The sequence below is a fragment of the Lepisma saccharinum genome, chromosome 25 (assembly GCF_977018435.1).
Source record: "Lepisma saccharinum chromosome 25, izLepSacc3.1, whole genome shotgun sequence".
NCBI lineage: Eukaryota > Metazoa > Arthropoda > Insecta > Zygentoma > Lepismatidae > Lepisma > Lepisma saccharinum.
Genome location: NC_139253.1, coordinates 11,423,484 through 11,483,050, shown reverse-complemented (window position 1 = coordinate 11,483,050; position 59,567 = coordinate 11,423,484). Strand labels below are relative to the sequence as shown.

Sequence of the window (59,567 nt, the reverse complement as noted above, 5' to 3'; positions counted from 1 at the left end):
AAAAAAGCCATGAGTCGCCACTGGATGGAACACTAAGAGAGGACACCCATGAGATTCGAACCAGGGACCCCTGGCTTCACAGTGTGATATGCCACAGAGACCAGTGCCTTTGTTTTCACAAGATAAAATAAAATCCAGAAGACTTTACTTTTTTAAAATATATTCCGTTCCTATAAACTTTTTTAGTGACCAGCTAAATGAACATAATACTATGGTACTTAAAACTATATTACTAGAACTATTCATTATTTGAATGACATTGATTTACGTTGCCACTGAAATGATAATTGGAGTAATAAATAACAGGAAACTTTAAGAAGCAAATGGGTTTTACTTGGAAGTAAATATTCACACAAGAGGAACCATCAAATATTGTTTACATACAAATATCTTACATGCTATTTGTACATATAGAAGGTACAAGGTGTTTCACACTTATATAATAAAGAAAAAAATATTGTTCTAAAATCAATAGAACACTTTGCATCCATACTGGCATTGGACTACCATGATGCTTCTCTGAATGCAAGCAAAGTGTGAGCAAATATGTTTTTATTTGTTTGTGTGTGTGTATGTGTTTGTACTGTAATGTCATGACATTTTCCAAACAGATCGTAAGCCATCTCACAATCTAACTTTAAATATTCACTTAGTTTTATTTACACATGTCAACACTTTACTAGATTTGTACTTAATTACAATTGAAGACCTGTTTGTATATTGAACAAAATATTCAACACATTATATTGTGTAACAGACACAAGAAACAAAAAAAGTACATCATATAACAGAAATGACTTTTTCCACCATGTCAAAAATTATCATTCAACATTCGTTGTAAAAATTACGTAATTTTTTTACTTACGATTTGCTAAGAATAGTGTGTACAGTCTCCTTCAAATTTATTTTCTCAGTTGTAGTTCTCACACTAAAATGTACTCGCAATAACTTTGAAAGAATGTAAAATATACATTTACTAAGAAGTTTGGAAATAATGACTAGCTTTAAATAATAAAAAAGGAAAACCTGTATTGCATATAATGCTATGCACAATTGAGAAATTTGTACTGAATCAGTGTTTACATGAGAGAGCGTGAGAAACACGAAAATAATATTTTTTTTGAAAAAATGGTTCCGATACATTTAAAAAACACAATGACCAAAAAGTAACGACAAAAAGCTATATATTGAATGTGGTCACTTCTTTCGCCTAATATACTATATGTATATTAAAAATCATCCTGATGAAGGCACACATTTGCAGGTCAAAATGTTGAGATGCTCTTGCAAAATATGTACTTTTAGTAGTTTCATCACTCATCACTCTTATAAGCTTACTATCTGCCTATCATTTTAATCAAAACATATTTTATTTTGCTTGCTTACTGGGCTCAGCACTATTGTTCAGGCCTTCAATATATTCATATTCAATATTTCAAAAGAAAAGTTGTAACTTAATATATTTTTTAAAATTCTCAAAACTAAAATAAAACTTAAAAATAATACACACTACTAAAACATGAAGTGACCTTGTACATCATAATGTCCATGGTATTGTTTTCAATACAAATAGATGAAATAAAATATGAATTATTTGAGCACTAGATTCTGCACGTGTGTTTTACTTGTGATTGAATCCGAGAATAATGTCAATATTCAAAATAAAGTTCAAATTATAATTTGTACATCTTCAAGTATTATACCTCTTTATAAATTTGAAACACCATGTACACTGCATCACAGATTTCATCACTTAATGATCCTTACGAGTTTTCCAGAGAGCAAATATTCTTCACGAGTGTAAGGCAGAATGTAGAGAGGCGAGCGTCGTTGGATCATACCCATGATAACTGTGATAGGCTGAGTGTGAAGGAAGAGGAATCATTGGAGGCACAACTCCCGGTTCGTTTTTAACCATTCCAAGCCCTCTAGGATCTTGAAAAATTTTGGAAGCATAGAAACTCTTAAGCTGGTCTTGCAAAAGTTCTGCTGGATTTCCAACTCCGGGAGAAGAAGTCACTTGTCCTGACTGAATATCGCCGTCTTGACATGCCATGTGTTCCTCACTGCAAAATATACAGTATTTCCATCAGTACAGTAACATTATTAAGTTTTATTATTTAACATGTTTATTTCATTACATATATTTCATTATTTTGAGGTTCTGATATTGGACTCTCATTCAAATAATAATGCCTCCCAAATAAAATAAGTCAACTTTTGGGATACAGGTTTTGGAAGTTCATAAGAACTATACTCCATTTTTCCTTTAAGCTTTGGATGTTTCTGCAGTGCATTTATATCTGGGAGTAACCTGGGTGCTTGACCTTAAAAATTTCCACAGGGCAAAGTTTTTTTTACAACAACAAAAAATAAGCAATTACTTTTGAATCCAAATATACTTTACTTAGGATAATATCGAAAACACATAAAGTAGTGTGGTTGTCAGCATGGACGTCTGCTGGATTTTTTTCAGGAAGGGGCAAGCACGGTATTTTTCCAGGGGGGGGCAAGCAAGGTACATTTTCCCCCATACTTGTGTTGTAGTTATCCCCTCAAAAACAATTCGAAGTTGTGATGTTCATACAATAATTAACACATATTTTTGTGCCTGAAATGAAATTATATGTGAAATATGTAATTTTTGGTTGATTTTCATTTTCCAGGGGGTCCCCCCTTGACCCCCCTTCCGGACGTCCATGCTTGTCAGTGTTTTCTTTCTCTCTCTCTCTCTCTCGTCATAATCAGATCTCCACCAATAACAATATATGCGCAATAAAAGTAAAAAAAACAAGAATGCAAGACAAAACTATGAAATCTAATTTGATTTATACTAACATGGAGCAAAATCTAAATAAAAACTTACACATAAAAAAACCCATCTATTTTGTAATTTATTGACATCTTGAACAAATTAGTAAAGGAATTAGTTTGCTGCTTTATAAATATCTGATATATATAATAGTAACAAATTAATTCCTTTATATATTTAGTGATTTATTTTTACATTTATTAACATTATAAATATGTATGTATCATAATAATTTACATATACATATATGTGTGTGTGTGAGAGAGAGTTTGTAGATTAAGATCTCCCCCCCCCACCCAACACACACACGTCTTCAATAATTTCGCATCCTGGCAGCAACTGTAAATATACTTCCTAGTAACATTTCCATTTTATTACTTACATTTGCAATATGGTTGTCAAAGTGAGATTTCCGGTTACTCGTACAGAAAAATCTGTCAGAATCATGTGAACGTTTTGGGGGAGCCAGGGTCATCAGGGTCCCCATTAACGACGTCCTTGGTTCTTTCCCTCGAAGACTTCCTCTGTACCCTTCCATCCTATTTTATGAAAATTCACTGGGTGCTTGCGCTCCTACCTTTCTCCAGAATCGTTCATCAGTGACGTCATCGTTTTTCGAGCTTTTACTACTTCTAATTGACTCACCTCTATTTATCCGTCTGGGTCAAAAATACCTGTTCTAACTTGCCCTGGGAACTGCGCAGAGGCAATTTTCGAGCAGAAGGCTTGTTAAAGGTGGATGGGATAACTGGAATTTAACTTAATTTAATGTGCAGGAAAACTAGCATATAAGAAATGTACAAAGAAAATTGCATACGCATGACATACATGAATGGTTTTACGGCTTGAGACACTGTCAAAATGAAATAGTATCCAAATGAAAATACGTCAACTCTGTACGCATTACATCGACCACCCCCAACGCCTATCAGGTAACTTATATTCTTTAATCATGTTGCGATTACCATCTTAGAAAAAACATTTCTTCAACGTTGCTAACCACGGAGATCGGCAAATGTATTAAGATACTCAAGATGCTCAAGGTCCCGGGTTCGATCCCCGGCCGGTTCAAATCCGGGAACCTTTCTAACGTTGGAAGCGGCCCCGACGCCCACCCAGCGTCGAATGACATGGGTACCTGGGGGAAACCCTGGGGGGTAAAGGCGGTCAGGAGCGTGATGCTGATCACATCACCCCCACTCATGACCGGATCAAGAAAGTGTGGGGCGTTACCCCCACACCCCCTATACGCCTTCATGGCGTAGTGCTAAGCACAGGGGAGAACTTTACTTTACTTATTAAGATACCATATATATATATATATATATATATATATATATATATATATATATATATATAATATCAAACATATAATTTTAGGCTTACGTCTTTTTTTCCTGGAGGAGGGGAAAATGATTCACCTGTCCCCTACGGATGGCAATGTATTTTATACATCACAACACATTGAATAGATTTTTTAACGGACTGTTAAAAAAAATAGCTACAGCAAGATCAATAGCGGCTTGTCGAATGACGTTTGTCCCTCCCCGAGATAACCTTAGAAGACGGTGTTGATGAATTGTTTTAGGAAGTTATCGCAATATCATTTCTGAATAATTCAATATAATTTATATTGTATAAAATACATAATAAATGTGACTAAGAACTGTATTTTAAAAAACAGTATCCCAGAAAAATATGGTAGGCTAAATCCGCCACTGAGTTTGCAAAAGTCAGATCTCAGTCAACATGTTTGACTTTTTTAGTAAATTCCCATTATAGAGCGGCTATGATAGAGAGACTCAGCACAGCTGCTGTATGTACTCCTTCCCCATCCTTTGTCATAATTTTATAAGGGCTGGCGTAATGAAAATGACAGAACAAAAATATTTCTTTCGGTCATTGCTGTTCGCGGTTTGCTCAGCCCCTTCTTAGCAACAGGTTCCTTGCTTGCTGATTGAGTTTGTTTTTTTAAGTCCACTTTATGCACAGAAAGGCTAATCGGGACTGGACCTAAAGTTTAAAGTTGGATCCCTGATTGTTGATGTCCGTTTGCCCCTGATCCAAGACACGCGCTGCCATTTTTATAATTGGGCTCTGCACTGGGCCTATCTTTGCTTGGATGGCAATAAATACAGTGATAAAAAAACAGTCTGACAAAAATCTTTCGACTAGGGTTGACATTACTGTACGCAGGTAAAAGTCAAGAGATATACAGTGGATGGCATTTTTCAAAAACAATCATGCATACGTATGTAGGAAATATCATATTTCAAGGATTCGTAGGATCAAAAATGAGCAAAGTGTCAACAGGAAAAGTTGTTGGTCTTCATATGTTCTCTACAGCCAGTGAACGATTGTATCGGTGATGCAGGGCAGTGTTCCTCAACCGCCGGGCCGCAGGCCCGTACAGGGCCCTGGCGTCAATTATACTGGGCCGTGACAGGTTCTCGTGAAGTTTGAGAATGGAGCCCGAGCTGGAAACCACTTGGAAAGTTGTCTTTCGTTCGGGATTCACCGGCGATAAAGAGGACATTCTTTCTCACAAGCGTTGGTGAGAAATCAAAGCCGCTGAGAGGGGGACTGCCATCCGCGCAGCCTCCAAATTTGAATTACAACCGTGAAACATTCTCGAGTTAGGACCGAAAGGATGAAGCGACTTGTAGCCCAAGCTAGGAACCACAAAAACTGGCAGAAAAACGAAGTAAAATTAATTTATGACTCGTTTACATACTAGTTTTTGAGAATGGAAGTTTATTGTTGATTTGTTGTTTTAAGTCCACTTTATGCACAGTAAGGCTAATCGGGACTGGACCTACAGTTTAAAGTGGGATCCGAACCACTTGTGCCTCCACCGGGTATCGAACCCGGGACACCTTGATTACAAGGCAACAACGCTACCACTGCTCCATCCGGGAGGCCCTGAATGGAAGTTTATATAAGTGGTTTACCAAACTTATGTGTGAGTATTGTAATTAAAGATGGTACCCAAATTTAAATTTATGTTTACAACTATACATAGTGGTAGGATTATCAACATATTTGTATCAGGAGTAATTATTAATAATTTTTTAACAGACGAATATAAAGGCAGTATTTTGAACGAAAAATATCAATGGCAATAGCTCTAGAATGAAAATAATAATTGACATGATCGTGATGGATATAAAGATTTTCTGACCTACAGCTTCTATTTTGCACGAAAATCCTTCGACGGTTTCATCACTGGCTTTCTTTCAGATGTGCTTCATTTTAAGACTGTTATAGCTTTTCTTTCAGCTGCCTACGGAAAAAATCTTTCTGACACGTGTGTATGACAATTACTCTTCATCTCAAAGAATTCCCAGTGGGAATGACATCCATCATATGGAATTCAATTTGGTCTTAAAATTTTTCATATTTGAATTTTTCGCTGGCAACGCCATCTAGACATATTCAGACGTGACCATTCAGTTGTTGGATTGTTCTGGCATTTATTTTAAATTATCAAGTTCTTCATTGCATTTTCAAGGTAGGTAAGTATCTGTATTTCTTTCCATAATTTTGTTTTAAATGTGATCGTCTTTGTTAGGTTAAAAGTACTCCTTGTAGTGCGTGGCTAGTGTTTGTAGCATAGTATGTGATTCGTGGGCCATTTCAGAAATTTCCTGTGTGCGACTATGTTGCGAAAAATGTAGACTTTCAAGGTATGTAATTACCATGTCTGAACACCCACAATGTGGGAGGGGGAGGAGAGGGAAATCTTCACAAAAAGTAAAGGCGTCCCAATATTACATACAATGACTAACATTAATATTCGGACACGGCACATTTTCTGCTTTTTCTTCATGATATTTCGAATTTATCAACATGAATGTAAATGTAAAAGGCGACGAGATATCTATTATTTGCACTCTCGGGTTTTAATGGTCAAATACTAATTTTCGTTACTATCTTTCTGCTTATGTAGAACAGGGAGGCCGTACGGGTTTGTTAGGATACAGAGTAAACCTTCTGGAGTAAGCACAACCTGACACTCGGCTGTTACGAGTTGCTGCACTCTTTCCCCAGACCGAGGTAACAGAAAAATGGGGCACACACACACAAACTTCGAAAACGGACAGCTATTTATTTTTGTTCGTGCAAAAGAGCGGTGGCACAGGGAAATAGTAGCCTACAAGTATTAAGTACGTGTAAGATTGATTTATTTATTTTATTTCACATCGCTTTTGTGCCATCTTTGGCTAACTACGAAGAGGAGGATGAGTGATGATATGATGAAATTGATGAATGGACACTTACAAACACCCAGGCCGGGATTCGAACCCGGGACCCCTGGCGTCGTGGCGCGATGTGCTAACCACTCTGACACGGGGGCCAGCTTAAATACGTAAGTGTAAGAGTAGAGCGGGGGTCATATCAAAACGTTATGAAAAGTACAATACGATAGATACCACACATCAGAAAGGCCCGCCAAGGCGACGTAAATGAACGGGTTGTGATAGGAAAAATCAAGAAAAAAAAACTCGAACCAAGTGCTCCGAATCCAGCAGTGAAACTAGGAGCAGAGATTAAGACATCCGAAAACAGTGACCTACCTACCAATCACCGGGTTATCATGGGGGAATGAAAAGAAAGAAAAAGCTTAAATTGTTATGAAGTTGTTTATCTTAATACTATTATTATCTTTATGTCTCACTGAATTGCTTCAAACACGGGCTTCCCCTGCATGAGTTATGTTGTAAGTTCGTACATGACAGTAAAAGTTGTATTTTTGTTGAAATCGATTTCAATATATTACATTCTTTATCACACATCACACAACTTTTCATATTTCATAGCCGATTTTTCTCATCTATTACGGATTCATTCAGCCCGGGTTAAAATGCCATTTTCAACGGCTAGTAGGATGGAATTTTTTGGCCTTGATGTCCTCTGCACACTGTGAAAGTTGTCTGTTGTACAGTCACACCACTGTGTATTTATGATCAAGACAATTACAAGTAGAAAAGAAGAAAAGTTGCAGTAAAACAAATTCCGATTGACAGAATTTCGTAAATAATAATGTAGTTAATTTCTTGAGTGTTTTGGACAAATAAATACATATTAAAAGTACTTCAGGCAATTTTTTGACCCCAAAATATAGCAACGATTCTGCTGTGAAGTGGATTTTCCTATTTACATAATATTAATTAACCCTAAACCATTGAGTGGAAAAATGGACATGAGTTGCAGAAAACCCCTGATGTTGCAGAAAGAAAACAGTTTTTTTATCACAGACCTTGCGGTGCGGGTGGAGAGCTAAATGCCCCTTAAATGGTTGGTTTTGTATTGCAGTCATTGAGGAACCTTTCTATTGCAGTCATTGAGAAACCTTTTTTCCATAATGTAAAGAGTATAGAAAATTCTCTATTCTAATTATGTGAAACATTAATGACACTGTAATAGAAGAAACCATTCAACAATCAAGGGGTTCCTATTTTTTGAGTGTCAAACAACTGTTTTTGACCCATAAAAAGTTCAGACAATTTTAATAATGTACACAGTATTCTACAGAAAGTCCTACATAACCAGTACAATGTCTGTAGTGGCGTAAAGTCTTTCTTCCTTTATAGCAAGTAGTGTCCGAGCCGAGACATGGATTAAAAGGAATGGACTGTGCCGACTAATTCGGAACGCCTGATAACCTTGCATCAATGGTTATACAACTAAAATAGCCCAATATTGCAGACTGCAGACTTCTAGAGCCTGCCTCTGTCCAGAAACAACCTATTCATTTGCGAAAGGACAAAATCGAAATTCATGCAAAATTTGAAAAACCATCAACGTAATTTTAGTAGGTTTTTATACGTTCAAATAAAAATTTTCATGGGTCGAGGAAGCATACTGTTCTAATCTAATGAAAATTTGCAGCATCCATCTTGATTTTCTTTAAATATCAATCCACGTATTATTTGACAGACGAATGTATTGTTGGATTTTTCTTCTCTCTTCGAGGCTCGAGGAAGTGATAAAATAGCTGATTAAAACCCCAAAAGAGCCATAAAGACGTCTAAAAACAAAGTGATATTACTCAGCTTCACGACATCATTTCCTGAAAGCTCAGGTAGATAACGTAAGAGAATGTTTGCTTATCGCAGTGTGAAAGAATCTTCGCAATAAAAAGTTCAGAGTGTATATATTTACAAAACAATAGTAGAGAACTGATTAATTTACAAGTTGAACAACTAGGATGCACACTGTTACATTCAATAAAAAGTAAAAAAAAAAAGGTAAAGTGTTCCCCTGTGCATAGCACCACGCCATGAAGGCGTATAGGGGGTGTAAAAAGTAGAGAGGGCAAATGGGCACGTAATGCGAACTTGACAATAACATCTATGTTAACAGCCATAATGGAAAGTGCAATTTTAGTAACTGCTATATTTTATTATCATTTCATGTATCTGGCGTGTTTTGAGGAGACTCAACCACACATCGATATGCTACTACGTATTCTAGAAGAGACTCAAGGTAACTTAATATATAAGGTAGCGCCATCCGACGATTGCCGATCATGCACGAGCGCTTGACGTCATAGTGGAGGCTCGGGGCATTACCTTCTCTATCTGAAAGCCTAACGGCTTGCTCCGGTCACATGACTAAGCGTCATCAACTGGAGGCGAGATAGCCGCCATGTTTGATTTGCTTCTTCGGAATCAATGTTGAATCTTTTTAGTGAATATGGGATTGTAATGCAAATGTAAGAACTGTAATTGAGTTTACATGACGTGTAAATATGCTTAAATGTGCAAGAGGTCTGGTGTATAAGTGTTGTGTACTCAATTGCAGAAGCAATTATGATGAAAAAGGTAAGAGTAACGGTCACATTTCTTCAAGATGTTGTTGAAAATGAGAAATGTTTAGGGCAATTCCATGCCATTCGGTCCCTACGAAAAGATACAAGTTAAGTAACAGAGGTTTTATACTCATAAATAAATAAGAGTAATAGTTCATGATGTAAACATTTCATGTGTCCGGAATAGGCATGCAATATACTCTTAAATGTGTTCATGTTTTATCTCTTGTCAACAATTTTTTTAATTTGCCCTGAATTACAAACGTTGGTTGACGTTAAGATGCGTTGTTGCTTATGATTGCAAATTAATTTCAAGATTTAGTCAACGTTTAAAATATACGTTCGTGTCTACAAGCAAGCAGTTTGTTACTGTACCTTTTATGCAAGCATTCGATAACATATTAATATTATTTGCACAAATTTTCAGTTTCGAAATATGCTTAATGCAAGAAAGCTATACGACAGGGCAAAGTTGATACATGTGTACATTTACATTCTTATTTTAGCTCGCTTTATGCTTCTTTAGGCTAATCGGAGGCTAATGGAAGATATGTTGTGCATTCAAATACGAGGGTGCGATGTGTAACAAGAACTTCGATGAAATATTCATGTGTAAAATTATCTAAGAATATATTACTTATGTTTCAAACACAAATGTTTTCACACAGAAAGCATTTTGTTACCTAGCTATGTTAAATGAACTACAAATGTATTACATTTAATAAAACTGTTTCATATGAACTGCTTTTTATTTTTTGTATTTGTGAAGCTTCGATGTTCGTAACTTTGATTATTAAATCAGTGATAATGTTTATTGTTTCATAATTTTTTAACATTCTTCACGATTTTATTCACAGAGTAAAGACAATGTGAAGAAATATTCCAAATGTTTATTTCCCAAGTGAACGCTAAGATCGAAATATTAATCTGCTTTTTCTTTTCAATGAAAATGTTGGAAACTCTAGTTATTGTCTCAGATCTTACTAACTACAATGAAAAGATTCAATTTGTTTATTACCTTTTATTACCTTACAATGTGACAAATGATTTACGTTTAGTCTTTATACACAGAAATGTAACTGCCCTTGTACCAATAACTTTCGCTTTTACTGCAATGATATAGAAATTAAGTTTTTGTATTGAGATTGTATAGCTACACAGAATATCTGCATTATCTAGTTGATTAATTTGGTAATTTAATTCATTAGGTAACTTGGAAAGTTTGCGGTCAACCTAACATGCGGGGTTTTGATTTAATCAATTGATTTTTACATACAACAGTTCATACAAAAGGGGTTACGAGTTTTACTGTAGCTGACAAATATTCCCAATAATATTTTTCAAATATATACAATGTTTAAATTTTTCCGCCAGGAAGTTTCTAACGGTTTTCAACCCGTTCTTTGTGCTATGCTAGGAATTTTTGTGGTGGCCATAGTGACTTCCTGAATGAAAATTTTGGTATAAATATTCAATATTCTACTTTTCTCTTCTAACTATATTCGTCGGGAAGGTAAATGTCAAAATTTAACTTCATAAAAGAAATAAATATAGCTTAATTCTCTATGATAAAAATACGACAAGGGGTTTACGGCGTTAAGACGATCGCCTCCAGATGATGACGTCTTGACTGAGCGCTGTGGCCTGAACCTCAAGATGGTCTTGCTCGGGGCCCCTTCGTCTATAGTCAGGGCCCCTTCAGTTATGCTTGGAGCTTGGCCGAAGCAAACGGCTGCTATAATTTCTATGCGAGGTTCAGAGGGAAAGTGTTTCATTACTTTGAGGGGGAAATATTAATCATCATGCTTCGGGATGGTACTGGTAGAAACTATAAGCTGAATTATTAGATACTGTTGTTCTCCTTTTGTTTGTTATCTCTCTGTGATAACAAACAAAGATAGTCTCGGTCCCATTTCGAGACTCGAGACGAGACTAAGGCTTCCTGTCTAAAAACTAAGAGACCTTAGTAAATTAGTTAGCAAAATTTGGCCTAAATCTAAATTGCTATACTTAGATATACGAGTGTATTGAAAAGTTTTCCAGTGGGGGCAAGTTCAGTTCTAGCAACTTCTGCAGCACGGGGATATTAAATTAACAACTACACGGGATGCAATAACCAGACAGTGGTGCCCTTCAAATACCACTCACTAAGTAAAATTGTTGTTAGCCCAAAACTTACATTTTAAGTGCATTTCAATATGTATATTTTACATTTCTGAATTAATTATTTCTAGACGAGAATGAGAGAGGTTTCTTATTTCACGAGATATAACGAAGAACTATAATCGTATATAATTCTGTTGAACATTAGATATTCTGCTACAGCAAAAGTTTTCTGTTTCTTTCAGATAGACGAAAATCGTGTTATCGTTCAGATAAAGCTATGAAAGCTGAAGAAACGCTAGGGGCTTCATAATGACTGCCGTCTGCAAAGTAGGACAAGTAGATTTGTCATCTGTAGAAAAAAATACTTCCAATTTTACATGCGGAACAAGATAAGTTCCTTTAAATTTCTTACTGCTTGTTAGGGTTGCCCATCTTTATCTCCCAGAACAACTTTTTAGAAGCCATTACTTGATAAAATGTCGGGTCTTCTTTCATCTTAGCACACTCGAGATAGCTTGTAATAAACTTTTTTTGCCCGACCCTGTGGCCGAGTGTTTAGCACATCGCGCTGCGACGCCAAGGGTCCCGGGTTCGAATCCCGGTCGGGTTTGGTTGTTTGTGAATGTCCATTCATCAATTTCATCATTTCATCACTCATCCACATCTTCGCAAATTAGCCAAGAGGCACAAAACGCGAAGTAAAATAAACTAAATCAAATCAAATCAAATCAAATAAACTTTTTAGTAATCCACAACACTCAAGAACACTATAACTGACCAAGCATCACACGAACAACTTCCAGGGATCCACATCTTTCTTGAAGATATACGGTTTCAATCAGTTCTCCTTTCCTTGGGAAAAGCCGGCACGGGGCTAACAATTTTCTTCATGAAGGCGAACAAAGACTTCTTATATCATCGTTACTGATAGCAATACAGAAATTATACTTTCACGTCAGGTCAAATAACTTGTTTTTTGGCTTTACTGAATAACTGAACGTCGTTATTCACAGACTTATTTCCACGGGACAACCGCTTTTCTTCGCAAGAACTACCGTACATATGCTTCGAGGGTAAAGTCGTGCTTAACTGGCTTTCCGTTCTGTATTTCGTAGCTCATTTCTAAAAAAAAAAAACACGAAAAGACAACCAAACCAGAGAAACCAAACTGCAACTGCAACTCTTTTACGTCCAGACATTGCCAAGCAGGTGGTTCCATTTTGAAGAAGGGGTGTTGGTATCTTCTCAGGTGGTAGTCATTGCTGAAATCGAATATAATTTCAGTTACACTTTTAACACATTTCAAATATCAATTTATCTCATCTTGTGGTCCTTTTTACAGCGATTCTTCACCAGTGGATGCCCCTTTTGCGGTCGTAGGTCCCAACTCCCCTTAATCCAGGCCAGCTTACTTTCTTACAATTATACACTCAACTGCTATATAGGCCGAGAAATTTCCCCCTTTGTGTTTGTATTTCAAAGCACTTCATCCTGCGATACACCTAAGAACAGAGTGCGAAATCCTGTGGGGGGACAGGGGGAGGATTTCCCCCACCAAAAATGTTGGTCTCAAAAAATTCCAGGGGGAAGAGTTTTTTTGTTATAATAACAAAAGGTTAGCAATTACTTATGACTTCAAATATACTTTACTAAGGATAATATCGAAAACACACATGAAGTAGTGTGGTTGTGAGTGTTGAATGCTCTCTTTTTCTTTCTCTTTCACAAGAGATCATGAATACACACCAACAAAGATATATGCAAAGCTTTACAATAGTAACTTTGAAAGCCTCGTTATATTCCCAAATCAAATTCCTATTAACAGGGCTAATTATTAAAGAATTATGATGTACTTTCTGGTGTCTTTCGCTAACAATTTCTTAAAAAACTTGAGTATGGTAACATAGCCTGAAAAGTATTAACGAAAATATGTTACGTATGTGATGCTTTAACGATGTGGCAAAGCTTGACTTAATTTGTCTGTGAAACATGTAGGCAACAGCTGCTAAAATATTTTATTGGTGAAATATGCAAATTATATGCATTCTCAAACATTTAAACCTTAATGCAATTGAAACCATAAAAAAATCCTGATTAATTAATTTTGTTCCAGGGTTTCCAAGGGCAGCCAGCTTTTATAATCTGTGTATTTTGTGTATACTCTGCACGATAGTTTTAATGAGCACAGACATTTTTTCTAGCGCTACACAAGGGGGGGGGGGCAGAACTTTCAATGACGAGGGGGGCGTGTAAAAATTGGATCTCAGTGAAAATTTTAAGGGTTGTACACAAACACATTCTAAGCATAACATATTTACAAGAGATGATCGAACCAATTTTCGCAGCAGAGCACGACACGGCATTTCCGTTTTGGCAGCTACTGAGCTGGATTGCTGGGAAAATGCAGGGGCTTGTCTTTCCACGCAATATCAGTCTAAACAGTACTTCGTGTTGGTATTTGCAAGGCGCCAACCTGAACAGACATCCGTCTTTGCATTCCCATACAAAATCGAAGCGTGGGAAACTACTGCATCTCTAACAGCAAACTCAGCCTTTAAATCGGCATTACTGAATAATTTGTTTAAAAAAAACGAAAAGAGAACCCATCCATTATTGCAGGATCGGGCGGGGGGGGGACAAAGGGCCCATGACCATGACCCCCTCGAACTGTGAAATGTTTTAAAGTGCTACGAAATTAACGGTTGTCCCGATTTAGTCGGGACAGCCCATTCTTTTTAATTCCTGTCGCGACTTTTTTTTAGACTTGCAGTACAGCATTGCCAAAATGTCCCGTTTTCTTTTTAATTTTTCATTAGCTCACAACTCACAGAATTATCATTGCTGTTCAGTGGGACTGGTGAAAGAAAATTTAAGGAAATCTGAATACATTGTTAATTTGTGGAATACAATACAGTACTATTAGTACAGCGCCTTGAATAACGTAGTGTGGAAAACGACCCAAGAAACTGGTTCCCCGAGACGATGACAAGTAGATGGCAGTGCGATCGACACAGGTGCTAATTTTGTTATGAAAGTAATGCGGCTTAGTTAGTTTTTGGAATATATTGTGTAGATTTGTTTCTCTAGAAAGGCAGTAAGTGAATTGATGGAAACAGTTATATTTGTGGAGTGATTTGCAGTCACGAAATGGCATTAATTTGGAAAGAAAAGTAAAATAAAATTAATAAATAAATAGCATGCGTAACACAAGAAGAAACATCGCAATGTGATTCCGGACGTCAGGTTTTGGACTGTGTATTGGAGTTTATTTTTCTATGTTATTAGAATTATTAGAATATAAAAATTATCCTGAGAGATATTTCATACCGAGGCGACAAACCACAAATGTCGCTTGAAAGCGAGCAGTCGGAAATCAATTCAGCTTTCGACCCGATGGGACAAAAGCTCTGACTGCACCGTTTCCTCAAGGAGATTTTACACCAAAGCGACACGCGACAAACGATACGAGGATTTTACACCAAAGCGACACGGGTCATTCGGTCCAAGGCAACTTTCATACCGAAGTGACACATGTTGCTTGGAAAGGAGCCAATCAAGAGCAACATTTCACATCGTAGCAGCATGACGGGAAGCACAGGCCAGCGTTCGGTTGGTGAAATCCTCAAGCGATAAGTGTCGCGTGCCGCTTGTCGCTTTGGTGCGCAATCTCACTAAAGCAAGACACTCATTGCATCGCGTATGCGCGAACAACAAACCACGGCAACATGTTGCAAGCTATTGAGGAAATTGCCCAGTTTGAGCGACGGAGAAGCGACACAGCGACACGTGTGGCTTATCGTGTCGCCTAGATCTGTTGTTGTAATGTGCGGTTTATCGTGTCGCCTATTTGTTGTTCCCAAGCAACGCTTGCTAATAGACTGAAGGCACCATGTCGCTTGTCACTTAGTTGGGAACTCCCCCTGTAGCGCGTCGCTTCGGTCTTACCACCCTTCCTTTAAGGAGCTTTCCGACCGAAGTAACAAGTAGCACGCGAATACGCCATACGAACGTGTCGTTTGCTGTTTGGACCCTCATGTGCAATGAATGCTATTTTACAGTCTGGAAGTGTGTGTCACTAGTATGACAGTGTGAACATCCCGTGTTGCTTGTCTCATTAGTTTGAAAGTTTCCTTACACTCATGTCGATGGCACTAAGAAAGTTTTGTGGGGTTCCCTTTGTCGTTTCATGGAATCATCATTATCATCATCGCCGCGATTAGTTTAAAGCGGATGAAAAGAGACAGTAAATATCCAAAATACAAATGCTTCAGTGTGTATATCTTTAAAAGAAATGATGATGATGATGATGATGATAATAATGAACCCTAATTCATACACAAAAATTTAGTTGCCAAGAGCATTCCACGCGTATTTTTTCTCCCGTATTATTACCGAAAGTATGACGATAACAGGACGTGGTCGACTGTCTAGAATGTTCGTTAATATCTTCGCGACCACTGTACCAAATATCATAGCAATTATCACATTCATAGAAATGCTTCATGTAAAAGAATCAGACGTTGCAGCGAAAACTCCATTTACTTCCATTATAAGCAGTCGAACACCAAGCACCGGGATCAACACCAGCGCCTCTAGCGGATCATTTTCGAGTGGAACCAGCCTGAGAGCGCAGAAGCATGCCGTTTTCCACACTACGTTGATAGATTTGATAGATTTAGTTTATTTTACTTCGCGTTTTGTGCCTCTTGGCTAATTTGCGAAGATGGGGATGAGTGATGAAAGGATGAAATTGATGAATGGACATTCACAAACAACCAAGCCCGACCGGGATTCGAACCCGGGACCCTTGGCGTCGCAGCGCGATGTGCTAACCACTCGGCCACAGGGTCGGGCTCCACACTACGTTATTCTAGGCGCTGTACTATTAGATTATGTACTTTTGAGAATTGAATGTAAACCAAGCTGTACGCGTGTGACGGCCTTTGTACGACTGTATTGCTGATTGTCGGATGAGAGGGGGTGGGGGGGTCTATCGGTGAGTTGATTTTTTCCCTTTACTTTGGACCATAATATTGTAACTCTAGAATTGTACGTCTAGTTGCAATACAACCATAACGCAGGTGGTCAGATTATGGCATTATGGCACAGTCACTATTTATTATTTGTTAATATTTATAGAGACAGTAAACTGTCGCCGAATATCCTTAAAAATTAAACTGCAATAAGACATGGCGGATTAACAATTTCCTCTCGCACCCAGGAGCTGAAAAATACTTTTTCAGCTGTCCCCAGGTAGGTCCATTGAAGGTTTAATGTTGTTTCATAGGAAGCGATCACTTAATTTTAGACGCCAGACGATTGATATGTATTGTTTTGTAAATTCCATCTATATTAATATATAGGAAGTCGAGTTAAAACGGTATTATGCCTGACTTTTGTGAACCCTGCCAATCTATTCTCTTTCCTTGGACTCCCGTCCTGTATTTTCATGGTGTCATCCAGAGGCGAGGCGTCCGGTCATCGGCAGATGCGGCGATGACTTAGAAGAAGTAAAAACTAAGTCAGAATATTCTCATATTTGTGCGAAATAAGCCAAGCGACACCATAAAACTGTTAGAAATACGCAAGGGATTCGCTAAGTTTAGCGCATCGGAACGAGAGCCCAGTACTATTCCCCGTAGCCAACACTCGCGCTACGTTTCCTATTGAAGGCAATGGTGTTCGCTGGCCCAGCTCATCGCAGAAAATGTGCGAATCTCTCTACCTGCTCGGAAGACACCCGGCGACCGCTTGAAGGTCTGGTCATAAGAGGCCGTTTTCTTTCAGCTCCCATGTTTACGGCAGGGTTACTCTGACGTCATCAGGATTAAACATTTTCATTGTAAAGCATGCAATGCAATGATCTAATACACGCAATTAGTTATGTCGTGAGTGATTTTTTTTTTTAACAAACTGAAAAATCAGACTTTCTTTCCATTATGTTAGACGAACCATCTAATGTTAACAGTAGGTCTCAATTGTCAACTGTCTTGCATAAGGAGGATGGTTTATTTGTTTTGGTGATGTGAGTACCGATTGCATATCTGACGGGTTATTTCTTCATGTAAAAATTGTCAATAAGTAGAAACTAGAGGATGAAATCATTATTGCTCAAACTTATGACGGGTCGGCAGTTACGTCGGGGTATTTAGCGGATTTGCAACAGAAGGTCCAGGAAGAGTACCCAAAGGCGTTATTTACGCTTTGCTACGCTCAAGTATAGATTTAGTGCTGTCGCAGGGAATGAATGAATATTCTTATCCACTTTGCCACACAAGAAATTACTGCCTTGGTCAGCATATTTAGTTTTTCATAATCATGGAAACAAGGCTTAATGGTGTTATAAAAGAACGTTAAAAGAAAACCATCCCATCCTTTTCACAATCCAGGTGGTGTTATAAATCACGCTTATTTAACACAGTTGAACAATACAGGGAACCAATAATTGACTTTTCCCCCTAATATTTGATGACAACTGAAATGGACCGGGCAGCATAGGCGTGCGCAGACCCTCTGATTAGGGGGGCAAAAGCCTTGATGAAAGTTCAGTTGGGAAAGAAAAAACTAATTTTATCTCACTGTTTTAGTTTTATTGCATTGGCTACATACACACATATATATACATATATATATATATATATATATATATATATATATATATATATATATATATATACGCATACATACATAATCAATTCACACGCCCCATAAGGGCCTCCCCGATGGCGCAGTGGTGGCGTCGTCGTCTTGTAATCAAGGGGTCCCGGATTCGATACCCGGTGGAGGCACATAGTGGTTCGGATCCCAGTTTAAACTGTAGGTCCAGTTCCGATTAGCCTTGCTGTACATAAAGTGGACTTAAAACACCAATTGAATCAATTCATATGCCCCATAAAAAACCAACAGCAAAAATGATAAATTGTCTCTCAAATGTGCGCGCTCCTTTTCCTCCAAACAATTGTTCATGAAGTTAAGAGAAAGAGAAATGAAAATTCGAGCGAAGCGAGCAAGAAAATTTTCAGATCCAAATTTTTGCAAAATTAAAATAGTATTGATTTAATATGGTGCAAAAATTTTCATGGAACGCCATGGCATTCTGTTTTACAATTTTTTTCATGTGGACCGTTTCGGCGTCCAGGGTCAACTTCCGCTGACCCCTAGCTACGGCTCTGAACTTCGCAAGGCTGCAAGAGAAGCAGATATTGCGAGCGAAGCGAGCAAGAAAATTTTACGAAATGTATTTTTATTTGTATAAAATTTTAAATCGAGGGACCGTGGCCCCTGCAGGTGCTCTTGGCCGTCTGGAAGACATAGTGCAATAAAGACATGAAAACATCTTGAGTATCCTTTTGTCCTGCTACTGTTATATTCTGCTAGTCTTGCTTTCCTTTACTTCCATGTTTGCCCCCTAAAATTGATTACCGTCCAAGGTTGGGGGGCAATGCCCTCTGCCCCCTGTGGTTGCGCCACTGCATCCCTCCCCCCGTAGATGCTTTGAACTTTCATCGGCTTGAGAAGACTTCATTTTCTTTAACAGTATAATATCGTTTAATAACGGCGATAAGATTCCTCTATCCTAAAGTTCTAGGTGAAAATATAATAATATAAGGGGCATGGACGTCTGGAAGGGGGGCAAGGATGGCCATATCTCCCCTTTAGAACACGAATGTCAATCTCAAAAGTATATATTTCACACGTATAATTTGATTTCCGTCACATTAATTTACATTAATTATTATAATGGGGATGCAGAAATGCGATAATTTCAAATTCAAGAGGTGTTTTTTGAGGAGGCAACATTGTAATCGGGGTAATATGCCCCGTAGAAAAATACCTTGCTTGTTCCTCCGTGGAAAAATCTGAAGACGTCCATGATTAGGGGGGCATTTTCCCCCCCGTGCGCACGCCTATGCCGGGCAGGTGTGCACCAAGACTAGTAGAGAAGAAGGCTGGGGCCATACCTGATCACGTGGTCCTTGACGTCAGGCGTGACGTCACGCGCGGACAGATCGCTCTACGCTCCGGTTTCGCAGCCGAATCAAAGCAGTAATTATGAACAAAAAAGAGCCGTAATTATGCCCAAAAGCTAATTGGGAGTGAATACAGAGACTTACTTAGGATGCGACATAACGTATGTCCTTACAGTTGGATTACACAGCCATTTACGCACACATTTTATCGGTAGTTTATATGTCGTCACATTCCTCTGTGAAACATTAGTTTCATGTAAAATTGGGGTTAATACACCTAGTAATGCGTTTTGTTAGGGCAGAAAGAAAAATAGATGTTGAATGCGTAAAATAATTTTGTTAAATAAAGAAAGGCAGAAAGCCAAAATTATGGATAAGTTGAATATGTAAAAGAAAACAATCTCCTCTATTGCTCTCTTTTAGGAGTGAGAGAGGAGCTGTTTTCACTTAACTTCTTCCGATTTGGTAACTTTGCTTCGACTATTGGTATTTATTTCTTAATTAATTTTCCTTATTCAGATTACAATTCTGAGTCTTATGAATCTTTGAACTACACAGGGAGGAATGTGAGGAAGTTCCGTGTGTATTATGTAACAAACACTTTAAAAAACTTTTGACTGAACGAAAACTTGAGACATAGAACTGAAGAAAGTCGAGGGTCACTTTGTATACGTATATATATAATCAGTTACTCAATTAAAATAATTATTATGATTATTAATTAGAAATTAATTTGTTACTTTCATACATATCAGATATAGCAAAGAAGCTAATTTCTTTACCAACTGGTTAAAGATGTTAATAAATTATGACATAGTTGAAGTGGTTTTATTATGTGTAAGTTTTTGTTTAGTTTGTGCTTCATGTTAATATAAATCAATTAGATATCGTAATAATTATTGTTTTGCATTCTTGTTTTACTTTTACTGTGCGTATTGATGTAGATTTGTTAACGATCTCTTGAGAGAGAAAGCATTGAACACTCACAACTACACTAATTTGTGTGTGTTTTCGATATTATTCTTAGTAAAGTATATTTGAAATTAAAAGTAATTGCTTCTCTTTTCATTGTTATAACTAGAGACCGGATGTTTAGGCACTAAAAACATATAAAATAGGCAGGCAAATAAGCACTTATAATTTTCAAAATAGGCAGTAAAATAGGCATTAAAATACAAATAGGCAATAAAAAGGCAATTAAATTTAACTCACAATAATGAAGATAGACATACAAAAAGAAATAGGTGTTTAAAAAATATAGAAACATATCTGTACATTCTTTATAGTTGCTTAAAATAAATAGGAGTCACGTCAGCCCAAAATTTTCCATTGTATAATGGCTACACACAATAGTCTGACAAAATAAATTGTTGGCTACTTCCGACCAGTACGCAAATTATTTGAATATACACTTTATCACTGCACAGAAGGTTATTTCAGTTAAAAAATTTACACTATATATTCCACACAGCAGTTCAAACTAAGAATCCGTTTAAATCCATTTCAAGTTTGTACTGTACGGTTTGGCAGTCCCTGAATAAGAAGCACTAATTGTGGTTGCACATCACAACAAGGTATTTCTTCAGGTGATCAACCGCCAATTTATGTCTGCGATCGGACAACACATTTTTTAGAATTGAAAAAAGATCTTTCAACCTCCACAGATGTTACCGGAGCATACTTAAAGGACGCGAGAACATGTGGATCTAACTCAGTTTGTATATTTTCACCTTTCAGAACTTGTTGAATTGCCCTTAATTTGTCCAAGTCCTTATTAGCTGCAATAACTCGCTAACTGTTATTTTTAAATTTCTTGGAAGCATCGGAAACTAATCCTGAGAACAGGAAATTGTATGCACCGAGTTCAGTCATGTCCCAATTTTAAAGAAAATGCCTAAAATAGGCAATATCTGGCATTTATGAAATAATATAGGCAATATCGTATGAAATAGGCAAAATAGGCAAAATTAAATTGCCTCTAAATGAAGCTAATCCCTACCCCCTGGCCTTCGCAACATTCGTTTTCATCATATCTCTAACAGGAACGAATAGGCATTTTGCCTAACATCCGGTCTCTAGTTATAACAAAAACTCTTTCACCCGGGAAATTTTTGGTGTCTTTTTTTTTGTGGCCAAGATTGTTGCTGGGGGGGGAAATCCCCCTCGTCCCCTCCAGGATTTCGCACCCTGAACCCAACAATCGAGAAATACAAGAAAAATGGAGCGAAAAGAACAAAACAGATCAGCCTTTCCATGTTTCTTTCCGTATGGGGTAAAGACTCAGCTGGGTTTTGTCAAGACCATCTTGAGGTTCAGGCCACAGCGCTCAGTCAAGACGTCATCATCTGGAGGCGGTCGTCGTAACGCTGTAAACCCCTTGTAGTATTTTTATCAGAGAATTAAGGTATATTTATTTCTTTTATGAAGTTAAATTTTGACATTTACCCTCCCGACGAATATAATTAGAAGAAAAAAGTAGAATATTGAATATTTACACCAAAATTTTCATTCAGGAAGTCACTACGGCCACCACAAGAAATCCTACCATAGCACAAAAAACGGGTTGAAAACCGTTAGAAACTTCCTGGCGGAAAAATTTAAACATTGCATATCTTTGAAAAATATTATTTGGAATATTTGTCAGCTACAGTTAAATTCGTAACCGCTTTTGTATGTAAAAATCAATTGATTAAATCAAAGCCCCGCATGTTAGGTTGACAGCAAACTTTCCAAGTTACCTAATCAATTAAATTGCTTTAGCTTTACCCAAAATTAATCAACCAGATAATGCAGATATTTTGTGTAGCTATACAATCTCAATACAATAACTTAATTTATATATCCTTGCAGCAAAAGAAATTGGTACAAGGGCAATGTTACATTTCTGTGTATAAGGTCTAAACCTAAATCATTTTCACATTGTAAGTTCGACCCTACTGACTTTATTGAACAAAAGATAATACACAAATTTAATCTTTTCATTGTCGTTAGTAAGATCTGTGACAATAACTAGAGTTTCTAACATTTTCATTGAAAGGAAAAAGCAGATTAATATTTTGATTTTAGCGATCACTTGAGAAATAAACATTTGAAATATTTCCTTACACTGTTTTTACACTCTGTTAATAAAATCGTGAAGAGTATTAATAAATTATGAAACAATAAACATTATCACTGATTTAATAATCCGTTACGAACATCGAAGCTTCACAAAGACAAAAAATAAAAAGCAGTTCATATGAAACAGTTTTATAACATTTAATACATTTTTCGTTCATATTAACATAGCTAGGTAACAAAATGCTTTCTGTGTGAAAACATTTGTGTATATTCTTGGATAATTTTACACACGAATATTTCATCGAAGTTCTTGCTACACATCGTACCCTTGTATTTGAATGCACAACACGGATTCCATTAGCCTCCGATTACCCTAAAGAAGCATAAAGCGGGGTAAAATAAAAATGTAAATGTACACATGTTATCAACTTTGTCCAGTTGTATAGCTTTCTTTCATTAAGTATATTTTGAAACTAAAAATTTGTGGAAGTCATATGAATATGTTATCGAATACTTGCATAAAATTTACACTGACGAACTGCTGGTAGACACTAACGTAATATTTTAAACGTTGACTAAATCTTGAAACAAATTAATTTGCAATCATAAACAACAACGCATCTTAACGTTAACCAACGTTTGTAATTCAGGGTAAATTATTTGTTATTTGTAAAGAAAATTGTTGACGAGATAAAACATGACCACATTTAAGAGTATATTAGATTCCGGACACATCCGATGTTTACATCATAAACTATTACTCTTATTTATTTATGAGTATAAAATCTTTGTTACTTAACTTGTATATTTTCGCATGGACCGAAACGCATTTTCAACACTATCTTGAAGAAATGTGAACGTTACTCTTACCTTTTTCATCATAATTGCCTCTGCAATTGAGCGCACAACACTTATACACCAGACCTCCTGCACATTTAAGCATATTTACACGTCATGTAAACTCGATTACAGTTCTTAAATTTGCATTACAATTCCATATTCACTAAAAAGATCCAACATTGATTCCGAAGAAGCAAATCAAACATGGCGGCTATCTCGCCTCCAGTTGATGACGCTTAGTCACGTGACCGGAGCAAGCCATTAGGCTTTCATATAGAGAAGGTAATGGTTTTGTCCGCCCATGACGTCACACCCGCGGCAGTCGCGAAAAGAGGCGTGTCTGACCCCAGCCTTTCCTTCTAGTAGTCTTGGGTGTGCACAGCGTATGGATTCTGTGCATGCACTTTTTGCAATGCTTTCAAACAATATTTTTACTGAAGACATTTTCTCCTTTGATGAAAAGTTTCTCTCGGGTTATCGACCAGGTGAGTTGTGGAGAAGATTCCAAGCTTTCGAGAGCTAACGTAACTCTCATCTTCAGGGTAAAAGTGAGAGTGACGTTAGCTATCGAAAGCTTGGAATATTTTTGGCGTTTAATGAGAAATATTATGCCCCCCCCCACCCCCAGCTCTTCCAGGTTGGAAAGATAGTCTCTGACGTTTGACAAGTCTTGCGATGACTACGTAAAAATGTCACGCTTCGCCTCTGGTGTCACCAATGCCTTTGGATCCACAAACCCCAAGAAGAAAGTGGGTGGATAAAAAGCAAGAAGCGGTGGCACAAATACATTGGGGAACCACAAGCATAGGATGCATGCCAATTAGACTATTGTCATCAAGTTCAAAACTTGCTACAGCCTGGTATTCAATAGTATTTCACGCAGCTGATCAATATACGCTTAAATACCTTATTTTACTGCTGGGAAGGTCGTTTACGACAGTTTTTTAAAGCACGTACTGTAAGCAGACAGGGTACACGTGGTGCATTGTTGCCAACTGGGATTTTCTAGAGCCAGACGAGACTTTTTCCTTGAGAGTTTGCGCATAGCTGCTAAATTACTTTTTCTTCTTCTTCGTGTAGTTTTTTTCAGCCACTTTTGGCCAGTCGCGAAGAGAGGATGAGTGATGATTACATGAAACTGATGAAGCGAGAGATCGGCCATGGCCAGACCGAGAATCGAAGCTGGGAACCTCGACGGCGAAATCGAAAGTCGACTAACTTAACTAACATAATCGGCCACCAAATCAAGAAATGCCCTAAATGAGCTTTCAATCTCAACTAGAAACATTCGTTGAATAGTATTCCTGATAAGTTGGCGAATTTTAATTCCAAAATATAAATAGCGCTTTCCATTTTTATTTTCTAAATCAAAGTTGTTGTTCTTTTAAGTTCATTTTATGCTCAGTTACACTAATTCGGACTGGACCTACACCACTGTGCAAGTGTCTCCCCCAGAGATTGGACCCTTTAGTTAGAAGGCGATATCGTTAGCACTACACCATCTGCAGATCCTTTCATTTCAATTTTACTACATTATACAGGGTGGTGTATAAGTCAGTTGGCCCATGGAACCGACAGAATGAGGAAATGATGATAAAAATAGTTCATCGATATTTCATGATCACTGATAGGTTGGGGTTGCCTTGCAATTTCACTTTGTGAGGAATGATTTAGGAGATGGTGTACAACTGACAAATGTAGCATGATTGAGACTGTTTTGGAGAACTGAATTTTGCGCCACCTTGTATATATTCTTACGTGAAAACATATTGATTGATTTATTTTACTTCGCTTGTCTGCCACTCTTGGCTAATCGGGAGGCTGAGGATGAATTGTGATAAGTCGGAACTGATGAAAGGATAGTTACAAGCGAACATGGTCAGCCCAACACTAGCCCACAGAGGATTACACTGGCTGCGAGTCCAGACGCCAGAGCCTCGTTAGTCTGCAAAATGAAATCCGTGGAAGACAAGTTGACATTTGAAATCCTACACCCTTAAAAGCATATATTTTTGAACAAACATATACTGTTGATAATGCAAAAGACAATAATGTTTTTGGACTCGTTAACAATCATCTTTCTTTCTATCTCCCCCCCCCCTCTCTTTTAGTCTGAAAGGAGGGAAGGAAGGTTACTCGAAGTTAGTTTCAACGATAATACATTGCACTAATTGTTAAGATTGATACGCATTGGTTAATGTTACAAGAAAGTCTCAAAATGTTTAACCAATACTTCAAACTTGGACCTCCAACGAGTTAGTGGCAACCGAGCCCACCCCAATAATTTGTCGTGTTGTTGTTTTTACTATTATTTTTATATTTGATATTGGGTTCCACTTTAAACTGTAGGTCCAGTCCTCATTAGCCTATCTGTGCATAAGGTGGACCTAAAACAAGAATTCAATTATATTTGTTATCTTGATTCCTGGTGGTCAGTAAATAACATATTAAAATAATGATACATGGAAGGTAAGAGTTTTCTAGATATTTATTTTTAAAACTCAAGTGTTTCAGCCTATCCAATATTTTTCAACAAAAGTTGGCGCCCCAGCTATGGCCGGCCATTCCTAGGTTGCTGATAGGGTTGCCGTGGCGTCGCAGAATGTGTTGTTCCTTGTGATTTTGTACCTTCTACGGTGAAACTTTCGGCGACAGGCTCAGGATATCACCACCGAAGGTTCTTGGTTCGAGTCTCTACCTGGACATTCTTTAGCGAGTCTCGCTTTATCAATAATCATCGTCATAATTAGCCTACGAGGGAAGGAAAGCGACGAAAATAAGGATATACACATGACAGTTAGTTATTTTCTGCTTTTCCGAGTTGTAAACACTGCCGCGCTGCACCAATTCCAGAGAGGGCAAAGGTGAAGTTGTAAATTTCCGAGAAGCATTGAACGCGCCCAAGCAAGAGTCCCGAGTTAGTCACATACTTTGATAACAGAGGGAGCCACTGCAGCACGTCTCCATCAAGGACTTTTGCTTGGGTCGCTTCGCGGGTTATCAGACCAGAACCTGCGACTCTTTCCACTGACAACGAACCAGACAGCCACCTGCTATTTTGCACCCATTCAAGTGCAAGGCGCAATAAAGAAATGGAGACTTGCTTTTTACTCCCTCATTAAGTTTTTGTCAGAAATATAACAAAGGGTGCAACGTGAATAGAAAATGAGTAGTGGATAATGGCCGATAGTTTCCATTTTCTGGTTCCAATCAATGCTCGAAGTGGAAATTACTATGCAGGGGATGCTTGTATGATTCAACACGGAGATTATGAAATAGGTGAAGATGCATTACGCAACTTTAACTTGTTAACTGGGCTCCCCCCCCCCCAACACACATTACAAGTACTGGTTTTAAAGTGTGTTTCCAGCGGGGGTTATGCCCATTCAGTGGTTTCATTTTGGGAGGTACTTTTTGGGGCTATACAAATTTGTATATATGTTACCAATCAGAAAACTAAACTATTGCCTTGCTATGGGTACTATTCTTAGTACCTTAGAAACACTATATTTACATTCTAAGAAACCCAAACTCGTACACAAAAAGAGCTATCGAACACAGAAAACTTGACTAATTTTCTATTGACAAGTTCGAACTTAACGTCCAGCTAATCAACCTACAAGTTTCTTGTGAATACTTTATAATACATGTAAAATATCAACACTATGCTACGAAAACTTAAGTGGAAAACAGTCTGTTATTGTCTCGGCTCGGTAAGGGTGGCCATTTGCAGAATGATGTCCTCCTTTAATCCACAACGCTGCTGCTGCACACTTTTTGGCAGGGAAATCTTTGATGACTGAACCATTAATTGACACGAATGATTTTGCAGTGTGTTTGTTATATAATTAAGACATGGTCTACTATATGCTTTCAATTTAATTTTATTTTAAGGGGAGAGGGGCAATTTACCCTAGGTCCGTCCTTCTATCTTCGGCAGCTACCGATCAATGTTGCCAGCTTCGCTCTTTTAGAGCCAGATATGTCTGGCTCTCTCGTGCACTAGTTTCGCTGTGAACTATGATGCAATCATTGGCTCCGGCTTACACAGACAACTTCTGTAAGTATACATTTTGCACGTGACGTGCTTTTGTTATATTGGCTGCGTCGCCCCACCCCCTCTTACATCCCCAGCTACTTTTCTTTATAGCGCCTTGTCTGACGTGAAGAGGGCGAAATATTGTTATCCGGAAATACTTTATTTTCGACTTCGTACGACCATCGGTGGATTATTGAGATGGGTGATGCCGCCGGATCTAGACGGTGAAAACTAAGAATAAATTGTCATCAATTTAAAGCTATCAGTAATAACAGCTACCCCTCACCCACACCCCCACTCATTTGATACGTAAAATTACCGCAGCCGGCACTTTATCCAGTTTCGTAAATCTAGCTCCTTGAAAGTTTTTACTCAGTTTACGGTGAAATTAAGCTCTTTTATGTGCATCAGGTTTGGCAACACGATGGCCGTTGGAGGCAAGGAGAAATACATTTCTCTTATGGAAGTATTATTTTATTTGTTCTCTTGGGAATATCAAACTTCCGATGGCATAGAAAAATATATCAACGGAAAAAGGACAGACTGAAGTAGTAATTAACAGACGGAAAAGTCGAAACTTCCATTTGATTAGCCGTAACTTTAAGTTGAAGTTGATTCCCCAAGGAACACATGGGTTTCTGAAAATTATTATTCATCATATTTTTCAAACATCGTACCTAGCTTATAATCAAATTAAAAAAACGCTTTCACTTGCAACATGGGGAGAAATTCATACTCTATTGAACGCCAGCTTTTTTCCTCAGTAGCACTGCCCATTCGGACGATATTGAAATAAATGCACAACTGGTGCGAAATTGTCCCTCATCCCCTTAAGGGGATAAAAACATCCCTAGCAGGGATATAAATCATTTTCTTTTGCCGGGGATAATTTATTTCTGGGGTGAAATTCCGGCATCCCCACCGTTAGTTCGCCCACTGCAAAAGGGATTGATTGATTTGGTTTGTTTTAATAATCGCGAAGATGAGGATGAGTGATAATACAATTAAATTGATGAATGGACAGTCAGAAACACCAATGCCCAGGCCGGGATTCAAACGCGGGAGCCATGGAAGACAGAAGAGGTTACATCAGTTATTGATCCTGGGTTCGATACCCGGTGGATGCTCACAGTGGTTCGGATTTCACTTTAAACTGTAGGGTCAGTCCCGATTAGCCTTTGTGTTGCAAAAAGTAGACTTAAAACCAAACTCAAACAAGACATCAGTTGTCATACAAGAAGATTCAGTACAAGAGCGCCTGTTTCTTTGGTGTGTGTATGTGTGTGTGTATTGTACCACAGACAAATTACCTTTGTCTGTGGTTGTACTCTGTGTGTGTTTGGGGAGGGGGTAAAGACAAAGCTGTCTCCTGCACATTGCAACATGCAATGAACTACCCGAGTAACCCTTTAGGCAGCTGGATGAACCCAGAGTTACTCCCTTCCCTGCAGGAATATTGCCCCTCTGAAATCACCCAGCCCGGGAATCGAACCCAGGTCGAAGTAAAAAAAAAGTTCATTGAAGCGTGCCATGAAGGTACGTACCAGTGCGGAAGTAAGGCTCGTCCATAGTGGAGATGATCAGTATCACGTTTTGTGCACTTGCGAGCCCTGTTGGCATGCAACAGGTCTCAAAACTTTAACAAGCAGTGAAAAATTGCGACATTAACCATTAGCACGTATGATCTCATAGTCGGAACGTGACATGCATTTTTGCCCACTTGGGAATATTTGTAGTCCAGTTCAGAGATATGTGCTCTCAAATTGTCCATCGTTATTTATCACATTTATTGTAAATTCTATTCACCTGTTATCGTCGCCTTTATGACAAAGAGGCGTAAGCGACAAAAAGCATTGTGCAGAAGAACTACTCTTTCAAGACAAGTTTCAGGTGACTTAAAATCAAACCCGGGGGAGGGGTGGAATGGAGATACGCCTGTTTGTCAGATTAGTTCTTACTGTTCTATTGGATCTACGCCACGCTTGAATTGTTACTAATTATAATTAAGAGTCCAACCTGGTCAATCGAGCCCCTGAAACCAATGTTATGGAATGGAATTCAGAGGCGCGAGTGAGCTTGTCAGGTTTCACTAATTTAGTCTATTTCATTTAGGAATTACAATGGCTGTCAATTATAATCCTTTTTAAAATTAATATTTATTTTCATCTTTTAACTTCTGCTAGTATTGTTTATTGGTTTAAGAAGAGATACTTGTACAAAACAATTACAATGTAAGAGTTAAAAAATATAAAAAAATGTTCATTATAAGAATTATTTCTTACCACTAAACTGTCAGAATCACTAAATTGGTTTAGAACTATTGGTTTAGAAAAGTTAAGACAAAATGAAAAAAATAGTAGCACATCATTTTAGCAGTGTGGAAGTTGCTTGTAGAATTGCTGAAAGGTAGCTTCTCTAACAACAGGGGTTACTCCTGAGCACAAAGCCTGCAGATCCTTATACTTGTCAGTAGTTAATTTAGGTGCACAATCATCCAGTTGCGGCACAGGTTCTTGTAGTTCTTCAATGGCATTTCGTTTCAGGATAAGTTTTTCATAACTTTCAGACAAGTGGCTGAGTTTCACGTTGATACATGAAAGATCCTCTTTGCTTACCATTACTTCTTTGACCCTGGTCCACTCTACTTTGATTCTCTTTCCTGGTTCTTCTCTCCTTTCACCGTCTACTTCGTACTGCTTATAATTCGGTTGTTTTGACGTACTTGGAATAGGATCATCCGCAGTTCCAATGTGTTCACCAGAAGGGCAGGCCTCCCGTTGTTGAAAAACGGAAATAGGTTAATCATCCTCATCATCTGATGACTGGCGTATGTGATGCATGTTACAGTCGGTGCTACTTTTGAAGTGATTAGAACACAGAAAACATCGACATCGAAGGCAACAATGAGAAGCATCAACCTTACACTTAGAATATTCGCACTTTTATGTAAAGGTAAGATCCTGATCAGAATCATCAGAATTCACTGCTGAGGTTTCCTCTTCTTCATCGGTATCCGCATGATAGTCAGACGGTGATTCTTCTTTCTCGGCTCTGTCTTTATTAGGTGCAGTTGCACCTTCACATGATTTTAACTTAGATAATGGAACACCTTCTGAGTCGTCTGATTCGGAGTTTTTATCTAGATTTTCAAATGTAATAATACTCCCAGAGTAGTATTTTTTCTCCGGGGGCCAATACATTTTATCCTAACACCACTTCGTAAGGTAGCGCCTGCTTCCACAGTCTATTTCCCTTGAAGATACCCCATCGCACAAGCAAATCCATCCTTGGCACTGTTTTGCTCACACTAACGCAACGCAAATAACTTTTGTAGTAAAAGAAAATTTGGACAACAAGGAAAAAAACGCGTAACTTAACTGATTCGGTTATCGGTATCCTTTATGTAGTGGTGCGAAAAAGAACAGCGGCAGAAAAATAATAAACAGAAAATTTCTTTTCAATTCGTTGTTACAAATTGCCGACTGGATAAAAGGCTTCCGAGTGCTTTTATTTTACACCGCCGCAACTCAACAATGAGAAAAAAGCGGTGTGCGTACAATACACACGTTGAAATATTATAATCTGACAAACAGTTGTAAGCACCACTCGTTGTCACTTACGCCCATTTGTCAGACAATACAACATTCGAAAGTGTCGCTTACGCCACAGTCATGTTTTCTATACCAGTGGTTTCCAACTTCAAAAGGTCCGAGGGCCAAAATTATATCCAGCAGTTGATTGGCGGGCCGCAATTTTTTTTTTGGGGGGGAGGATTAAAAATTACAAAAATTATAAGTACTGAACTTAAAATGTAGGACTCTCGCATGACCTATTTTTTTCTAAAATGAAGCAATAAAAACAATGGAATCACAAATCAAAATTGTATAAATACAATTTATTTCACCAAAACCCAATACTTATGGACGAATTGAGAGAAATGAAAAACACACAATACAAATAAGAATCCTTCATACTAAGTGTTCAATGTGAAAATTGAGGCCGATCTGCTTCTTTTATTAAAGTTGAAATGTCCACTTCAATTTCTGTATTTGAAAGCCTCAGAAGGTAAAGCAGTCGGCTTCTGTAGTGGTTCTTGATGAACTTCATTGAAGAAGAAACACTTTCACACGTGTATGTGCTACCGAACATCGATGTCATTCTTTGCCCAAAACTACGAAGGTTTTGAAAGCGTTACTTTGAAAGATATTTGAAAAACTCTGGCTCCTTTTCTTGCCTAGTTTGAAGGAACAAACTTGCAAATCACACAATTCAAGTTGGAGAGAAGCTTCTTGTTCTTCGATGTTAACACGAAGAGGATTGCTAAATAGCTGGATGCTGCTTTTAAGTTCTTCAACATATTTAAATCTGGAGTCAAACACATCTATTACTTCTTTAATATTTGCACTGAATTCAAAAAAGTCCAGTGTTTCTTCATCTTCTGCTAGCCGCCGACAGCGTTATTCCTCTCCCAAGTAACGTTGAAAATCTTCAGTTTATTACGAAACCCATTTATGTTTCCCATTAAATATGACGGGCGAGTTCATTCCGCATAGCGACGGGGTGGAATCTGTAATGCATAGTGTGTGAAGAGTACGTTACGTCACTTTAGATTCTTCTGATGATCATCATTGACTGCAAAATCAATTCTACCTGTGATATTGTCTTTCTTCACAGAGCTTCCGTTCCTTCAGTAAAAATAGACGGATTTTAATAAAAATACATGAAATTAATGTATTTTGCAAACTGGCTTCGCGGGCCGCAAAAAAAGACATCGCGGGCCGCCAGTTGGAAACCCCTGTTCTATACAGAAGAAACTAATAAAGATAGAGTTACTCCTGTTTGTCAGGTGAAAGATTAATACCAGTTTTGGTCTTTCATTAAAAATGAAAGAAAAATTCACCTGTCACCCAACTAAGTACAAAGATAAAATCATTGACGATAATGAAAGTATCCAAGATCTCTTTGCAAAATATTTTGAATCCATATATTCCAAACAACCATCTTCCTACAAAGATTCGCATCCTAATGTAAACATGAACTCACTTCCTAGTATCCTAAATATCTCTGAAATATCACTAAATGAAATTTAGGAAGCCATTAAAAAACTTAAACCTAAAAAATCCGCCGGCCCTGACTCAATCCCCCCTTATGTAATTAAAGGTTGTTCTGAAATTCTTAAGTACCTTTTTACAACCTTTTCAACTTGGCTATTAGAACTTCGAGATTTCCAGCAACGTAGAAAATAACTGAAATCTGTCCGATTCCTAAAGCCGCTGATAAGGCTAACATAGGCCTATTGCAAAATTGTCAGTACCAGCGAAACTCTTCGAGCAGATAATATACAAACATATATATTTCCATATTAAACCCATTCTTTCCCCCAAGCAGCATGGATTTATCCAAAAGCGCTCAACCGTAACTAATCTTGTCGAACTGACAAGCTACCTTGCACCCAGTATAGCTAATAAAGGGCAAGTTGACGTTTTATATACAGACTTTTCAAAGGCATTTGATACAGTTCACCACGATATATTAATACAGAAATTAGCCAACAATAGCCTTTCTCTTCCACTTATAACCCTACTTTCTTCCTACCTGCAGAACCGCCGACAATATGTCGTGTATCAAGGCTGCAGATCAACTGAATTCATGGCCAGTTCAGGAGTCCCACAGGGGTCGAACCTTGGTCCCTTGCTATATTTAATTTTTATAAATGATTTGCCAGAACTACTAACAAAATCGGAAACATTAATCTTTGCTGACGATGTTAAAATATATAAAAATATCGTAAACGCTGATGACTGTACGATATTACAAGAAGAGCTTGATAACTTGCTTCAGTGGTGTGAAATTAATAAAATCAGGCTGAACTTAAAGAAATGTAAACTTGTATCATTCACCCACAACAGACACCCTATTCAACATTCATACACTATTTCTAATGTGTTAGTACAAAGTGAGAATATCGTTACCAACCTAGGGGGCACTTTTGACCAAAAGTTAACATTCCAACCACACATTGCCGCATTCTAAGCGAAGCTCACAAAACTTTGGGATTTATAATGAGGATGGGTAATCAATTTAGAAAAAAGCAAAACATTTCTCTCGCTGTATTATACAATCGTCAGATCTAAACTCATATATGCTTCTGCCCGACCCTGTGGCCGAGTGGTTAGCACATCGCGCTGCGACGCCAAGGGTCCCGGGTTCGAATGCCGGTCGGGCTTGGTTGTTTGTGAATGTCCATTCATCAATTTCATAATTTCATCACTCATCCCCATCTTCGCAAATTAGCCAAGAGGCACAAAACGCGAAGTAAAATAAACTAAATCAATCAATCAATCAATCATATATGCTTCTCTTGTTTGGAACCCGCAATTCAAGAAAGATAGCGATAAATTAGAGAAGCTTCAAAATAAATTTCTCAGATATCTACTACAGTAGAGCGTCGATTATCCGAAGTAATTGGGGGACATGGGTGTTCGGAAAACTGGTTTGTTCGGATAATCGAACTGTACATGTTTATTTGCCGAAAAGAAGTACTGTACAGTAAATTTATTCATAAAAACAGGCATCTCTTTAAGTATTACAAAGTAACGTACAAAGGCAACTTTAGTAGGAATATATAGTATGTGGTACAGTTTATTAAACAAAAATATGTACATATTACATACGCATTTTGCATGAACAATACACACAGTACACAAAATTAACGTTTAAAAAAATCCTTCATTTTGGTCAGCAGCGCCTTATGAAGGCCCCATTAGAAGCAATGTTCCGCCAGCGGTGGCTCAGTGCGGCGACTACTGTGGGAAACTTGGTTTGGGAGTGAGGGGGATGATGGACGGTAGGGTGGGAGAGTAACAGGTGCGAGCGAGTACACAGTTCGGTTGACCGACGTTCGGATAATCGACGCTCTACTGTATTTAAACTTGATGGTACATACGCGTATCCAAAACTCACTCCTAGCAACATATTACGCGAAATCTTTAATATTTCGTCACTCGACGAAAGGAGGCAAACAAGTCAAATAACTTTTCTCTCCAAGCTTACTAATGGTAAATAGATTCTTCTAATCTGTTGTCGAATTTAAATTTTTACGTACCAAACTGTATGTTAAGGCCCAGAACTGACCTCTTTCATATCCCCCTCGGAAGAACCAAAATGGCCGAAGCTGAACCCATGAGGAGAATGTGCAAATTACTTAATTCAGTTTCTAAGAATAACCCAAGCATTGACTTATTTAAATGTAATTGTAACATTAGATCTATTCGTTGAATTTCTGTATGTTTTGTTTTATTCATTGAATTTTGGTTTTCATTCAACTGTAAGGTTATATCCAACAGTTTAGCGTCATTTATTGTTGTATTATCTCTGTGTTTTCTTTGTCTCTGTAATCTAATAATTAAATTCTTCTCACAATTGTTCTTAAATGTAAATGTATATTACGTCATTCATAATTTTTGTTAATTTTCTTAGTTATGTTCTTGTTTATGTATATTGAACACTGTAATTGAGAATGCGTCTTTTGTGTTTCAATTAAATAAATAAATAAATTAGACGTCGTCCCTGTTTATTTGGGACACTGCATTTTTCTAAAATGTATTTTTTTCAATCTGTTTCCTGTTGATTCTTTTACCACCTTTACTCTTCCGTTTTCTTCCTCCTGTTATCTATCACTGTCTCCTTGTCTCACATTCTGTTTCCTTTCTTTCTTTCCTTCTCTCTCACTATATATTGAACTTCTTCATTTTTTTATTTTCTTACTCACTCTGTCTGTTATTTTTTGTTTCTTCTGTCTTTTTCACTGTTGAAACAGATCTATTTTATGTCAAATTGACTCATAAAATTGCATCACGATTTTCAATATGTAGCCCACTTCAGGACAGCACCTTTTCACTCTGTACCGCTTCCGGTAATTTTCTGCGGGTGCTCATAGTGACATATAACGCAACATGTAGGCCGAGTTGATAAGATAAAAGATAAGAGAGGGAGCTTCTAGCTTCTTACCTTCTGATTAGTCATAATAAATGACATATTTTTCTCAATGACCGGATGCTGTTCATATATCCATCACGCTAGACAAAGCATTGCTCTTGCTTCCTGTTTATTGACATAAAAATTCAACTAGTGGGGGATGAATCAGAGCTCCTCCTGAATATCAATATCAGGCGACAATTACATTTTCCATGCAGGAAATTTACTTCAATGGCAATACATTCTCCAGCTTCGCATTCTTGTATTATTTTTATTGGTAACATTTTGCTCGTCGAGGACTTGTTTCGACGCTACAACCTTGAAGAACAGCATTTTCTATCCTGTACGTATGTATCCAGGGGGGGACAAGGTTTCATGGATGCCAATGACATATTTTCGAACAGAATAAAATAATTTTTTTTTTTTGGTGCGCTACTGACAAAATGTGTATCCAATAAAAAGCAAGGGTTGCCCTTGGGATTGTGAACATCTCTGGACTGCATGGCTCTATAGCGTATACATACAGAAAATGCCTTTTCTCGCGGGCTCGTGCACGTTACTAAGGAAAATTATTCGTCTTGATATCCTGTTCGCGATTCGAATTACAACTGCGGCGCTAGTGTTGTTTGTTTGTTTACATTCGTTTGAGCAACTTGATGCGTGGTGAAGGGCTTTATTCAGAACGGATGAGATTTTGAATTTTCGCAACCTTTTCGTGAATTGCGAATCCAATGTGAACTCAAAGTCAGTGGGGTGTAAAGAAATTGGAAGCATAATTCAAGCACAGCTTTTACTTACGAATGTGGCCACATACAAATACAGAAAATTCAGTCACAATAAGTGCTTTTGTAATTGAATTATAAAATAGTGTTGTTGATCATACTTGCAGATTTCGATATGACATACGTATTAAAAAAATGTACGTGAACATACGTAGATAGGTCTAGTAGGTGAAATACGAAACAAATCGTCGCCGATCTTAAACAGGTAAGTGACGAGAAATTATTGTTGCTCCTGGTGACGGATACCGTTATTGTAACTATATTGTGTGAAACTGCCTTAGATATAATTTCCGGCTTGACAAGGGAGCATTTTGAGGATTTCTATGTGTCGCAATGTTTGAAACATTATGCAATCAAAACAAATCATTCAATGAATCGAAATCGGTTAACATTTATTGGGAAGTGTAACGCCGCATCTAATATTTTGAGATGCACTTGCATTCTTGCAATTTATTTTTCAAATATCTCGTGAGGACAGCTTATGAATATATCAAAATATGACGGAGGATGCTTTCCGAGATTGTCGTTGATTTTAAATCTCTCTAGGCAAAAACACTTGCTCTACAACCAATGTGCTTTTCCAGCGCATTCTTCATTTGTGTCCACATGGCGAAACAAGCATTCTCAGAAATGGCCTCAAAAGAGGCTTTTACGCCACAAGTTCAGTCGTTTTAGATAAATGTATTATCCTGGCGGTTACGAGGATTTGGACTAGAGAAAAATCTCTTCCAATTGGCCGTGCTAAGTATCACTTCTTCCTTTGTCAGGGTGGTATATGACCGGGAACCGGAAGCGGAACAACCACAAAAGAGACAAACGAGTGGAATAACAGCGAAAGGAACGACAACAAATGAAATTTAGGGCAAGGGCGCTCACTCTGACAAAGGAACCTGCAAAGTCTTGAGTTGGAAACACTGGTGACCTGTGCACGTAGGTGTTCGGGCGGGGGTGGTGTTTCGTCTCCGAGCCACACATGTCCACGCGGACCACGTCCTGCACAATCAGGATTCCTGAACTTGCCTTGTGACCCCAGAAGCCATATGTCACGGCCCGCTGTAAAGAGAGGTAGGCACGCTCAGTGACGGCGAGGAAAGATTTACGGGCTGTGCTGTTTTTTGTTGCAGTTGGCGTCACGTATGCACCATCGGGGTAAGCGTGGCGAGGATGATTGATGGATGGAGAGCATTAAGGAAAATTCTAAAAGGACTCTTTCGTTATCATTAATGGCAACCCATATATATAAGATCTGCGCTTTCAACAATGAAACGTTTGGTAAAAAGGTTGCAAATTGTCAAGTGTCTTTGGGAACTGCGGTGGTCCAGTTGGTAGCCATCCAAATGTCATGTGGGCGATTCCAGGGGCGAGTGATCTCGTGCGATAATTTTCCTGCATCAAGCAGTTCTAGGACTCTGGCCTCCCTAATGGCTTAGCTACTGGCAAAGTTCGAGTCCTGATTCGAACGCCAGTTCGGTATCTTTTGACACAGATCTGGAGGAAGCCGACAGGACAAGTATCTAGTTTCGAACCAGCACCTATGTTTTTTTTCTTCTGAAAATCGATGTTGTCACTTTTACCTGCAGTATTTAGACATCCATTCATTCACTGTGACGTTACACTCCCAATGTCTCCACATTGTATAAAAAAATAGCAGAACACAATAACACAACCTAGCAAAGATAACGCAAACGCAACCTCACGTTAAGAAACCTCTAAAGAAACTGAATTGGCAACATCTCATTTACTCCACGTGGAGGATTTACTGGGCTCCACGTGGACTTGACATGTGGTTGTCAGAGGGAAACTGATCTTTCGGAACTTTCTTTGAAATGAAGTGGCGTTCCAATCAGGACTTGAACCGCTCTCGTCTTGTAATCAAGGGGTCACGGGTTCAGTCCCCTGTGGTTCGGATCCCACCTTAAACTGCAAGTCCAGTCCTGATACACCAACTGAGCATAAAGCGGACTCAAAACAAAAAAGACCCTTTCTTTCCAAGGGCTCACCCAGCTTCTAATCAATAAGCGGGGAAAAGGATGACTGGGGCATAGTACTGGTCGCATTACTTCCGTTATTCCAGAGATCATGTGAGGGTCTTACCACCACACATTCATGCGACGATGCAATGCAAATGCTTTCGATTATTTCAAATTATACTTCAACATATAAAAGCTGGTCATGTTGATACGTGAATTTGCACTATGACTAAGCATTTTTACATCTTTTTCTCGTGGGGATGACCTTCTTTTTAGTTATACCACTCTGTTCATTGAAGGTTGGTTAGTTGTTGAATATTTCAAACTTATCAGTCCCCTTGCATTCTGTGCATATTTGTTCTAGAAACTGAAATCAACTCTGAATATTTCAAACTTATCACATCATCCGCTTTTCAGAAGCGAGGGAATAGTCCTGGACGACTATAGCACACACAACTAGGGCTGAGTCGACACCGCTTTGAACGGATACCGATATTCTTACCGATTTCCACCGATAACGATGATTCAAAATTGTAGAAATTAAAAATTGTTCAAAATATTGATTAAAATTAGTGGGCGAGAATTCCACTCCAACTATAAGCATAATTTATCACAGTTTTGATTCAAAATGTTAAACAAATACACCAGAACATGCCTATTATGAAATCGCAAAACATAGTTTTTTTCACCTAATATAATAACCCAGGGAACAACCGCCCTCGCCTAGTGTGGAGATCTTCAACCAGTAATGGGGTGACGTGTGGTCAGCACGTCGTGTAGTTCCCCAATTGCCGTTCCTATACACAGGCTGAGAACCCAGGAGGACCCGAACTCACGCCATCCCGCAGTCGGAATCCAAAGCACAACGCCTTAGACCGCACAGCCACGGAGGACTTTTTCACATAATATTGGTACAAAATCAATGGAAACTTCAAATTTTGCGCACCTTCCTGGCCAATTAGACTCCGTGAAAGTGTCACGCGGCATTTTTGTTGACCGGAACGATGCTTTCCTCTTACACACAACCCTTGGTCCTCATCTTCTCACACTGTTACGAACTCTGGCACTGTTTACAGTTACGACCTCATTTGGTGCCATTAACACTTAAGCAACGATACTATTGCTTCAAAACATATCCATGCTAAAAACCCTTCTTCCAAGAGAACAGTCTGCAATACGGCAATTTTATCGTCGAATTTCGACACGGAAAAGATCAAAAGAAACCTGGGGCTATTGTATGTACTTCACAAGGAAAGAAAAACAAAATCGCTTCCTCTGACATGTGCCGCGGTGGTCTTGTCGGTCGGCCTCTGTGGCGCACTACGACGCCAGAGTTCCCGGGTTCGAATCCCGGTTCGGATGTTTGTGTTCGTCTGTCCTGAATGAAACAGAGATTTGAGATAAATTTACATGAGTATGATGTGTGGGGAAGGCTTCCGCAATAATAATAATAATAATAATAATAATAAAAAAGTCGGTATGGCGTCTTACTGCCACGCGGGAGACCCGGGTTCGATAAGAGATCTAACGTCGGAAATTTGTTCCCGTATAAAGCGGTTCTGTGGCTCGTCTAGCCTCAATTCAATGGCTACCTGGTGGGGGGGAGTAAAGGTGACCGGAGCGTGGTGCTGATCACATCACCTCCAAAATGACCGAGAACGAGAATGTATATACCCCCACATCCCCTAAATGTTCCTTCATGGCACGGTGCTACATGCACGGGGAACTTTACCTTCCTATACACCACGTAAACCTTCTGACTGATAGTGACCCCGAATTTTCAGATTTTTCTTCAACGAGACGTTTAATGAGTTAATACAAAATTTCTCCAATTCTTTGAGTGACTCGAAATTCAGCATATTAACTTATGATATAAAATGCGAGAAAATAAAAAAAAATCTTCTGCCAGATATTCACTTAATTGACGTATCAAGTACAAGTCTCTCTAAAGTAAGGCCGTAGGAAGCTATAAGGGGCAGGGGGAATTGTTCACCCACCTCAATAATCCTTTTTCAATTTTTTTTTAGCGTCACTTTTCTTCCACATTTTGGCTAATGAAGATGAGTGATGATATGGTGAAATTGATGATGAGAACGCCCATGACCAGACCGGTCTTCGAACACTGAACCCCTGGTGTCGTAGCGCGCTATGCTAACCACTCTGCCGCGGAGGTAGGCAAAATATTACAGAAAAGAGGAACCACACATTGCTTTCTAATGCGCACAGTTTGTCAAAGGATTCCGCTCCCGTGTTTTGAAAGGGATTTTCCCAGAAAAGGAAATTTTGGAGCCGAATAGGAATAGAAAAGAGAGAGAAACCTACAAATGATCAAGAGACGGGCAAATAGACATCATGATTAATGCATCATACCAACGTATTTTTCCCGACTCACGTTTCCTTCTGTTTACCGCAATAAACACCTGAAATGACGTCTTTCGTTTCATTTCGAAACCAGCTGCTCATAATTTTGGAAGTGTAAAAACTTTGAAGTTAAATGTTTATTATTAATAAAGACTGAAGAAAAGGCAAATTTAATGTAAATAAAATAAATTAAGTGTATTTAAGTATCCACCCCAACTAACACGCCTTCAATCGTTTCGCAACACACCCCCATAAATTTATTCAACAAATACCTAATTTGGTGCTAAGTGTGAATTTACACACTCCAGAACGTTACGTATACACTGCAAAGTAGTGTTGCCCACGAGACGAGACTTTGGTCTGTCTCGTCCCGTCTCGTGAAAATGCTGTCTCGTCTCGTGTCTCGTCTCGAAAATATTCGTTTGTCCCGTCTCGTGTCCCGTCTCGAAGGGTTCTGTCCCGTCTCGTGTCCCGTCTCGAAGGGTTCTGTCCCGTCTCGTCTCGTCCCGTCTCTTTTCGTCTCGTCTCGTCTCGTAAAAGTGATCCGGGATATCATGCCAACAAAAGTCAAAAGTAGCAGAAACACAATAATTTTCCGGAAAGTGGGATAAAGCTCCAAATATTTTACCCATTGGGTGGTGAGAATAAATAAGGTTCGTTAATCATGAGGACATTAATATTAAAAATGCAGTTTCTTGGTTACTGATTGCTAGGTATCTTATGAAATCTACCTTGTGTTTTTTCTCGCTTCCATACAACTGTCTATCCTTTTGAAATGTTTTCTCCTAGACCATCTTTCTATCTGAATGTTGAACTTTCTTGCACTATGAAAATTTACCTTTTTTCTTTAAATTCTAAATTATTATTATTATTACATGAAATGTTACTAAGACATTACAAGAATAGTAATATATCAGCACGAATATTAGCTAGTATCTAGCTTACGTGTAGTTAAGATCGCCAAAATTTGCATAAAAACAGCTGTCCTGGCAAGGAAATTAATGTAAAAAAAGGTGACGAATTAAATATTTGCTGAATAACAAAAAAGGATGTTAAATCCAGTTGACGAAAAAAAAAGTTTCTAAATAATATTTCTGTACATAAATCTTCATTGATACTGTCATGCAAAGCCGTATGGTCGCAATAGAATCCTTGTTCGGCAGGAATAAGTAACCCTCGATTAAGCTAAACAAATATATTTTTTTAAGCTAGAGCAAGACCCCAGGCGGATGCAAGAAGCCGTTCCTGCAAAAGTGTCTGTTTCACGAAGCGAAGAAACGTGACAAAACCACCACGTATGGAAGGCAAACCTGCATTTATTTTATATCGCACATTTTCAGATCCGTGTCTCCTGAAGTTATAAAAATCCAAACTTCAAAGACTTTTTTTTAGACATGCTATAGTTGAAAAAAATATGTTTAGATGCACCAAAAGTGCATAATTATCAGATTATGAATATAACGTGTTATTGGAATCAACCTATTTGTGTAAATTGGATGCCTCCCCGATGGCGTAGTAATAACGCCGAGGTCTTGTAATTAAGGGTCCTCGCGTTTGATACCCAATGGAGGCACCAAGTGGACCGGATCGCACTTTAAACTGAAGGTCGGTTCGCAATTTAGCCTATTTGTAAATCAAGTGGACTTAAAAAAAATGCAATATCAACGTTAAGAATATTAGAATCCACTAATTCACCCGCAGGTATGTCAAATTTCACATATCCCTCTTCATTCTTGTTCATAGACTTCCTGCAATACTCTTGTGCATGTGCGTTGCATCCCACCAGGTGCGAGAAATGTGAAGAGTTATTCTTTCCCTGTACTGCGTTCTTTCTTTTCATAAGAGTAAGGCTAAATTCTCGTTTTATCTGAACTTTTAAAAAACGTGCACAATTCTTCTCTATCTTTAAACAACCACCCTTTCTCATGTATGTGTAAAATAATCCCACTCTGTCTCAGAAAACCTCTTCCTATGATGAAATGGCGGAAACAACTCTCAAGTCTCAACAATTATAAATTTATGCTTAAATTTCCTATCATTTATACAAACAGTAGCACATATCATGTCCTTTGGTGCAACACTGTCAACAGCTAATGTTACTTTACTCGTCCTAATAAATTTACTTCCAACCAGTGACGGCGCCAGGGAAATGTGACGGGGGGGGGGGGGGCGGAAGGGGGCAACAAAATATTGTTGGGGTGCAGTCACATTAAACGGCCGAAAACACTACATATATAACATATATATAAATATATAATAATAGTTATAATAATAATAATTATTATTATATGCATGTATGATGTTTTGTGTTGTCCCTTGTTTAGAGTGGACGTTTACTGCCTAAATTTTCTTGATTACGAGTTTATCTCCATATGATTCTATTTAATAAAGGCATTAATTCTTTTTTATTCGTAAGTTGCGTTGTCTCGAGTGGCCTATTTCAGTATTGGAAGACATTCATAATTTTATAATTCATCGTCTTTCATGAGATGAAACTTGTGATATAAATATTCAAGTTATAAAGATAATAATATAAATGACGAAAAAATGTGGTTCGAAGAGTTTAATTTCTTGCAAAATGAACGTGACGTTGGAAGAAATTAATCTTCTTAAGTATTAGAAACAATGAAAGTCACTTAGTGAAGTGCAATTCTCCTGTAGGAGAATTCTGCTGAATGTGCTTTGGGGAACACATTGCCCACCTTTGGTACGTCCAGGACTTGACATTTCTTCTCAATGCCAAGGACAGCCAAATGAGGCAGTTTGCATCCAGCATCCTGTTTCGAGCAAGCCTTTTCAAATATTTTAAGGACGAAAAGGTTCTTTCACATTCACACGCTGCATTGGAAACTGGAATTGTTACAGAGAATACAACTGGAGTGTGAACCTTGTGAAATGCCAATTTATATTTTCCCAGGATTTCAAAGAAATCCATTAAGTGGAGTATTTTAGTGCCATCTTCGTAACGCAGAAGAGTTTTGGGCAAAATTTGTGTTTCACATTTCAGGGAAATGTTATCACAGGATAAAAAATCTGAAAAAGAAATATTCTGACCCTGGCATTACTTACTCTTACTCTACCACTCCAACGTATGTCTGTGCTACACAATTGCAGGCACCTATGGAGTTTGTGCGAAGAAGTTCTTCAACTTTGATATGTACGAGAAAGAGCGAACCTACCTGCAATGTGTTTTGAATCGAATTTTAATTGTAATTTGCATTTTAAGGTTCAAGTTCAATACATTTCCGAATAATATCCCCTCATTTTGAAATTAACATCAAGAGTATCGAAGAAATTCCCTTTGTTAAGGTTTGCCTCAGGCTCATCATCTCGAAATTCAAGTCCCTGAATAGTAAGAAACCGCGATGAATCCACAACAACTGACATGTAGTGTCGGTTTTTTTCCGATCACCTTTGGTCCTGGGTTCGATACCCAGTGGAGGCACTTTAAACTGTAGGTCCAGTCCCGATTAGCCATACTGTGCATAAAGTGGACTTAAAACACCAAATCAACCAACCAGCCAAATCTTGTATCAACTTTGAATGTATTATACTAATTAGCGTTGTCACTAACGACCCACGATTAGAATAATCTGCCCGTACTACAGATGATGTTTTGTGGTCCTCAAAATATCCGTGATGTTTTAAAACCACCCACATTCAACGCTTTCTCCCAGTTCTTAAAACTGGTTAAAACTTAGGTTAATCGCGACGATTACAGGACGTAAATGAAGGAGAAATCACCTATGCCCAGGTCAGCGCTGGAATCTTGAACGAAAGTCGCACACACACATTCGAATATATACTAAATCAAATTTAGTCAAGTTGGTATTATAAGCAGGAAAGTGATATCATGCAGAATACACCACTTTGAAAAGGTGAAAATTGTCATACTCTTATAAATGAACTCTCTTATTATTCGATATTTAATTATCTTCAGTTAGGGGGCACGGGGGGCGAAGTATCTGACTTGGGGCGCCTCCCTGCCCCCCCTCCTTTGCGTTGTCCCTGCTTCCAACCCTCTAATAACTTTACTGCTGATAGCCTCAGCTTCACAATGAAAGCTTGCGTGTCGGCGAATAATACAAAGGACTTGTTTATCTTACAAGGGGTTCACTGTCCTTCTTTCATTCAAAGTCTGCCGTTTTCCATTTCTCTCAGCTTTTCCTAGCAGCTGAAAAGAATCCTATATAAGTGTCCCTCGTATTATTGTTCGCTGAGCTCCCCCCCCCCTTCCTGGCATTGCTGTCAGCTTCCCTCTGAAGTTTGATAAAAACTACTTTGTGAAATTTGTTTGGTAACGAGTGAAAATGTAGACAGTAGATACTACATGTATTTTGCTCAAAAACTTGGCTAAATTCACAGAATAAAAATAACAGATACAACATTCGTTCATCTGATTTACAGAAAGGCTAATCGGGACTGGACCCACAGTTTAAAGTGGGATCCAAATCACTATGTGCCTTCACCGGGTATCATACCCGAGACCCCTTGATTTCAAGGCGACGACGCTATCACTGTACCATCGGGGAGTCCCATCATAGAACAAAGTTTCCTCCTACGACAATTATACAGATCTTAGTTATCTTCCTTCACTTGAAGTCTATTCTATTGTATTTCAACCTCAGTATTATAAAATAATCGAATCCAACCATCTGTGGAATGCCTGAGGGAAACAACAAGAATTTTCTCAACAAAGACATTTCCGAAATTTACGTAACATTCTAATAATTTTGCAACCCGTGCAAATAATGTGTTAAAATCTTGTCATGGTTCCCTGTAAACACTAAAATCACCAAATTAGTTCTTTCCAAATTTCAAGTATTTTCTCCTCCTCTCAGCTGCTCGGAGTGGGATAATGCAAGATTATTTGTCCCTAATTATCTCCTCTTAGACTTGCTAATATCTTGGACTCCCTAATAACTTTACCAAGAACTCCTCATCAATTTGTACTGGCATGTTTGCTACAATACTCGAAGGTAGAATTTTGTGTACGGTGTCAAGTGGATACCGTGACAGAGAAACGAAAATCGGAAGCGGAGGTAGAGCAAGGATGTGTTCTGTCACCCCTGCTCTTCACTCTCTCTATATATTATATAGTGGCGTATATAAAGAGTGAACAAGCCGACATTCCCAAGGTGGGGACGACAAGGGTACCGGCGCTCCTGTTCGCAGATGACATGGTTCTGATCTCGGAGACAAATGCCGGCCTACAAAGGGCTCTGGACGGGTTGGAAAAATACAGCAGAGAATCTAAACTGCAAGTAAATCTCACAAAAACAAAAATTATGGTGTTCAAAAACGGATATGTATATGGAAAAGACGAAAGGTGGACTTTCAGAAAGCAAGAATTGGAAAGGATAAAAAGAATAAAATACTTGGGACTAGTTCTCACTATGGCAGGGACATGGACAAGACATGTGCAAACGGTACAAGGAAAGACTGGGGCAATAACAAGTGAAATAATGCAGACAGTATGGAAATTGGAGAAATACGATATACATTTTGTGGAAAAACTGTATAATACATTATTAATAGAGTCAATAGGGTACGGGAGGGAGATATGGGGAGCAAAGGGGGGGATGTACTAAACAGAATCCAATGCACATTTTACAAGAGGGCTTTGCATATCAGCATGGGCACTGCAAACTGCGACGTACTACGGGAACTTGGATTGGTAAGGGAGAAAACGTGGGGTATGTTGAGAAGGGTTAAATACTGGGCAACATTAATATCGAGAAGGGAGAACTCGGTAAAATGGCAAGCGCTGATGCAACGGGTACAAGGGGAGGAAATGGGAACATGGGCGAAAGAGATCAGAGGCAAACTATACGAAATTGGACTGGGATGGATATGGGAGGGGGCCAAGTCGACCAGGTGACATTGCAATTAGTGAAATAAAGATTAGAGGATATAGATAGACAGGAAATAATAGGGGAATGTGAAACTAAGAGATCGCTCGAACTCCAAAGAAGGGGAGTTCCGGGAATGGGGACAAGTAGGGTACATCAAGAAGGTGAGCATGGTGGCAAGAAAGTGGTTGACATGGATGACGCTGGGGGATGGAGACACAATACAGTAAAAAACGAGGAAGGGAGATATAAATGCGTATTACGCAATGGTAATGATAGGCCAGAACATTTGTTCTCATGTCAGGACACGCGCGTTCTGCAGGAGGAGAAGCTACGCAACATAAGCTTGGAGAGAGTGTTCGAATCAATTGTAGTGCAAAGGAGCATGGAACTATTGAAAAAAGTGGGGGTGTATTTACAAACAGTTAGGGGGAAAAGAAGTGCTGTAAAGAGAAGGGATAAGGAAGGGGAATAAGTGTTAATTTACCAGAACTGCTATGTTAACATCTATACGGAATGTAACGGATAGTCAGGGGCGGCGCCAGAATTTTTCGACCAGGTGGGCAGAAACTGCATATTGATAAATTAGGGTGGGCAGTACAAACGTAAGGCATTAGGTGAGTTTGACTAACACGTATCCCCCCCTCTCTCTCACTCGACATTTCCCTCTTACTTTGTGTAGAAAGCGATTTGGACACAAGGAATTCATCAAACATACTCATCGTATCTCTTTTAAAGATCATTTGGGCTGTAAGTGTGATATTTTTGAACACACTCAAATGTCAACCTCTCTTCTGAATAGTGCATCCTGGAACTATTCTCGTAGGCAAATGAATCTCTGGCGCCTGAAACTGTAATGAAGATAATCCTTCTTTATACATACATATATTTTTATTTCATTCACAGTAATTTATGTTAATTATTGGAAGGGTGCTGTAAGAACATGATAGCTTCCAGCACTATTATCGGGGGGAATATGTCTCGTTTTCCGCCCCTGGAAAAAGTTACCATGCTTGTCCCTCCCTGGAAAAATACTGCGGACTTCCATGGACCAATCATAATAATAGTGTAATCCACCTCTTAAATGGACGCATCTTATGTTATGATAAAATGATACGGTTGAGAGAGTTCTTTCCGTACTATATCGTCTCTCCGATTGCATAACGCTTTCGTCTTATAATTAAGGGGTCCTGGGTTCAATTCCCCATAGAAGTCAATGCACACTCCTTAGGATTACAGTTTAAAATGAAGATCTAGTGACAATTAGCTTATTTGAGCACGTGGACTTTTAAAAAAAAATCACTCCTGGATTATTGTCCTGATTATTTATTTTTTTATTTAATTTGGCTGTCTCATTATAGGTCTCTGACACCCTCGAGTCCAGGTTTCTTTCCACCCTTTCTTCATCTTCTTTGAAATTCTTGCAAGTTAATCTAAGAACTGCATAACTGATAGTGAAAATTTATATGTAGGAAGAGAACTTGTAAATAGTGCTAGCTACTAATTACATCAGTTCAGTAATACTATACATGTTTCCCAAACCCCTATAAAACTATTACATTAAAATTTGGCCCCGTCGGTATTGTAGTGATTGTGATTACTCGTTATTAATTAGAACAAATTAAAAATTGTAGTTTTAGAAACATTGTATTATTTGATTATGACAGTTATGTAAAAAGAAACTGTGATAGAATAAAGAAAGTGACACAAATTACTTGCGGAGTGGTTATCCCAGTGCGTTATGACGCCAGGGCTCCCGGGTTCGAATCCTGGTCTGAGCATGGGTGTTTTTGTGAGTGTCATCGCCATTCATACTCATCACTGCGATGAAGGTAAAGAAGATTTTTTTTTGTTTATTGTTTGTTACTTTGATCAGGCTGAGATTTATGGGCCGGTGCTGACAACATCAAGAACTCACTCCCATATATGCACAGTTTCAGTTAGTCTATAATCTTTAGCCCAAGTCATGTCAGATGGTTAGTTATACTTTTTATACTTCCACATTCCTAATATCTATTTTCTTCAATTTATGGCTGATTTCAAAGCAATTTTTCTCCATTGAAAGCTGGGAGCTGCAACCCTCCAAATCCTCCTAAATCCTGACGAACTCTTGATCATATACACATACCTCATAATTGTGAGTAGTATCCCATAAAACTTACTAAGCCTGTTGATTGCTTCTAATCATAGCAGTGTTCATTAGATTGCATTTTAAAAAAAGAGTTCTGAGAGTTCCTTTCCAATGACAAAATTAAGGACGTAGAAAGAAAATCTTAAATTAATTTAATTCAACAAGAATCTTCGTAAACTTACTTATTAGATAAAAGTTTCGCCAAATGACAGCAAAGCTTGTTATGGGATGAATTGAAACTTGTGAATTTTCTAATATCTACAATGTTCACAAGTAAAATATACATGGAGTGAGGACCAGCTTATACTTACAGAACCGTTTACATTTCCCTAATTGTATATACAGGGCGCGAAATTTCCGGTGGCCAGGTCGCCATTGGCGACCAAAAGTTTTGGGCTGGCGACTAAAATTTCGTTGTTTCAAATGTGTGTCAAACACGCTTCAAGACTTCACCTCTTGAGAGAAACGGCAGAAGTTATAGAAGAAATTCTAAAACTGAGTGATATCCACACTATTAGGTGGTTAGCCAGCAAAAAACGTGCAATAAGAGCTCTCTTGCAATCATGGAAAGCTGTTGTGACCCATCTTGAACAGGTGGCCCATAGAAGAGACAATGATGGCGCTAAAGCTAAGGATTTGCTGAAAAGTTTGAAGCAATTTAAATTTGTTAAGCTTCTGTACTTCCTTTTGGATTTCTACGGGCAATTCAACCCTTTAAGCGTGGCACTACAAAATAAGAATATTTTGATTTCATCTCTGAAAATAAGAACTGAACACTGTATTTCAGTTTTGGCTGACCTGGAATCTAATGTTGGACCAAGCGAACAAGATTTCTTGGACCATGTATCCATTTCAGGGAAGTTCAGGGATGTGCAAGAGTTTCAGACATTTAGAGGAAACTTAATTAACAATGCGAAGGTGTACGTCACAGAAACATTGCCGTTTATGTCAACAGATGCGATTGCATCTCTGCATATTTGCGACACCTTGGGTTGGCCTCCCAAAGAAAATATTCTTCAGTTTCGGAAGAAATAAAGAAGTTCTACATATACTTGAACCCGAGCCTTTATAATGAGAAAATGGATGTTCTGTCAGTAGAGTGGACAGAATACAAACTTTTGTTTCCTTCTCCAGCTTTGAATCAGACGCTGGATCCACAGTGCGGAGTGTTCAGCAAGATTCCCCAATTTGCTCCAGATTTTGACATTTTGTGCTGTTCTACCAATGAGCACAGCCTCATGTGAGGGAGGTTTCAACTGTCACAACAGACTCAAGAGTACTTACAGGAACTCTCTGAAGACTGAGGCACTGGATGATTTGCTCAGAGTTTTCGTAAACGGACCGGCCCCCCCCCCCCATCCTCCCTGTCAGAGTTTGACCCAGTAGCTGCGATTGATAAGTGGTACTTCAGTGCAGAACGACAGCGCTACACAAACATTAATTCCTAACTTTTTAATAATTGCTCATATGTTTATTATTTATCAATATAAAATAGTGGCGACCAAAGATTTTAGTCCGGCGACTGACTTCAAACTTGAAATTTCATGCCCTGGTATATATGTATTGAATTTGATGGGGTGGGCACAGGAATTTTTGGGTGGGCGCTTGCCCACCCGTGCCCACCCCTGTCGCCGTCTCTGCGGATAGTGTAGTCTGTAGGGAATCATAGTTATGTAATAAGAATAGATGTAGTGCGCACAGCCTATGGCTCGCACATGAGATGAGCAATAAATAATTATACAATGTTTTTCCTACTTCCTAATAACATTCACTTCTGTACAAACTTTGGTGTAAAAATTAAATAATAATAATAATAATAATAATAATAATAAACCCTATCCGTCGGTCCGTTTATCTTTCCAACCTATAGAGCTGAGACTATGTTTACAAGATAAATCTCGGACTCGGACACTCCACGATGTTTTAGCCTCTCCTTCCACCTTCTCTACCTGCCCTTTTACTTGATGTTATTCAGAACTGTTTTAGTATCTGGAGTGCCATCGTAACATAAAATTATTAATCTGGAATATTTTTTTTAAAAAAATGGGTAGTATTGCTGTGTTTCGAAAGAGCATTGAAAATAAGTTTAGGTATTCAATTCATTCATTACTCTCTCTAGAATAGTTTTCTTTTGACTTAATACACGCTTATCAACGTTTCTAATTTAAATACTTTATTCCAAGCAAACAAGTATTTGCAACTGATTAAATATTTTGCTTTTGTTTTTTCGAGACATTCGAGACGAGACGAGACTTTTCAAAAGCCGTCCCGTCCCGTCTCGTGTCTCGTCTCGAAAACGAGACGAGACAGGCATTCCGTCTCGTCCCGTCTCGAATTTCAAAACGTTTGTCCCGTCTCGTGTCTCGTCTCGTTTTCGAGACGAGACACGAGACGAGACGGGACATGTCCCGTCCCGTGAGCAACACTACTGCAAAGTCGCCAGTTCTGGATAAACGGCACTACTGGCCATTCATTTTCTGCATTTCTTGTTTATTTCTCTTGTTAGTTTCCTTCTGTGCCAGTAACGTCCGCTCCCGACGCCCGACTGTAATGTGCTACGAAACCCGAAAGTTTGTGGCTGCAGCAACACAAACTTTCCATCTGTCACTATCTTGTGCAAGATCAATCCAATCTTTTCCTTCCTTGCCGATTTCCTTTGGGTCCATCTCAACGTCCCATCAGCATTTTTTCATTTCACCATTCATCCTCATCGTTGCGATTAACCCAAGAGTTAGATAGCCATATTAGAAATAGAAATTAGTAAGTCTTGAAGTTGCAGAAGCCGAGCAGAGAACCACGCGGGAAGCGTATTTACAAACCCTATAGTACTGCAGAACCTCCAGCGACATTTGGCTACTGATTGGCTGCCATTCCGGAAGTTGATGCAGCGTTTCTTCAAGTTAACGCTAGATGGCAGGGTTCAAATTAACAGTGTAGATTTCATATATCCATCCCAACAAGATAAAAAACCCATTTACAATAAGGTTCATTTTTTAGCAAAATTATTTAAATTAATGTTTTAGAAGACAGAAATCAGAACTCTTCTTGAAGTGAATGATTTTTGTATTTAAAGTCACATCAGTGCAAACATTGTAACTACCAATGACTATTGAGAAAATTATGTATATACAACGTATAGCATTTTAAACATTATATTTTATTATATAAACGTATATTTCTTAACATAATTTCGACAATCTGTTTACAAACTTTATTACTATATATTCACAAGTCTAATTTTTCCATACTTTTGCTGTAAATGAAGAAACAAGGAACAATGGACACGGAACATAAACACTTCCGGTTCACACAGCCAATAAAAAAGTGTTATATACATCGGGTTCTGCAGCACTATAGGGTTTGCAAATACGCACACGGGAAGAAGTTTTCTGCTCTCGCTGGTGGACAAATGCGAATATAAAATATTTGATAAGTAATTTGCTTCTCTATCTCTCATGAGTACATTATGTTATTATTTTTCACTATATAACTTAGCATTAGGGAAGAACAACCGGTGCTACCGTATATGCTGCTGGAAATTAAGAAAGCCAGAGCGACGGGCAGAATTTGGAAAGCATACACTCCTAGAACATGTTGACTACTGAAAAAACAACTTATTCCGTAGATTACTTCGTTTGTTATATTCTCTTCCCTAAACAATGTCTACGCTATTCTTCCCTACAAGACTGGTGTTAGCGCCTTTTTGCTGAAATTCTACTTGCAAATTCTGTCGAACGCACCTCCTGCTGGTGTCACTACAACAATACTCGGTATAAACTGTGACAATGATTTCCAAGCATCTTTGGAAAAAGCAATTGAAATCGCAAGGGAATATGAACAGTGGGAACATCTGGTACCACTTAGCAGTCAATAGGGCGGAACCTTTGTACAGGGAGGGAAAGTGCATTTTCCAAAGGCCTCCAACTTCCCTGAAAAGGGGCAATAAAATAATTAAGGGTACATCCCAATCCCAACCTTGCATCTTTCTTCTATTTTTGGGCATGAAACACGCAGTAAAATGAGTATGCCTTGTTTGGATTCCATACCATAGAAAATCGGGAATAGTTTTTCTATAACTGCATGCAAAATTTACTGAGGAACGGTTTGCAATGTTAATCATCAAAGTAAAGTTTACAATAAAATACAGAAAATTTTGCCGGGGCCACGTGGTCGTTTCGGAGGGGGGCAGCACCTTTCACCTCGTAGTTTAAAGTGGTATCCGAACCACCACGTGTCTCCAGCGGGGTTCGAGCCAGAGGTCCCTTGATTACAAGCCGACAACATTACCACTACGCCATCGGGGAGGCCAGGTTCATTATTAATCTACAACATGGTGAATGAAAGGAATAAATCACGACCCAGAATTAGAGGCAGTATCTTTCTCTTCACTGGTGTGAAAATGGAGTAACAATGTTAATATTGACTAAAGGAGTTAAAGGCTTATAATTAGTTGATAAATAGTAGGTTAGTGTTTTAATGAGTAGAATAAGCCGATAGGTAGCGCATAATTACTACCTTATAATTAATTTATATGTAGCCGACAGGTAGCCTATATTTGGTTTAAAATTAATTGATAAGTAGGCGAGAGGTAGCCTATATTTGGCTCATAATTAACTGATAAGTAGGCGAGAGGTAGCCTATATTTGGCTCATAATTAGTTCTAAGAACCTAATTACAGGGTTTCTAACCTGGGTTATTAAATCTTATCACAACATTTACACGTAATTTAGAAACACTTAAGTGTATTTACATTCTAAGAAAACCCTAACTCATACCCAAAAAGAGCTATCAAACGAAAATTTCACCCAATTTATAGTGCCAAGTCAGGCCAGGCAGGGGCCAGGGGGAGCTGAGCCCCCCCGGAACTGCCATCAGCCCCCCCCCCCGGTACTGCCTTCAGCCCCCTTGACATTAGTCAAAACTATTTTCTGTAATTTGTTTGCAGTGAAGAGTGAAAATGTAGACAGCAGATATTATTTTGCTCACAACTTTGGTGAAGGATAAATTCACAGAACATGAAAAACAGCTAACACATTTCTTCACCTTATTTGTAAGAAGAAGTATAAGTAGCGGCAAGTATTTAGAAAATTCTCTTCTCTAGACTCTAGAAGGTTCCTTCACAGGCCAGCTTCTTTATCTGTACTTTCGCTGCCCCTGTTGCGACCTCCCGTTTAGACAGAAATCTGTGACTTTGATGACAATGACATCATGCAAATTCCCTCCGCATCTGTGTCAAAGGTCAACAGCTCCCAAGTTTTCGGAGTTTCATTGCTTCCCTGGGGGTGAAATGTACTGTAGACACTATGATTGAATATTGTGCATTTTTTCTTGTGACATAAATATCTATCATCAAATGTAGTATGGAGTGTGCAGTAAGGGATGATTTCAGTAGCAGTCAACACTTAAAAAAAAAAAAAAATATGTTTTAAAACATATAGAAAAAATGTAGTACTTGTATATTTCTAAATTTCATATAACTTAATGACCCCCCCACACATAATTTACCTTCACGCTGCTAAACTTTTGAAAATTGGACTTTGTTTACAAAGCCCCTGATAACCCGTGAGCCCCCCCCCCCTTCCCGGAGATCAATTCTAGCTACGGCCCTGTGCCAAGTTCATACTTAACGTCCACTTAACCTACCTACAAGGCCTTCACGTAAAATATCAGCACTATACCATGAAAACATAAGTGGGAAGAAGCCTGCTGTTGTCTCAGCTCCGTGAGGTTGGTCAGTTACAAAATGGTGTCCTCCTTTAATCCACAAACCACAAGGCTGAATACTTTTCGCAAGGGAAATCCTTGATCACTGGACCATTAATGGTCACGAATAATTTTGCAGTTTGTTTGTCACATTGTTAAGAAATGATTTCAATTCCATTTTCTTTGGGGGGGGTAAAAACACCCCTGGCAGGGAGAAAAGAAAATATTTTGCCGAAGATAAGTCCTTTTGTGGGGGAAAATTCCCGGCATCCCCCCCGTTAATTCGAACACTGGGTGCGAGAGAGATTAACAAAGAAGAAAAGGTGATTAAAGAAATAATCAGAAAACGAGAAGACTGAGACACTAACTGGGGGGGAGCAAAACTACAAGGAAGATACATGAAAAGGAAAACATAAAAGAAGAGGTGCAAGTAAAACAGAGAAGATGCTACTACAGGTAATCCCGAAATTTTGAGAATATTAAAATTTTCAAATGAAGAACTCGGGCAAAATGATAAATACAAAGACCACTTAAAATGACTTACGATTGATTACCATTCTTGTCTTTGAACAACTTTTGAAACAAAATGTAATCATGGTATTACGAGATTGTGTATCCCGCCCCTCTAGGACACAGTTATCTCCAGCTGACCTTAGCACAGCGCGCCACGACAAGAGGGATCCCTGGTTCGAATCCCAACCTGAGCATGAGCTATCTTTGTGAGTGTCCCTTCCTCAATTTCATCATATCATCGCTTGCGATTAGTCAAAAGTGGCAGAAAAGCGACGCTAGATAACAAAAATCAAATCAATTCCAGAATCTCCGAAAAAAATATTGCGTACGCTAATGGTTGTATGGCTGTATCTATATTTGTAATTTCTAATACAACATATGGAGAGCTATTGTAGCGAGATTGACTTCCCTTCAGTGTCGGTGTCAAACTTTCTGGTCCGAGTGGGCCAAAAAATTGATATCGCATTGTTATTACATGATCCCAACAAGGGTTTATTAACCAGTAACGGAAGTTTAAATATTGTGCAGTAATAACAAATTATACAAACCCAACTGTATCATTAAACACGTGTTAAATTTTTGGTTTGATTATATCACAATGTGATATAGTAATCGTTTAACAATTATAAACTAAGAGTGCGCTCCTAAAATAGAGATGATCGATTCGAATATTCAAAGGTTTTCAATCATATTCATCATTATCTATACACTTCTGGTAAGTTTTTATTGCAAAATTTGCGAGATTATTACACTGGCCTGCGAGTGGAAGCATTTCAAATCTGATCCTGCCTGCAAATACAGGTTTTCACCTATACAAATCTACAGAGACCAAGGATTATATAAATATCAAATCGCCGAGGATAATTATGTTGTAACAAGCTCACTGAATTTCAATTGTATCATTACAGCGCAGATGTATACCGTATCCGTGACTGTACATAAAGAATACTCCTTTCAAGGCCAGGAATCGCCCTGTGGTCGGCGGCATATTGATAGAGAGCTGTCGTATGCCTACCTCTAAATCTATGTAACCTTCCTGTTCTTTAGGCATAATTATATAATTATACCTTCATAATCATAGGACATATGATTGATTGATTGATTGACTTAGTGTTTTAAGTCCACTTTATGCACAGTAAGGCTAATTGGGACAGGACCTACAGTTTAAAGTGGAATCCGAACCACTATGTGTCTCCACCGGGTATCGAACCCGGGGACACCTTGATTACAAGGCGACGACGCTACCACTGCGCCATCGGGGAGGACCATAGGACATATGATTTACATTTACATATACGTATTGCTCAGCAATTTGTCCATGACTATTTTCGTTGGTTTTTATCTTCATTCTACGTATTTTTAAGGACTGTATTTTTACGTATAATGGTTCAGAGGTTGTAAGCAGATTGTTTGATGTCTTGTGTCAGTTCTTGAAGTTCTCATTGCATAAAACAAAGGGAGTAAACGTGGTGATGGACAATTTGCTTGGTAACACTCAGGCCCGTAGCCAGAATTGATCTCCAGGGGGGGCTCACGGGTTATCAGGGGGGCTTTGTAAATCAAGTCCTTTTTTCAAAAGGTTAACAATGTTAAATGAAGGTAAATTATGTGTGTGGGGGGAGGGTGGTCAATAAATTACATAAAGTTTATAAATATCACACAAATACTACATTTTTCTATATCTTTTAAAATATCATTTGAAGTGTTAATTGGCTGCTACTGAAATCATCCCTTACTACACACTCCACACTACGTTTGATGATACAGATATTTATATTACACAAGAAAAGATGGAGAATTTTCAATCATAGTGTATACCGTACATTACACTCCCCGGCCGAAATAATAAAACTCCCCTTCGTTCCCAAAACTTGGGAGCTGTTAACCTTTGACGCAGATGCGGAGGGAATTTGCATAATGACATCAAATTCACATATTTCTGTATAAATGGGAGGTCGCAACAGGGGCAACGAAGGTGAAGATAAGGAAGCTCCCCTGTGAAGAAACTTTCTGAAGTCTAGAGAAGAGAATCTCCTAAATACTTGTCGCTACTTACACTTCTTATAAATAAGATGAACGAATGTAATAGCTGCTGTTCATGCTCCCTTAATTTATCCTTCAGCAAAGTTGTGAGCAAAATAATATCTGCTGTCTACATTTTCGCTTTTCACTGAAAACAAAATACACAAAATAGTTTTATCTAATGTCAAGGGCGCTGACCTCAGTGCTAGGGGGGACTGTCGGTAGTTCCAGGGGGGTTCAGTCCCCCTGGCCCCTGCCTGGTAACACTTATAGATCTTACTGTACAACACTAAAAATTGGCATTTGTCTGTAGTGTGAAAATTTTAAATAAGTAAATAGTGCATATTTTTTTACCACCGCAATCTGCCGTTTGGAAAGTTGGGGAAGGAGTTTATACCCATTATTCCATCTGAAGGAGTCTTTTTTAGGGGGAGGGCACAAAGGTGAATTTAGCACCAGAATTACGACAAATTGGGCTCTTGTGAACGAAAACTGAACATTTTGGTGAGAAGATTGTTGGATGTTGTTACATATAATACATTAGAAAATGTAAGTTATGCAACCATGGGCTAAACCGGCCATACTTGTTGCTGTTGATTTGTTACAGTACATTACATATAAAAATATGTCAACCATACATTTGATTTAATATTTTACAAATTGTGTGTAAACAATAGCAAAGAAAGATACGATACGTGTAATCCAAACTGAATATTTATTGCATCTTTCTTTGTTATTGTTTACATAGCCTACACATTTTATATAATATTAAAACAAACACATACATTTTTTATAATTGATCTTCTTTAACATCCATTAAAATCAACAAGATAAAACATAAAATTTGCCGATTCAGCCCATGGCCACATACTTACAGGTGCATGGGCGCCCGCAGGTTGGGGCACCCCCCCCCCCCCCTCAACTGAGATTTCTGGAAAGTTAATGCAATTCAAATGGTGAAATTGTAGATATATTTTATAACAAGAAGTATTGTTTTCTATGACAGGATTAGTTACAGCAACTATTATTATTAGAAGTAGGGTTACATTTAAGCTTACAGTCTATTTTACACTGATTATCTATCTATAAAAAACAGCTTTTTGTACTACATGAATTAATGTTAAGTATACAATTGTGCAAATTCTGTATAGATATACAGAATATGGAAATTTCAAATGTGTGTAATTTAAAAAAAAACATTAGTAGTAGTAGGTAATAATAATAAAAAAAATAAAAACAATAATAATAGCAGTAATAATGTTAATAATAATAAAAGTTTGCGACTGCCCCCTGAGAAAAAATCCTGCGGGCGCCTTTGCACAGGTGTGTGAATAAATAAATCGCTGAGATAATCCAAAACACGCGCGAAGTTTTGGACACAGGTTCTGAGCAAATGCACGCCACGTGGGTGGAAAATGGAAAAAGATGTGAAAATCTCAACTTACCCCCTCTGCTGAGGCGTCCTGTCCCTCTGCCGCCTGTTTTTGAACCAATTGCTCACTTGCGTCAACGTGAGTCCAGTCTTTTGTGCAAGGCTACGCTTCTCGTCGGGCGTCGGGTACCTGTTCCTCTTGTAACACTCTTTCAATGCGTTTCTGGACTTCTCCTTGAAGCAGTACACGGTTTCTTCCCCATCCCAGATCGTCTTCGGCAGAGGGTACTTCTTCCTCAGCCGGTACTTGTCCACCGCCCCAAGAGGACGACCGCGTATCTTCTCCGCTTCTTTGTAGTGCGCGAGGTACCACATGTGCTGCAGTTCGTTGTGGTGGTGGGGTTCGAAGCTGTGACTCTCCAGGATCGCGTAGAGTTCGTGGAATGCGCCCCTGTGGAAGGCGACTGCTGCACGGGCCCTGAGCACGGCTTCGTTCCCGCGTAATAGTTCGTTTGGCGGAAGGGACCACAGGAACCGCGCCAGTCTTTCTATGTTCCCCGCTTGCTGGAGAGCCTCGCACATGCACGCCACCTGTTCTGGAGAAAACGACAGCGGTTTCTTCCCCAGGAAGTCCGAAACTTTGTTACCAACATTCACACTGTCCTGACTTAGCGTTTCCACACCACCCTGTACACTCCCGCTGCTGGCGTCCTCCGTGTCGGTCTCCAGATTCAGCCCTATGTTCGTCGGGGTCATTCTGGGGTTTGGGGTCGATGCGGAGTCGGGGGTCGCGGTTATGACCCCGTGGTGGCGGGTCATGGGGTCGAACCTCGCCTCGACAGGTCCATTGCCGTGGTGGTGATCCTGGGACTGGGTCAGCACGGACACTTCCATGTGTCAAGAAACAAAACACTGCACACTTCACTGAGCACTCTCTCTCGTGTCTCGCTGCAGCACCAACTTGTCATCTGTGCCCGTGCGACCCCGCCTGTTCCTTCTCGTACCTGCAGCTGGGAGACGGTCGGCGATAGGTCGGTGGGCGGGGCGGCCGGGCTGTGATTGGCTCGCTGGCTGGGGATGATCATTCACGTAAATTTGAGGATGTTCCAGCCAGGGTCGTGCGAATGGTTATCTAACAATGTCGTGTGTGTGTCATTCGCAAGTAAAGATCCAGCATAAAGTACAGGAGATGGCAACATTGGCGAATCTGAGTATAAATGTAAATACACGCAATTGATCAGAA

The 59,567-nt window shown here is 38.7% G+C and overlaps 1 protein-coding gene across 1 annotated transcript; it reads right to left on the bottom strand.

Annotated features, from left to right (window-relative positions):
• Nucleotides 1–329: 329 nt before the first annotated feature.
• LOC145978947 (homeobox protein SIX6-like) lies at nucleotides 330–59,297 on the bottom strand. Its single transcript, XM_083111955.1, has 2 exons — nucleotides 58,398–59,297; nucleotides 330–2,066 (listed from the first exon to the last, which is right to left on the bottom strand). Exons 1-2 carry the CDS (start codon nucleotides 59,216–59,218, stop codon nucleotides 1,793–1,795), a joined length of 1,095 nt encoding a protein of 364 aa, XP_082968081.1. The 5' UTR covers nucleotides 59,219–59,297; the 3' UTR covers nucleotides 330–1,792.
• Nucleotides 59,298–59,567: the final 270 nt, after the last annotated feature.

What these genes read in the sequence shown, in the direction of transcription:
- LOC145978947 (XM_083111955.1), bottom strand. Translation starts at nt 59,218, where the DNA reads ATGGAAGTGTCCGTGCTGACCCAGTCCCAGGATCACCACCACGGCAAT. An exon ending in AGGACGCCTCAGCAGAGGGG is followed by an intron (nt 2,067 to 58,397) that starts GTAAGTTGAGAT and finishes TATATTTTGCAG; the next exon opens with TGAGGAACACATGGCATGTC.